Here is a 72,089-nt window from a genome sequence, read left to right as displayed (position 1 = left end):
CTGCTATGTCTCCTGCAGTGCTAGAATGTAAAATACCGATGTTACTGCTATATATACTGTAATTCATGCAAGCGCGTTTTCATTGCCAGAATCTTGGGGCTTTAACCCTTAAACTGACACATATTTGGGGGTTAATGCATCCCTGGATGCCAAATACTTTTTTGCTGCACTTTAAGTAAATGTCACAATTCACAAAGAAAAAGTGAAATTTTAATGGAGCACATTTTTTTTGTATGCAAAGAGAATCACAATTACTGCAACACTGATCATTTTACACACTGCAAATGAACTGTAAAAACTATTTAAAAAACTACTGAAACAATATGTAAAAGGTACAGATGACGGCATTAAAATAAAATAAATAAAAATAAAAATAAATAAATAATAAATAAAATTCAGTAAATCACCGAGCCAACTGCACTTGAGTTGGCTGCACACAAACACACAGAGGTAAACGCTGAGGCTGGCAGGCTAGTCTAGTACAGCGGTTCAATCCCAGAGGCAGTGAGGCTGCAGTGCTGCAGGGTGTCATGCTTGGGTCACAGAATTGCACAGAAACACTGGAGATTGTAGAGAAACAAACTTTATTCAAACACTTCAAGCAAACATGTCTCTTTCAGAAGTAAAATTCGCTCAGTATGCAGTTAGTTCTCGATTAAAGAATAGACAAACATCATAGGGGACCCGCAACAGGAGCAGAGGATGTCTGGAGGAGGAGAGAGAAACAAAGCAATCAGCCAAAGAGGACAGGTGCTGTTCAGGCTTTTAAGTAAGCGTAGTGTCGAGCGAGAAGCATATCATGCGACAGAGCAGCCGCAAGTAAGCCTAGCAAGGGAGCAATGTGAAGGTAGTATATTAGCGTTTTTTAAAAGGGGTTTTTTGAGGAGCATCCTTGTCTTCTAGGGGTATGTTCACCCCCCTGCTCACAGGGGGCTGCCAGTGGTCATGAGCTGGCTGCTCAACAAATGTACAGCACTGACTGATCAGCTCCTGCATGCTCACTAGGAAACGACTATAGCCGGTTATGGCGGTTTTAGGGTTAAGAGGAACAAAATGGAAACACAAGAACACTCAGTTGGAGATGCATCACAGGCAATCAGCAGGAAGGAGAAATGAATAACGCTGTATCTGTCCAGTGCTGCTAAGATTTACACTGTCAAGAAGACAGTGATTTATTTATTTTATGGTGGAGATTCCAGGGACGCACCCAGCCTTGGCCCGACCCACACGCACTCACAAACAGAGACAAAAACAAAGCAAACCAGTAATCAAACAGCAAATAAAGAATGTAATGAAAACAAATGAAATAAATGAAAACAACAATACCACCCCTGTTCCCCTTACGGCGATTACATATTAAATTTAACAAAGCACAAAAAAAACACACACAGTAAATCATGAAAAACGTTAATGAAAAACGGCAATAGATGAAATGTAATGATGAAAATAGATAATCCAGAGATCTGCACGTTGAACGGGAATATAAAGATAGTCCAACCGCTAGTTCCTGAAATGGTGAAGAGTTCTTTGCAGGATGGCCATGAATCCACTTACAATCCTCATGTACACAGGCAGAGGGCAGACAATCCAGACCCCAACCACGGAACGATCCAGGACAAAATGAATAAGTACAGGTAACCCAACAGAAGGCAGACAGAGAGACAGGAACTTGAAACACAAATTACAAAAGCTTTTTTTTTCTTTTGGTCACCGGCTCCCTTTTTAAAAGCTGCGCTGAAATCCTTTGACCCCAACAGCCCCAACACCCTCAGCAGAAAACCAATCAGAGACACTGCAGTGACTGCTGGGAGTTGCAGTTTCAAATTCTATTGGCTACTTTCACCATCCCAAGTTGCATTTTCCTCTACAGTTGCTTTGTGTTCTCACTACAGTACAGTATTGCCATGAAAAAAGCCATAAAAATTGCAGAGGATATTTGCGGTTTCTGCTAACAATTATTATATAGGTTCTAAAGAAAAATCCGCGAATGACTGAGGCAGCGAACTCTGAACCACGACATAACAGGGGTCTACTGCATATCCATTTCACTCACAAAATGTACTAGTTTTACGTACGCACCTTATCACAGCTTTATGTGTGAACTACAATGTATATTGGTTTTGCATGTGAACTACCTTAGTTGTTTGCGTGATGTTCTTCAGCGGGATAAGGAGCGGCAAGAAATAGGAACTCCAGTGCCTGTAGACAAGACCTGGGCATTGTATGGCCTGTGGTCTGGTTGTGTCTGGCCCATGTAATGAGCAGACAGCAAGTACTTGCCTGGGAGTGTCAGTCTGCATCACAGCTAGATGTGAGCATGCAGACGCAGATCAAAATTGATATATATGGGAAACTGCAGGAGACTGCATCAGATAGGAAAGGATATAAAAGAGGAAAACTGCGGGAGATTGCATGTGAGAAAGGGCCGATTCAGAAATGGTTTATGTTATATTGAATAAAAGAAGACGACACCTGTTTTTAATCTGCATCTTTTCTGCACAACAAAGACACAACAAAAATGAGCAGTAAAAAATTAAATGTTGATGTGGATAGCAGACCATTCAACCAATCCTGGACTCCTCAAAGTATTTTTTCATAGGAGTTAGCAGTAAATTAATCTGTTTGGTATGCAAAGAGCACATCACTGCATTTAAAGATTACAACGTCAGCCATTACTTTGAGACCAAGCATGCCGAAAAATACAGAAATTTATCAGAAGAGGAGAAAGTGAGGACTGCAGAGGAACTGTTAGCTAAATCAATCAATCAATCAATCAATCAATCAACATTTATTTATATAACACATTTTCATACATAAAAATGTAGCTCAAAGTGCTTTACAAAATGAATAGAAAAATAGAAGACACAATAAAAAATAAACATAAGTCAACATTAATTAACATAGAATAAGTAAGGTCCAATGGCCAGGGTGGACAGAAAAAACAAAAAAAAAAACTCCAAAAGCTGGAGAAAAAAATAAAATCTGTAGGGGTTCCAAAACCAGCAAATTCTTTTTTGACAAAGCTTCATAAAGTAAAAGAAGGAACAGTAAAACCCAGCTATATGTTGGCGCACAAAATTGCCAAAAGAAGCAACACACTATCTGATGGAGAATTTGTTAAAGAGTGCTTTTTGGAGTCGGCAGCAATCCTTTGCCCAGAGAAGAAGGATGTGAATGGTTTCAAGACGGACTGAGGAAATTGCAGAGAACCTGGTACTACAGCTGAAACACATGGTGGGAAATGTTGACTTCTTCTCCTTGGCCTCGGATGAGAACTCTGATGTTCATGACACAGAGCAGCTGCTGATTTTGATGAAGGGAAATATGCAAGACTTTGAAATGACAGAGGAACTGAACTGGCTTCTATGCAATCAGTGAAAAGGACAACAACTGGTAAAACTGGTAAAGGTTTACTGAAGTCAGTCCGTGGATGCAAAAGTTAGGACTTCAGTAGGAAACGTTATTTGGTGTGACAACTGATGGTTCTCCTAATTTGACTAGTAAAAATGTTGGATGCAGGAAAAAGTGTCAGAGATCAAGATAGTCCAAAACTCCTATTTTTACATTGTATTATTTACGAGTAAGTGCTCTGTAAAACAGTGCTGAAAATTAATCATGAGGTTGATGTTGTAATCAATGCTGTAAATTTGAACAACTAGGGCATTAAATCACAGACAATTCGTTGCACTGTTGGAGGAGCATAAGGCTGATCACACTGATCTGGGCTACCAAACGGCAGTCAGGTGGCTAAGCTTAGGCACAGTGCTCAAACAGGTCTAGGATCTTGGAGATTCAGGAGTTTTGTCAAATGAACAGAAAACCCATCCCTGAACTAAGTAGCACTGAGTGGCTATCAGATTTAGCATTTTCTGTTGATGTCGCTGCATTTATGAATGAACTGAATACAAAATTACAAGGCAAATGTCTTTTTGCACATGATAGGCACGGCCTAGTCAAGGCCAACTGAAGGAAGCTGCTGCTTGACTCTCAACAAGTAGAGAGGAAGACATTGACACAGCTTCCCACACTGAGAGGAAGGTCTGATCAGGTGATCAGCTTAAAAGATATGCAGCCATGTTCTGGGCACTGCATGGTGAGTTTTCCAGGCGATCTGAAGACTTCAGAGCAGTGGAAACTGAAATGCTCACCATCTCCTCTCCTTTTACATGTGATGTGGACAGTGACACCAGTGAGGTATAACTTGAACTTGTAGACTTGCAGTCGGATGCATTGCTGGCAGGACACGTTAAGTCAGTGCCATTACTGACATCCTACAATTCTATCAAAGAGGAGAATTCCTCAACCTTGAGAAGACAAGCTCAGAGAATGCTAGTCCTCTTTGGATCAACATGCATATATTAACAGACATTCTCAATAATGAAATTCAGTAAATCCAAGTGCAGATCTTCTCTCAGTGATGACCATCTGTCTGCTGTCCTGCCAACAGCATCATCAGAAATTATACCTGACTTCAGTGCACTAGCTGAAGCTCATCAAAGACTTCCTTCTTCTCACTAAGTTCTCAAAAGTACAGAGACAGTAAAATACTTTATCAGTGGTTAATGCAGTAAAATGTATTTCTTATTTTGTTTTTTCATTTCACACAATCAGAAATTCTAGGTTTTGTTAGAAAGCATGCTATAGTGTGCATAAGTTCCATGATTCAATAAATCAAACACAATCTGTGAATATGTAGTCTATATTAATTTTATTATGGTGAAAAAAAAGAAATATATCATGTTTACCATAATGTAACAGTTGACAGAATGTGTTCGGCCCTTCTCATCAACAAGTTGGTTTTCTCATGTTCCCCACCCTTGCTGCAGACTTGATATAAAGAGTGTGAAGGAAAGCGGGTAGGAGATGGGATTAAGTGTTAAAACAGCTCTTTTTTTTGCACAGTATGTTTGTGAAAGGGCTTGGTGGTACTCTAATTATTTTTAATAGTATTTTCCCTTAATTCTATAATGATTACAGGACTGGATTTGTATTCACTCCTAGCTATATAGATATACTATGTGCTTGTAGCTACAAGTACGTGTTCACACAGCTCTTTGCAAACCAGTTTCTTATACTATATTAACAGCAAGGTAAACTATTTTACAATGTGTACAGTAATCAGCATCATTAGCAAACTAATAAAGTATGTATGCAAGCCGATAGTAAGTATTCATAAGCCAATAGTGTTCACATGCAAACCAGTCGATTAGGCACAAAACTATATGCTTAATGGCTTGTTTGGCCCCTCATAGATTTAACACTTATTTGGTTTGTTTAATAAAGAACGATGTTTGACCCCTCATAGAGAACATTTTTGCATTCTAATCAAATGCCTTGTAGTGATTAATTTAAAATGAGTGAAATGGAGAATAAAAAAGATAAGTCTAACCTGACCAGTAGTACACAAAGTATACATGATATTTTTGAATTACTTAGTGAGAAGTCAAGTAAAATGACACCTTTTATTGGCTAGCTAAACAGATTACATTATGCAAGCTTTTGAGGCAACTCAGGCCCCTTCTTCAGTCAAGATGTAATACAGAAACTGGAGTTCCTTGTGTTTATATACACACTAGGACAGATTCAACTTTGGAAAATCTTTAATTGAGACATAATTAATAGACCTCTTCAGGCTAAGATTCATTAAGCAAGAGAGGAGAACAATGTCTAGTCAAGATCTTTGGATAAGATAACCGTCCGACAAAGTCTTTTGAAGTTTCTGATGAGTTTTTCAATAAAATGTGAGTCTGTAGACAAGCTGTATGTGTCAGTCCAAGAGATGCAAACAATCCTCATCCCTGGCCATAAAACTCCTGTCTCCATTCAAACCATGTTGTAATGTGTTAAATTTTAGCATCAGTTTCACTTCCCATTCTTTTCCCTGTTGCTGTGTTCTGAAGTTGCCGGTAAGCCCTGTGACTTTAAAGTCCTTCTCACAGTGTCCATGGCTGTTGAAGTGGGCTGCTACAGGATCATCTGTGCAGTGTCAGGACATTTCATACACAGAATGAGGTAGACCAAATCAGATGATCTGCAGGAAAATGATCCTTTTATGCGATGTTCTAGTCAGCAGTGTGGTATAACTACACAGTCTGTATTATAAATGCGAGCACGTTTTACATCTTTTCTGTAGGCAGGGAGTTGGGCCATTTTCTGTTGATTCACTTAAGGAGCTTCGGAACAATTAGTTATTAGTAATTAGTAATTAATTGAATTTCTTACAAATTTTAAAAGTTATTTTTGCAGACTCCCTTGCCACATACCACACACCCCACTTTGAGAAACACTGAACAAGAGCTTGTATAATGTACATGTAAAACTGCTAACCTGTATACTAATCCTGGTATGTTTTGAGGGGAGCCTGTGATTTTAGGGCTCTTTGGAAGCACTTTGTGTTTGAAGATTCTCTTATTAGATACAACATGCTAATTTTAACATTTATTTATACAACACATTTTCAAACATATCAGGCAGATCAAAGTGCATTACAAGGTGTCAAAGAAATAGTTACAAGCAAAGAAACATTAGTGAATAAATAGTATACAACAAAAAAATAATGCATTAAATACATAAATGCAAATGTAATGTAAGTAAATACATAACTTAAGACAGATGTAATTAATAGAGAAGTACAGTCCTTTTGCATCGAATCAGTTTTTAAGTACCATATATTCTCGCGGATAATTTCTCCCACCGATAAGTCGGGGCTTGATTTTACCGTATACTTTCTGGTATTTTATAATTTCAGTTGTATAAGTCAAACACGGAAAACTCACGCTATTGGTCCAAGAGATTATGATATGCTAACGTCCACGGAGCACACTGCCTTTTTTATCTATGTATTGTGCTTACATGACCACATGGTAATACTCAAACTATTTCGAATCAATGTTTGCACTGTTTTGTGTTTTTTGTGTCTCACTCGACTTGATGTTTTCTTGGAGGAAACAAGTGGATAGGACTGGCGAGCTTTGTTGGGCTGAATGGCCTGTTCTCGTCTAGAGTGTTCTAAAGAAATCACAGTTAACACAGTAAGAGACATACCCTCATACACCTTTAACATAAGAGCATCCCTTATCTACAATGGAGTGTTCGATCAGAAGAAAATATGAAGCTGGTTTTAAATTAAAAGTCATTGAAGTGGTGAAAATTTGATGTCTGAGAACCTGATGCAAGATTGGAGGAGGCAAGAAGATGTAAAAAAAATGTAAGTGTCGGGGTCTATGATTTTATGATAGATTTTCTGGGTTTCAAGGCCCAACTTATACGCAATTATATACAGTAATGATGAGTCCAATAAGGTCAGATGGCCGGGGAGGACAGAAAAAATTTCCTTCATGCTCAAATTTCAAACTCTCCGTGCTGTTTTATGTAGATAGGACATTGATAATGTGATTCTCATGAGTCCAAAGAGGGAAACTGTAGAAATTAAATACAGTATCTTTTTTTGACTCTATACTAAATGTATTTAGATTTTTTTTTTATTAAATTTAGTCTTCAGTCTGTGTTTGATAATATTCATTTAAATCTGTAAATTAAAAAATATATATATATTCATTCATGTGATTCTTAAACTCCATATTAGGTCAGTCAGTCAGTCTGTCAGTTATTGTTCAACCCGTTATATCCTAACACAGGGTCACAGGGGTCTGCTGGAGCCAATCCCAGCCAGCACAGGGAGCAAGGCAGGAACAAATCCCAGGCAGGGCACCAGCCCAGCGCAGGGCACGCACACACACACTCACACACACCAAGCACACACTAGGGACAATTTAGGATCGCCAATTCACCTAACCTGCATGTCTTTGGACTGTGGGAGGAAACCCACGCAAACACGGGGAGAACGTGCAAACTCCAAGCAGGGAGGACCCGGAAAGCAAACCCAGGTCTCCTTACTGCGAGGCAGCAGTGCTACCACTGCACAACCGTGCCGCCCCTTTATTAGGTGTATGGGTAAAATATTACCTCGATGAGCAGCAGGAGGTGAAATGTGGGACCCAGCTCAGAATCAATGGAGGCTCTGATTGGGGCTCTGGAGAGACTGAACGAGGAGTCTGAGTGTCTGGGCTTGCGAGTGTCCTGGATAAAAACCAATATCCAGGTCTTTAATGGCCTCTTGGGCAGAGCCATCAGCAGTGTGTCTGTTTGAGAGAGTGTCGACCTTGTCGAGAGGTTTACTTACCTCAGGAGTGACTTTCATGTCTCTGGTGGCACTTCCTATGTAGTCAGCAGACGGACTGGGAGAGCATGGGGGTCATGGTATTGCTGGAAAGGGGTGTGTGGCACTCCCAATATCTTTGCAAAAGGACGAAGGTCCAGAGACCTGGTACTTCCTGTTTTGCTAGATGGTTGCAAGACATGGATGCCTTCCAGTGAACTGAGACAAAGACTGGACTCCTTTGGTACTGTGTCTCTTTGGAGAATCCTTGATTTGACTTTGTATCAAATGAGCAGTTGCTCACGGAGTCCCAAATGAGACGCATTACCTGCATTGTAAGGGTGATTGGCTCACGGGATCCTCATTGTTAAGGACCTGAGCAGCTGGACTAGGCCAAAGGGATGCCCACGTAACACCTGGCTGTGGCAGATAGACAGTAATTTCTGGACGGTGGGATTGGACCGTGTGTCTACCTGAGGGGTTGCCAACCAGAATCCCAAGCTGTTTCATCGTGTGGTGGGTGCGGCAAAATGAGGTTTCAGTGCATGCTAACCAACCTGACCCGACCTGACCTGAAGAATTTCAAGTACCAGTAGCAAACAACATGCTATATGCATAAAAGGTGTGAATCACATTTTTAAATACTGTACATTTTGTAATTAGCTGAATAAAAATCTCTAGAGGAAAAGGAAATCACAGACAAACAAGTCACAAGTGCATACTGCAAGCAGACTTTTTACTAAACATATTTTTGTTACATATGTTTTTAAAACTTAACAAATGTACCAAAAGCCAAAGGGTATGCGAAAAATAACAAATTCGTAATACAACAAATTGTATAAGGCAAAATAAAGAACAAAAAAAAAATTTCACAATGGAGAGAACAGCAAATATAAAAATCACAATTATAAAATGATGCCAAATCCAGATTAGAATCTGACCACCTCTTTGACTTCTCGCAGGTGTATTAACATAGAATTCACAAGTGTAAACTCCAGAAAATTACAGTGTTGGAAAATACTGCAAAATAAGGAAAAAATTACAGAAAATGAAATGGATAATCCGTAAGAAATTAATGCACAAAGTAATAATGAAAAGGAGCAGAGTATAGGAAAATACAATACTGTACTCCAAATACAGCATCTAGTAAGTTCATTAAAGAATCTGTTATTTTGCACATTTCAATTTGAATCTTCGAATAAATCCAATAGAAAAGCTATATACAGTCTTCAAATGTAATGTAAATGAATATGTAAATATCAAAAACGAAAGCAGTGAAAGTAAAAACTGAATGTGCATAAGTGTACTCTGCTATTCAATCAGAAACTGGAGAAAACGGAAGCGCTGTGTTATTGAAATGTTAAGGCAATCTGACAGAACACCTACTGCCTGTGACCTGTAGCCTATGCAAATGAAGCCGTTAAGAGAAAGTGTGGGCGGAGTCCACTGGGCTGCTTGTAACCAATGAGGTTTACTGGAGAGACTAGGAAAGAATACTGTCTGGCTCAGTATGCAAATAGGGCACAGAGTTAAAAAAAGGAAGACAAAACATAGCGGAGAGAGCTTTGAAATGGAGTTTGGCTGCCAGAGTGAGAGGAATAGAGAACGGAATAAACTAAGTACAAGTATATCACTGTCAATGGTGGACCAGTGATATGGCAGTCACTGTTTGTCTATTTTATATATATATATATCTATACTAATAAAAGGCAAAGCCCTCACTGACTGACTGACTAACTAACTGACTCACTCACTCACTCACTCACTCACTCACTCATCAATAATTCTCCAACTTCCTGTGTAGGTAGAAGGCTGAAATTTAGCAGGCTTATTCCTTACAGCTTACTTACAAAAGTTAAGCAGGTTTCGTTTCGAAATTCTACACGTAACGGTCATAACGGTCGACAACATCCGCCATGTTGAACTTTCTTATTTATGACCCCATCTTCACGAAATTTGGTACGCGTCTTCCCTGTGCTAAACTGAAACCGATGTACGTACTTATTTTGGTGGTATGACGCCACTGTCAGCCACCATATTGAACTTTCCAACGTCACTAATTCTCCAACTTCCTGTGTAGGTAGAAGGCTGACCCCATCTTCACGAAATTTGGTAGGCAGCTTCCCTGCGCTAACCAAAACCAATATACATACGTATTCCGGTGGTATGATGCCACTGTCAGCCACCATATTGAACTTTCCAACATCACTAATTCTCCAACTTCCCGTGTAGGTAGAAGGCTGAAATTTGGCAGGCTAATTCCTTACAGTTTACTTACAACAGTTAAGCAGGTTTCATTTTGAAATTCTATGTGTAACGGTCATAACGGTTGACAAGGTCCGCCATGTTGAACTCACTCTGCATGTGAGTGGATGGCTGCCGCTGAATTGTTCGGTTGTCGCTTTCAAGTGTACCGAAATGGCCAAATATTTTATACCTTTCGACAACCGCCAATGCCTCTTAAGCATCTTAGATTGACAGGTGACGATTTCAGTAGTGGACACTTTGATGTTTATGAATGTTTAAACTCTCAAAAGCAGGATGTGAAGTTATCGATGAAACCGGTTGTATACTTACAACGCTTGACAGATGGCGAATGTCTCTTCAACATAAGTCCTACAAATACTGTCTTAATTGAAACAAACCATGAAACTCAAACCGATTATGACAGCAGCAATCCAAGCTGTGAGATTTGAAACAAGATTACTGTTTACATGGCCAACTGTACGTTGCATGCCCAAGAGTAAGCTCAGCGCACAGCTTGGTCATATTACAACCGGAGGGCCGAACTGACAATGTGGTGTACAAAGAGATCCTTAACAAATAATTATTGGTATATTTTCCCTCAGTTTAAAAAGGTTTAATTTTCTTTTTAATAAAATTTTTAAGGCAGTACTTCGCCGCTGCGAAGCGCAGGTATTTTCCTAGTATTATATATATGTATAACTATCAGAAAAGTGCGTGTGCATACTGTCACTGCTCAGAGTAAAGCTGAGAGAGCCATGGCATTTGATCCTAAGGTTATTTAGTAATTTCTCATTTCTTCAATTGGCATCCCATAAATTAACAGAGAGTGTAGGAGAGTCAATTTGTAGTCAACAGAGAAAACACTTGAACAGGATTTTTTTGTATTTGCTGTCTTTGTTGCAGAAATCAAGCTCCGGCTTCTCTGCCAGTAGCTGAATAGGCTATTAGACAGATGCATTAGATCAGTTTTTGATTGGCTAAATATATTCTCTGTAATTGGTAAGACTTTTTATACAGGTTCACCTTCACCAAGCTTTCCACAAAATTATCTCGTTTAGATGAAGCTTTGACATTCACTCACCTTTAATGACCCAGTGCAGCACATTTCTCCTTGGAAAAAAAAAAGAATCTAAATGTGACAAGAGGATGAACTTCTGATTTTAAGTGGTCCTTTTCTTATGAATGCTCTTTTTTTAATCTTAGTCTTTGTGGGCTGTTTTTTTTTATGTTGAACATGTCACATAATGATTTGCATGTGTAAATTTGCCTAAAATAGCTTGTAATGATTAATGTGTATAGGCTAATCTTGCTGCCCCCGCTTTATTACTTTTCACGTAGGTGTATTTTCCATTTGTGTGGTGAGTGGAGACAGTTTTATGACGTGATTTGCTTGGTGTGCTTCCTGTTTAGAACATATTACTACCAGATGGGTGGTCCATTTTTCTGGAAGGTTTGGTGCAATGTAGTTTTGTCTTGTCTGATACGTCCATTTTAGTGCCATACTGTCTCTTCAGTATCACAGTATATATACGTGAACATGAAATAGACTGGACTTCATGGAGCACACGTCAGGAAGCCCATCCTCTTGTATGTTTGGATCTCAAACTTGCTTCTCTTCAGCTTGCTGTTGCCTTCCAACTGTGTGCCTCAATATGTGTGGTAATGGACAGGATCACTGAGTTATTTCACAGCTTCATTTGGCATGATTCATAACAAACTGAACACTATCAAAAATGTATTACTCACTAAATAAGTATCATATGGACATGTAGTGATCTCCTTCATCCAACCTTGCAAAAATAGACAAACAGTGACTGTTATATCACTGGTCCACCATTGACAGTGATATCCCAGAAGAAGTCTGGGCTAAATAAGAGTAAAGGATTGTTGTGGTGCAGAGGAGACCAGGGTTCAAGTCCCAAGATTTTTCATGTGTAGAGTTTGCATGTCCTCCCCCGTCTGTGTGGGTTTCCTCCACAGGACCCCATATGCAAGCACTACCATTGCAGCAGCGTATTTGCTGATTATTAACATTTTTACTTTAACTGTGGCCTTTAAAAATTGTGGAAAAATTCTGTTTTTTTAGGGACTATTTTAGTATCATAGGGTGATGTCTAAGGAGTGCTAGCAGAGGCATAGGTTTCTTTCAATAAAGAAACGGTGATTATGAATAACAAAAAGATGTATACAGTTTGGAGTACACTTTCAGAAAGAAAATAGCAGGTCTCTCACATACGTCACATACGTAGCAGTGTGGATGGGAAAAACAGACCTATTATAAAATGCTTATGTGCCATTATCATGTCATCATACACCGACTTCAATTTTCTTGTGATAATTCTCATTTGTGACCTCATCTTTACTGCGGGGTTAGCTTTTTTTATTATCATTTCTGCATCAGCCGACAGATACCGCGCCTTGAAACACACAAATATTCTGCAAGAACTCTCAGGATAGTTTTGTCTACCTAAAACTCATTTACAACCTTTAAAATCATTGTAGTTAATTGTCCCAACAAAGAAATCGAATTTGAGGTTTGTTTGTTTTTTTTCCTTTTTGTTTTTTTCTACATCTTGATTTCCTTTGGGTTTACTACGTAAATAAACATCGCTCTTAGGTGCTAGACCACACACAGCCAGTTGAAAAGATACGCATGTTTATGCATATCAGAAACTTTCAGAGTACTACAGTAGATGAAAAACTTTTGAAACAAAATGTTACTTTAAAATGTATTAGTGTTAGTATAAGACTAATCATCAGGGAAATTCTGACAGTTTTTTACAAGTTAGGTTTAGACTACCTGCTCATGTGATGCTTGGTTACTAGTTAATACGTTTTGATGGCTTTCAGTTGTTTTTAAATCACCTGTGTTTTACAAACTCGCCTGCTCTTTATGGATTTTCTCCTCAGATAGAGAGATGGCACTTTAATTGCCTTAATGCTGAAATTGAGTTTTTATCAGAAGTTCAAGAATTATTACCACATACAATGATAACCCCTCAAATACATAGAATTACAAAAAAAGAAGAAAACTTCTAACTTGGCTGAAGATAAGAGAGAAGTCTCAGTGAGACATTCTAAGGGTGTTACGCTGTAGGTGTGATGGAGCCTCAGTAACATTTGAGGATGTGCAGCCTTGTTCATAATGGCTGTCAGCTTTGCCTTCATCCTCTCCTCCACTACTGCCTCCAGCAGCTTGAGAGTGCGTCTCATAAATGAGCCTGCCTTCTTCATTACCTGGCTGATCTAGCAGTGATGTTACTAGGCCAGCACACCACAGCATAGAAAGCCACAATGACCATTTGAAAGGAAGGCAGTCTTCTGAGGAAAAACGTCTGCTCTGTCCTTTCTCTTATAGCTCCTCCATGTTACTAGACCCCATCCAACCTGTCACTGACGTGAAACCCTGTGTATCTGTAACAATGTACCACCTGCATCGCTGAGTGGTGGCCGGGCATGGAGACTGTTTGGTGCAGGCAAAAGTCAGTAACCAGTTCCTTAATTTTGCTGATGTTAAGATGCAGATAATTCTGTTTACTCCAAAAAACTATTTCCACCACCTGACTCCTATACTTTGTCTCATCTTCTTTGTCAATGCACCCCTTTAGTTCAAAATCATCTCATAATTTTCAGAAAGTGATATGACTGGGTGTTTATATGTATAGTCCAAGGTGTTCAGGGTGAACTGAAACAGTGATAGGACTTTTCCTTGTGGTACCCTACAGAAGCTCATTCACGCTTTTGTTATGTCTCATTTGGATTATTGTAATACCCTGTATGTCGGGGTGTCCCGTATGACACGGTCTCACTTGCAAATGGTGCAGAATACAACTGCTAGAGTTTTGACCAGCAGCAAAACAAAAAATGGATCACATCGCTCCAGTGTTGGCCTTTCTTTTTTGGCTCCCTGTTAGTTACAAGGTGAATTTTAAGATTTTAGTACAGTATTCATTTTTAAAGCCCTACATGGGTCAGCTCCACCGTACTTAGCTGATGTTCTTGTTTCATATTTGTCAGCCAAGCAGCTAAGGTCTTCAGATCAGCAATTGCTTACTGTCCCGCGCACACGGTTGAAGCTGAGGGGCAATTATGCCTTTGAGGTGGCTGGTCCTAAATTGCCCTTTGTAATAAAGTTGGCTCCCACACTTCATAGTTTTACGCTTCTGTTAAAAAAGCACTTTTATTCACTTGGCTTTTTAGCTTGAGTTTTAGTGTTTAAATCTTTCTATTTATATTGTTTATACTGTGTCCACATTGTGTATGTATTTTATTTTATATAATTTTATATAAGCTATTTATGTTTGTGTGTTGGTATATGTGTTTTCATGCATTGTGAAAGACGACTGGGGTCACGGAGAGGACCAGGGGAGCAATCGTGGGCAGAACAGTATCTCCCCTGGGACGCTACATGGCAGACCCCATGGGTTGCAGTGGTGCCTTGGATTCCCATAGGGCTTCATGGGATCCGAGGGTGCTGCCAGGGGGTGCTGCAGCAGTTGTTGAGCCCTCTTGGGTGGGTTTTCCGCCACACTCGGAAGTGCTGCTGGAAGTAGGTCAATGAGCACCTGAAGCACTTCCGGGGGTGTTATAAAAGGAGCCAGCAGTCATTACTTGGAGAGCCAGAGTCGGAAGGGGGGAGACAAAGCTTGCAGAGGAGGAGTGGAGGAGAAAGAAAGGAAAAGTATTGTTTAGAGGTGTTTTGTGCTTTGGGACAGTGTTGTGTACTCGTGTGAATGGGGAAGACATTCTCCATGAGGGAAGAAAAGAAAATAAAAAGCATGTGTTTTATTAGTGTGCCTCCTGCGTCTGTCTGTGTCAGGTTAAGTGCTGGTATAGTGCCATCAACTGTCACAGTATGTATAATGTTTACTTTTTTTTTATAATTTCTTTTCTGGCTTTTATTTGTTACTGTTACCTTTAATTCTATGTAAAGCATTTTGGTCAACTTCTAGTTATTTTAAAAGTGCTATATATCTATATATATATAAAATACAATGTCTGTCTGTCTGTCTGTAGGTCTCGCCACTTTTCATGAGTGGACTACTTAATGGATTTAAATCGGGATTATTCTATAATTTGCTTGAACATTCTGGTTGATTTTGCAACTTCTGTCATTGTGTTTCATTAAAGTTCAGTTGTGGCACCGATTTATTCATGCGAATCTGAGAGACAGGCTGCTGGCTGAGTGGAGGGGGAAGCGGGACCTCAGGAGTAGGGAGCCGGGCGGTGTCCTCCTCACTCACATGCCAGCTTCCGTTTGAGTCACTCTACCTCTCGCCACATGTTGGAGCGTACCTTGCCTCCACTTAGCTAGCGATGCCTGTTTGTTCAGCAGACATTATCTTCTAATGATTGGTAAGGATTAACGTTTGACGTTTTTGAGAGGGAGATCAGAGCTACGTGTGTTTTAGAGGGTAGCTGCTGATTAGCATAGATATCATGGCCACATGCTTTTCTCCACACACGGGCGATGCTCTTCCGTCAGATTTGAACATGATCAGATGCAGTGGCAGCGTTTGACATTGGAGCGTACCTACCTTCTGTTTGGCCTGAGATACCTTTACATTTTTGGCAAAGAGATCACAGCTGCATTCTAGCACCTGATAACAAAACCAAAGATAATGTATATCAAGAGGCCCTCTGGTACGAAAGCTGTCAATATAAATTCTTCTCAATACAAATTATTACATTTTTTTTATTGATTTTTAAAGTTTGTCCTGTTTCACTACTATGCTGGCGGAGCTGCTGGGGACAGCTAGTAAATACACAAAACTAAACTACCCCAGTGTTGTTCATATCCACACCAGAGAGACAGTCCTTGAGCCTCAGAAACTGCTGTTTGCCAGACAGATAGTCCATTATTCCGGACCCCATGGGCTTGTGTTCCACTCAGCAGATTGATACACTGTTTATTAAGCAAAACAAAACTGATATAAAATATATGTTGCATGATGAAGATCATAACTGGCTGCAGCTTGAAGCGGGGTGCCACCATCGAGAGAGACGTGGAGAGAGCAAACCAAATGAACAACTTCTTTAAAAGGTTTGACCACCCTAACCCACTCTCACCTCGGAGTACTGCACCCTCCACCCATCCTTCTGCTGATACCAACATAGGAGAGACATCCCAACCCACAAATACAGCAGCTCAGGTGAGCAGAGAGCTGAGGAGACTTTGTGCCAGCAAAGCAGTGGGCCCAGATGGAGTATCGCCACGACTGCTGAAGGCCTGTGCGCTGGAGCTGGGGAGTCCTCTACAGCGCATCTTCAACCTGAGCCTGGAACAGGGGAGAGTCCCGAGACTTTGGAAAACATCTTGCATCACCCCAGTTCCAAAGGTATCACGTCCTAATGATCTGAATGACTTCAGGCCTGTCGCTCTGACATCACATGTGATGAAGACCATGGAGCGGCTGCTGCTTCACCACCTGAGGCCACAGGTCTGCCACGCCCTCGACCCTCTGCAGTTCGCATACCAGGAGAAGGTGGGAGCGGAGGATGCCATCATCTATATGCTACACCGATCCCTCTCCCAATTGGACAGAGGCAGTGGTGCTGTAAGAATTATGTTTCTGGACTTCTCTAGCGCCTTCAACACCATCCAACCTCTGCTCCTTAGGGACAAGCTGACAGAGATGGGAGTAGATTCATACCTGGTGGCATGGATCATGAACTATCTTACAGACAGACCTCTGTATGTGCATCTTGGGAACTGCAGGACTGACATTGGGGAACTGTACTTTCTCCGGTCCTTTTCAGCCTATATACATCAGATTTCCAAAACAACTTGGAGTCCTGCCACGTGCAAAAGTTTGCTGACGACACTGCTATCGTGGGCTGCATCAGGAGTGGGCAGGAGGAGGAGTATAGGAACCTAATCAAGGACTTTGGTAAATGGTGCGACTCAAACCACTTACACCTGAACACCAGCAAAACCAAGGAGCTGGTGGTGGATTTTAGAAGACCCAGGCCACTCCTGGACCCCATGATTATCAGAGGCGACTATGTGCAGAGGGTGCAGACATATAAATACCTGGGAGTGCTGCTGGATGACAAATTGGACTGGACTCTCAATACTGATGCTGTGTGCAAGAGAGGACAGGGCTGATTATACTTCCTTAGAAGACTGGTGTCCTTCAGCATCTGCAATAAGATGCTGCAAATGTTCTATCAGACGGTTGTGGCGAGTGCCCCTCTCGCGGTGGTGTACTGGGGAGGCAGCATAAAGAAGAGGGATGCCTCACGCCTGGACAAACTGGTGAGGAAGGCAGGCTCTATTGTAGGCATGGAGCTGAACAATTTGATATATGTGGCAGAATGACGGGCGCTGAGCAGGCTCCTGTCAATCATGGAGAATCCACTGCATCCACTGAACAGTTTCATCTCCAGACAGAGGAGCAGCTTCAGCGATAGACTTTTGTCACTGTCCTGCTCCACTGACAGACTGAGGAGATCATTCCTCCCCCACCCTATACGAGTCTTCAGTTCCACCCCCGGGGGCTAGGTGTAAACTTTAAAAGTTTTTGTCTGTTATTACCTGTATTTTATCACTCTTTAATTTAATATTGCTATTTATTGTTTTTTATCAGTATGCTGGTGCTGGAGTATGTGACATTTAGTCAAATTTCAGGTGTCATGGAGCAGACCCCATCCCATCCCATTAAGTATGTGAATTTCCCCTTGGGATTAATAAAGTATCTATCTATCTATCTATCTATCTATCTATCTATCTATCTATCTATCTATCTATCTATCTATCTATCTATCTATCTACAAAGCATCACACAAAGCAATAGCAGCAAAAGATGCAGACAAGGCTGAAAAGCTGTACACTTGATAAAGAGCCTATTCTAACTTACAATACAAATATAGTCTGTCTGGAAAACAAAAACAAACTGACCTTGCTGATGGACAGAAATCATACACTCTTAAGAATTCTAAAAATGAAAAGTATACCTAAATGAAATGCTTGGAATGCTTCTCTCTTGACATTAATGTCAGTACTTGTAGTCACTTTTATTCGGAAGCACAGGCTTCATAAGATATAAAACAATGCATTGCTCCACAGGTGAAACAGAGCCGCTTAGACTCTCAGGATTGAAGTATTAGTGGTAGATTATGGCATCGTCCCTGCATGTCTAAATAAGTGCAGCTAGATCTCCTCTAGATCCAAATATGCCATTAGGCCTAGGTAAATTGAACTGGTGAGCTAATGTTCTAAAGATGTGTTCTAATGTATCTCGGAAATTCAGGAACCTTACTTATTTCAGCAGCTTGCATTTAATTTTTCTGCAACAGCCCATAGCTTCTTTCCAGAGGCATGTAGATTGAGTGGTAAACTTAAACGTTTCCTCTAAAGACTTTGACTATATAATTTACAGTTTTATAATCCATTACTCATTCACACTGCTTGCAAAACACGTAGTTGTTTAACTGACTTGTTTATCAGTTTCATGATCATCTTGAATTTCCTGTTTTCATTGAGCTATTGGCCCCCTTAGTCACCAATGACCAAACCACTCTGTTCTCATAGATGGCTACAACCTCAGATATGGAGATACTGATATTCATACCAAATGCATTGCATAGGGGCAACTATGTCCACAAACAACCAAGATAAAATCTATAAGTATTATGATGGCTTTGTTCACAATAGAGGAGCCAACCATGGACAAAACACACTCCTGTATACTCCCAAAGCCAATTAAGAGTTGAATAACAGCAGGAAACCAACAAACGTGCATGTAGAATGTGCCAACACCATTTAAACCCCATCACCATGGGCCTTATTTCTAGAACCTGTGCATGTACAAAAAGAGGTTTGAAATGTGCGTACACAACACTTACAAACATTGGGATTTATGTTAGGAAACTTGACAGGGGAACATGAGTATATTTACAGCAACTCTGACTCATTTGCACACAACTTTCCAGAGAAATGGGGAAATGAATACACCCTTAATCAAGCAGGGACATGTGGTCAAACATGCTAAATGATGATGTACACACATGATAATTCATATCACTGAGCTGTTATTATAATGTGCGTTGATGTGACAAACATATTACACCTCAAAGCGATGAATGTGATCCACGGAGATATGGCTGACAGATCACAAATATATCAGCCAAGCTTCCCTCCATCATTAGCTGATTAGCTGAGTGAGGAGACGCTACATCCAGTTTTGGTATGGTGTGGATGCACACACACAAAATATGTTTTTGCCAACATAAAAGGGCAATTTGCAGAAGTGTCCATTTCTCCTAACGTAATTGTTGCAGTTTACTGTACTTGTATTGCAATATGGGCACCAGCAGTGAGAACCAAGCTGCTTTTGTTAATCGTAAGCAGTGGTATTCCATTAATGTACAAGTCATCCAAGATAGGACTGACAAACATCGTGTCTCAGTGGCTTGGTTCAACCCATGATTCTTTCTCTTGTAGGTAAAGTAGCCTTGACAGACGTGATAGTGCTGTATGTGGTAGCTGGCTAATTGGAAAGGTAACTGGCTGAACCCTCAGTGCTTCATATGCCCTGTACTATACACTGTAGCAGCAATCACGTCTTTACCCGTGTCAGGTGATGGCAGCTACCCACTCAGATGATGGTGCCCTACACCTTTCCTGGATCTCCAGAGCCCAGAGGAGAAATGCCATAATGCCACACATCATTTTATCATCTTGCGCTCTCAGTTGCAGAGCATAGCCAGATACTCTTGAATGCAGGCAACGGGGTCTCGATGTGTCATGTGGGAATTGATCTACTAGCTAATGAAGTCCTGCAGCATTGTGATTTCCTATATAAGAGGCTGATTAGTATGCTCCATATATGGATGGTTCAGGGCAGTGTTCAATGCATATTCACGTGTACATATTTTCAAGACCATTGTAATTTATAAATGGTAAATTGTATAGAATTGTGCATATACAGAATTTTATAATCTGATTTTATTTTTGTTTGACATATGTATTTTCCTGTTTTTTTGGTGTGTGCACACTTTCACGCTAGAATCCACACAAAGTTTTACAAATGAGACCCCCGGGTCTGTAAACCAATAGTAGTAACCAATGTATCCCATACCATCCATCATCATGTTCTGTCAAGGAATGGGTGGGTGGCATCCCAACTTTGGTTGAGGACAATTCTCTAGCCAGCTGGGAGGCCGTAATGGAAGGGTGTGTAAGAATGGAGGTACAATCAGGCCAGGAAGATGCTACATTTCTATCCCAGTCAAGTGGGGTGATTAATGGACGGGCAATTCATCTTCCAGAATGAGTGGTGGAATGTAGTCCACCTCTTATAGTATGGTTGTGTAACCCAGTCAGAATCCTTAGGTGCTGCCAGAGGCGCTGCTGGGAATGGAACTCCCTGTTATGGGCATCTTCCACATGGCCAAGAAGCGCTTCCATCATGCAATGCCGCAGCTCTGGTAATGACCCCAGCATAAAAGCCGCACTCTGGGAGTTGGAGTCGGGGGATAGGGGACAAGGCCTGCTTGTTGGTGTGTGAGGGTAGATAAATGGATTTGTGTTTTGGAATTGTGCTTGTGATAACATATTTGGAAGAAGAAACTGCGAAAGGTACTTTTGAATAATAAAAATACCCGTCATTTAAAACCTTGACTGTATCTGTGCACTTCTCTGGGGTGCCCACTACTGGTTACAGCAGGGGTGCCCACACTTTTTCAGCTTGCAAGCTACTTTTAAAATGACCAGGTCGAAATGATCTACCTACATTAAAAATGCTATATGTATATATACTGAGTATACTTAATACATAAATATATGTTGTTGTACCTTTCATAACTGAATAACCTTAATGGCACAATAACAATTCAATACATTTATGGACACTACACTATTTGTATTTAATAATCTTCATGTGGGAAAAGGCTGACTCGCATAAATAAGTAGAGTCGAATAATGCAGTCAAGGAGCTTTTGAGTTCAGCCAAGTGAAAAATGACGGCTGTCCGATTAACTGTGATTTTAGTTCCCTTTCTTTTCTCTTTCTCAGATCGCTTTACGGAAATGCGTCAGTTTCGTAGGTTTTATGAACAGTTCGAAAGTGCCTTTCCACATTTTCCTTCTTTGGATAGATTGACAGATCAGACAAACGCACTTAGATTGCGACATTGTGAGAAAAAAAATCGTCCTTTAATTCCACATAAAGCCCATACCCTCCCCAAACATTTTTTTTTAAATCCCTTCTTTAGTCGATATAAATTGGAAGGCTAACTAGATCACTTAGCCGGAGCTTTGCAGTAGCTCGTGCGTTTGATCGTGCGTGCGGGATAATCAGCGTTTTAGAAGAGAAGAGATCTCAGACTGGCCGCCCTGTATGTCAATCAAGTGGCAAATGCGATAGGGAGGATATATGATAGACTAACGTTTAAAATTTTATTTTTTTGAATGCAGCGCGATCTACCTGCAGTACCTTTGCGATCTGCCGGTAGATCGTGATCGACGTATCGGGCACCCCTGAGTTACAGTATGAGGAGACCGGTGAGGAGTTCAGTTCCCTCTTTAGGCCACAAGCTGTTATTCTATAGAAACCAGATGACCAGACGATATCAGGTCAGTAGTTGTTTTATGTACAGGATGACTGTGTGTACACTCACTTCTACACGTAAATGTACTATAGTACTATATAATAAAACACTAAAGTCTGTGTGCAATCTCATTGGTCAGTTTGGCTTTGGTGTGACTGATCATTTTGGTTTTGGTGACACAATGATAGAGGAAGTGTGAGATGCACAAAATGGTGTTCGAGGCATTCTAACCGGGTCACCTTCAAAGAACCAGACAGGAGGTCAGAAAGGTGCCTTGAAAATAATGACAATGTTTGAGAAGCAGGCTTTATGGAGAGTACTCAAGAGGAGGAGAGATGTTAGTAAAGGCATAAGAGGGGGCATGGTGGCGCAGTGGGTAGCACTGCTGCCTTGCAGTTAGGAGACCTGGGTTCGCTTCCTGGGTTCTCCCTGCGTGGAGTTTGCATGTTTGTGCGGGTTTCCTCCCGGTAATCCAGTTTTCTCCCACAGTCCAAAGACATGTGGGTGTGCCCTGCCCGGGGTTTGTTTCCTGCCTTGCGTGCTGTGTTGGCTGGGATTGGCTCCAGCAGACCCCCGCAACCCTGTAGTTAGGATATAGGTGATAATGGATGGATAAGAAGCTTTCTGACAGAGTCGCCTTGAAAGACTGTAAAACCAGATAGGAGATAACAATGGTACCTCAGAAATGACAGTGTTTGAGAAATAGGCTTTACGGGACTGCGCTCGAGATGGAGTGCCAGTGAAGAGACTTCACACACATGCAAATACCGAGGAAAGGCACTGAAGGTATGTGTCGAACAAAAGATAGCAAGTATTTTTAATTATTCTATTACCTGTCTTCAACAGGTACCTTAGTTAGTCATACAAAGATAGCACAATCATGCTCTATATATTCTATAGCTACGTGCTCGTTGTTAAAGAACATGACAAATGGTGTATTTATGTAGCTCTTTGACACACATTTCAAATCCCATTTTGCAACATATTTTGCATAAGTAAGATTATAACAAAAATGGGAAGCATCGTGACACCAGAAAGTGGCAGCGTTTTGCATGTTGATTAGCACATACAAGTTAGAACTCCACTGTTCTCTGTACAATTCACAATAATGATCCCTTAGACATATTCCACTTGTGCCTTTTTTAAAATCATTAATAAATGCCTGCCACTCTGTTTCTTAAATTATCAGTTAATTCATAACAGAACATAAGATTGAGAAATACAAAGAGAATCGACGTCTAAAGTGCATAGTATAGCTGGGAGAAATCCACTGCCTATAAAAAGTATTCAACCCCTTGGAAGTTTTCACATTTCATTGTTATACAACATTGAATCAAAGCAGATTTAATCTTGCTTATCTGACACAGATCAGTAGAAAAAGACTCTTCTTAATGTCCAGGTGAAAGCAGATCTACAGGTGCTGGTCATAAAATTAGAATATCATGACAAAGTTGATTTATTTCAGTAATTCCATTCAAAAAGTGAAACTTGTATATTAGATTCATTCATTACACACAGACTGATGTATTTCAAATGTTTATTTCTTTTAATTTTGATTATTATAACTGACAACTAATGAAAGTCCCAAATTCAGTATCTCGGAAAATTAGAATATTGTGAAAAGGTTCAATATTGAAAACACCTGGTGCCACACTCTAATCAGCTAATTAACTCAAAACACCTGCAAAAGCCTTTAAATGGTCTCTCAGTCTAGTTCTGTAGGCTACACAATCATGGGGAAGACTGCTGACTTGACAGCTGTCCAAAAGATAACCATTGACACCTTGCACAAGGAGGGCAAGACACAAAAGGTCATTGCTAAAGAGGCTGGCTGTTCACAGAGCTCTGTGTCCAAGCACATTAATAGAGAGGCGAAGGGAAGGACAAGATGTGGTAGAAAAAAGTGTACAAGCAATAGGGATAACCGAACCCTGGAGAGGATTGTGAAACAAAACCCATTCAAAACTGTGGGGGAGATTCACAAAGAGTGGACTGCAGCTGGAGTCAGTGCTTCAAGAACCACCACGCACAGACGTATGCAAGACATGGGTTTCAGCTGTCGCATTCCTTGTGTCAAGCCACTCTTGAACAAGAGACAGCGTCAGAAGCGTCTCACCTGGGCTAAAGACAAAACTGCTGCTGAGTGGTCCAAAGTTATGTTCTCTGATGAAAGTAAATTTTGCATTTCCTTTGGAAATCAAGGTCCCAGAGTCTGGAGGAAGAGAGGAGAGGCACAGAATCCACGTTGCTTGAGGTCCAGTGTAAAGTTTCCACAGTCAGTGATGGTTTGGGGTGCCATGTCATCTGCTGGTGTTGGTCCATTGTGTTTTCTGAGGTCCAAGGTCAACGCAGCCATCTACCAGGAAGTTTTAGAGCACTTCATGCTTCCTGCTGCTGACGAACTTTATGGAGATGCAGATTTCATTTTCCAACAGGACCTGGCACCTGCACACAGTGCCAAAACTACCAGTACCTGGTTTAAGGACCATGGTATCCCTGTTCTTGATTGGCCAGCAAACTTGCCTGACCTTAACCCCATAGAAAATCTATGGGGTATTGTGAAGAGGAAGATGCAATACACCAGACCCAACAATTCAGAAGAGCTGAAGGCCACTATCAGAGCAACATGGGCTCTCATAACACCTGAGCAGTGCCACAGACTGATCGACTCCATGCCACGCCACATTGCTGCAGTAATCCAAGCCAAAGGAGCCCCATCTAAATATTGAGTGCTGTACATGCTCATACTTTTCATGTTCATACCTTTCAGTTGGCCAACATTTCTAAAAATCCTTTTTTTGCATTGGTCTTAATTGATATTCTAATTTTCCGAGATACTGAATTTGGGACTTTCATTAGTTGTCAGTTATAATCATCAAAATTAAAAGAAATAAACATTTGAAATACATCAGTCTGTGTGTAATGAATGAATCTAATATACAAGTTTCACTTTTTGAATGGAATTACTGAAATAAATCAACTTTGTCATGATATTCTAATTTTATGACCAGCACCTGTATGTAAAGAGGTCTAAATCAGAGTTTCTCAACATGGGTTGCTCATTGCTCTAGATGGGTCACTGGATTAAGTTTAAAAGATAAAAAAAAAATAAAATTAGCCATTGCTTTAATGTGTTATGGCTCTGCTGGTTGTAGATTTCAGTTCTGCTCCCAGTCAAATGAATATTTTGCTCCTGCATACTGAGGAATTGAAACAACTGATGTAAGTCCAGTTACAAGTTAATGACAACCTGTTACATGACACATGCTTCATTAAAAAAGCTAACAAACATGGACAAGATCCTCACATGTTCTATAGCATCACTTACTATAAACTCATCCAATTGTATTGGCAAAGACCCAGACCTTTAAACTTCAAGGTTGCCAGCTTTCTTTAGACTCATTTTGTGACCCAGACGTCCCTCAGCCTGCCTGTCCTTCAACTGAACAAGGAATGCATTTTCATAATTCAATGGTGTCTCTGTATGTATAACGTGCCCTCATTACAAATAACCAAGTAGAAGGGTGCATACTGCTTAGTCGCCTCCAAGTTGCTTGATCAAAATGTACAAAGGCTGCAAGGCCTGGAAAATTCTGACTCAGATAAACTTTTCTTCTGCTTTTTTCAAGAATGAGCAGATATTTGGCAGCTATACCATACTTCATAATCAGTTTTTGTTTACAGAGAAGTGTCCTTCTGTCTGAAGTGTGTTTGATATTAACTACAAATGGCACAATATGCCTGTGTGGTATGCATGGACAATTTAAATAATGCAAGAACTCTCTCATACAGAAAATTAGATCTTGTCAACATCAACAGGAAGATAAATGAACATAGCTGAATGGAGAACATAGAAAAAGCATCAAAAGGAAATATCATCATGGCTACTTAAGTCTAAAACTATGTGTTTACGCACAGGATTTGCAATTTTACTAAAGGGTAACTTCAATACACCTCTGAGGAAATTATTATTTCATATTAGTCTTTATTATTTATATTTTCTACTAGTGCATACATAAGTTACAAATTATTCAACTTCCTCCTTTATGATTTCTATAGAAAATATGATTATGTGTACTGATGTATTCATACAGATAACAGACCTCCCAAAGCTGGTAAGCTTAATGCTGTATAGAGATGTTCATTTTGAACTGTCTGCCATAGTTTAGAAATAAAGAAGATACCAGTGTGCAAAGGCTTTTCTTTATGTCAGTAAAAAATCTTATTTCATTAATAAATAGTAATGAGGCTGTGGTCAGATCATGGCCTGGCACGTTTTCCCTGGCTCTGTGTTTGTGTGTATTTTTTATTTTGCAGGTAGTCTGATTTACTTCTTGGGCCATGTTGAGGTTAACCGATGATTCTAGCTTAGCTTGGTGCCCTCACTGCCCTGTTCACAGTTGCTTAGAGTACAGTGCTGCCAGGCCCTGTTGTAAACATTAAATTGGATTGAGTGGTTTTGAGAATGTTATGATCTAATGATTAGCTGATAATTATGTATGTGTGTATAGAAATGAGTGCACACGCATAATCATCCTACGTATAAAATAACAGCTGATCTGACATCATGTGGTTTCTACAGAACGACCGCTCCTGGCCTACTGTATACAGTCAGGTCCATAATTGGAATTCTGTGAGGTTGCAACAAAAGCATACAATCAAAGTGGAGCTTATGATATTATTTATCTGGAGTTTCAGAAAGCCTTTGATAAGGTGCCACATAAGAGGTTGGGCATCAAGTTAAAAGAAGTGGGAGTTCAGGGTGATGCTTTTAGATGGGTGAAGAATTGGCTCAGACACAGGAAGCAGAGGGTGATGGTGCGAGGAACCTGATTAGAACTGGCTGATGTTAAGAGTGGTGTTCCACAGGGGTCAGTGCTAGGGCCGTTGCTATTTTTAATATATATAAATGATTTAGATAGGAATATAAGTAGCAAGCTGGTTAAGTTGCAGATGATACCAAGATAGGTGGATTAGCAGATAATTGGGAATCCATTATATCATTACAGAAGGACTTGGATAGCATACAGGCTAGGGCATATTTGTGGCAGATGAAATTTAATGTCAGTAAATGTAAAGTATTACACATAGGAAGTAAAAATATTAGGTTTGAATACACAATGGGCGGTCGGAAAATCGAGAGTACACCTTATGAGAAGGATTTAGGAGTCATAGTGGACTCTAAGCTATCAACTTCCCAACAGTGTTCAGAAGCCATTAAGAAGGCTAACAGAATGTCAGGTTATATAGCACGATCTGTGGAGTAAAAGTCCAAGGAGGTTCTGCTCAACCTTTATAATGCACTGGTGAGGCCTCATCTTGAGTACTGTGTGCAGTTTTGGTCTCCAGGCTACAAAAAGGACATAGCAGCACTAGAAAAGGTCCAGAGAAGAGCGACTAGGCTGATTCCAGGACTAAAGGGGTTGAATTATGAGGAAAGATTAAAAGAGCTGAGTCTTTACAGTTTAAGCAAAAGAAGATTAAGAGGTGACATGATTGAAGTGTTTAAAATTCTGAAGGGAATTAGTACAGTGGATCAAGACTTGTATTTTAAAATGAGTTCATCAAGAGCACGGGGACACAGTTGGAAACTTGTTAAGGGTAAATTTCGCACAAACATTAGGAAGTTTTTCTTTACACAAAGAACGATAGACACTTGGAATAAGCTACCAAGTAGTGTGGTAGACAGTAAGACGTTAGGGACTTTCAAAACTCGACTTGATGTTTTCTTGGAGGAAACATGTGGATAGGACTGGCGAGCTTTGTTGGGCTGAATGGCCTGTTCTCGTCTAGATTGTTCTAATGTTCTAATGTTCTAATAAGTATTGAGCCCCTGAAAATAGGGGGACCAGTTATAAAAATGTCTGCCTTTTCCAAAGAGCTCATACCATATTTTTGTTAAACCCCTTGAATTAAAACTACTCTCTACTTCAATCACATTTTGATTGCTCCGTTTTAAATTCATTTTGGTGGTGTACAGAGCCAAAATTATGAAAATGGTGTCACTGTCCAAATACTTATGAACTCAGCTGTATGTTATTTTTTTTAACCATTTTCTGATCTGCACTTCTTTACAGCACAGAGTACAGAGGTAGGAATATACCAATGATAACAAACATAATTTTAAAAAAATAAAAATAGGGTTTTGATGAGCTACATGTGTGTGTTTGTACACATTTCCTAGTGCTTGTGAACAATTTGCTGTGACTGTTAGCTTTGTGATTATCAGCTTCAGCCTTTGTGGTTTTGCAGCCCATTTATCTGTCTCGTTGTGGCCTATCAGAGCTGAAGACTGTTATAATGTGTACTCTGCAGGCAGTGTAGCCACCTAAAAGTGCATGAGCTCTGCCTGAGGTAGTTTTTCTTTCTCTGCCTGTGTTCACTTGGCTTTTGTCTCTTTTTTTCCTCTTACAGTCCATACTCCATAGATATGTGGTTTTGTTAACTGGTGAATTGCCTGTTGCTGCAAGACAGGCTGCAGCACTGTATATTAACATGTGGAAATGGATGAATATAACATTTCTTCTTATTATCTTCATCATCATTTTTTTAGGGATGTGGTAGCAACACACTGAGCTCAGTCAACCAAGTCCTCTTATCTCCAGCAATCATCATTTGCAGCTGAGATACTATAAACCCTCCAGCATGTCCCGAGTCAACGCTTTGGCCTTTTCCAAGTGGTCTGTGCTTTGTACATCTCCTGAGGGAGAAATCCATGGGGCACCTTAACTACATGACCAAGCTACGCTCCACTCAATCCAGAGAAGCTCCAGTTAAGAACATCAGAAATTTGACAAACAAGAGGAGACCATTCAGTCCATTAATCCCGTTTGTTTAGCAAATAGCTAATCTGTCCCAAAGTCTCATCCAGATTCTTCCTAAAGGAAGTCACGTTTTCTCCTTTAACATACATGTCTCGTTAATTTATTCCAGAATCCCACAACTCTTTGTGTAAAGAAGTGCTTCCTGGCTGCAGTGTTAAAAGCAATAACCCCTTAACTTTCACTAATGTCCTCCATTATCTGATTCACCAAAAGGTCCTGTTCTGAAGATCTCTCACATTGCCAAATTCCTAATTCTTTCACTGGGTTAGTGAGTCTAGCAACCCTGGGTGGGAACCTCATGTTGTCTGCTTGTAATCACAGTCTCTGTTTCAGTCACCACCCTTGTAGTACCCACTCACAAACTAGTACGAGCAGCCTAGAGTTACTGACCAAGGCAATGCAGACTAAATAACAAGATGACAACTTAGTTTGTCGACTTGACTCTCAATTCACAACCATGAACTATCACCATGTTCATTGGTCAGTCTCATGTTCACCTCCTAATAAGATAATAAGATGCTGCAGATGTTCTATCAGACAGTTGTGGCGAGCGCCCTCGTCTACACGGTGGTGTGCTGGGGAAGCAGCATAAAGAAGAGGGATGCCTCATGCCTGGACAAACTGGTGAGGAAGGCAGGATCTATTGTAGGCACAGAGGTGGACAGTGTGACGGGCGCTGAGCAGGCTCCTGTCAATCATGAAGAATCCAATGGATTCACTGAACAGGATCATCTCCAGACAAAGGAGCAGCTTCAGCGACAGACTGCTGTCACTGTCCTGCTCCACTGACAGACTGAGGAGATCATTCCTCTCCAGACTATGCGACTTTTCAGTTCCACCCGGAGGGGTAAATATTAACACTATACAAAGTTATTGTCTGTTATACCTGCATTTTTATCACTCTTTAATTTAATATTATTTTTTATCAGTATGCTGCTGTTGTAGTATGTGAATTTCCCCTTGGGGATTAATAAAGTATCTATCTATCTATCTATCTATCTATCTATCTATCTATCTATCTATCTATCTATCTATCTATCTATCTATCTATATTGGATAATTTTTGTTTACAAATGTTTTGAGACTGTAAGAAACTAATTTAAATACAGCTTCTGTCCTGGAGTGGGGGGTGATGGGTTGAGAAGTTGGTAACACTAATTAAAATAATTATGATAAGTGCATGAAGCAGAATTTGGCTAACAAGACCATGAGAGGTAACTCCGGTCCTAAATGACTTTTCCAATTAATCTGCTAAAATTTTATTTGAAGAGCCATCAATAATTTCCTTTCTTTATCTCAGTTGTTGGGGGGGGTGTGGGGGACTTTGCTCCCCTATTCCAATGCCCAAATAGTGTCCAGTTCAGTATGAACAACTGGACAGAGTGGCATGGAGGTGCAGCGCTTAATACTCTTGCCTTATGGATCCAGCACTCTCACTTTGGCTATAAGAACTTTCCCCTGAGGACTCCAGTTTCCTCCCATATGCCAAAAAGATTAATGTGTTAGGTTTACAGGTGATTCTAAAGTAAACTGAGTTTTTGTGTACAAGAAAGGACACTTTGCCCCATCACCAACAAGCGCTGTTTCCTGTCCTGTCTCACTGGTACCAGGATAAGATTCAACACCTTATGACCCTGAATTTGATTTTGCGGTTTTATGCTAATATTATGCTAATTGGCCAGGAGAAATATAATTGCTCCAGCATTCCTTGAATATCCTTCCAGTGGAATCCCTGAGTGTGCATAATTGGTAAACGGCTTTTCTTCATCTGGAAAACTATTGAGTTCACTCTGAGGTTAAGTAACTCACCATATCAAGTAGAGTGATCCTCAAAACTTATTTTAGATTAGATAAACCTTATTAACCTCATGGGGAAATTTAAATGTGTACAGCAACAGAAACATACAAAACAAGAATACAGACTCACAGGATAGATAATACAGCCAGTCAATCAACTGTTAGATACATAAATTTAATGAGTTCATCTGGTGGAAGCACTGAATAGCAGTGGGCTGAAAAGACCCTCAGAGGTGCTTATTAGCAGATTGTAGTGGAATGGGTCTCTATCTAAAAGTTATCCAAGAGAGTGCCTTATGGAGAAGATTTTTCATGACTGCATTCAATTTTGCCATCACAGAATCCAATGTGTCCAGGGTTCACCCTATGATGGAGTGGGCATTCCTGATAAGTTTGTTCAGGCATTGTGCTTTTATGTTCAGGTTGTTTCCCCAGGTGACTGCAGTATAGAACACCATGTTGTCTACTACGGACTGGTAGAACATTTCCAGCAGCTTGCTGTACACATCAAAAGACCAGAGTCTCCTTAGCAAGTACAGTCTGCTCTGGCCCTTCTTGTACAATGAGACTCTGTTGCCAGACCAGTCCAGTTTGTTGTTTATGTGAACCCACAGGTTCTTGTAGCTTTTCACCACTTTCATGCCCTCCACCTGGATGGTGACTGGTCTCAGAAGCATGCTGGATATCCACCACCAGCTCTCTTATCTTGCTAATGTTGAGTTGCAGGTTGTTGTCCCTGCACCACAAGACAAAGTCCTCCACAAACTTCCTGCACTCTGATTCATCTCCATTATTAATGCAGTCTATGATGAATGAATTATCTGACAATTTCTGTAGACGGCAAGCACTGGTATTGTGATTGAAGTCTGTTGTGTAGAGGGTTAACAGGAAGGGAGACTAGATTGTTTCCTGAGGTGCTCCAATGATGCACACTACCATTTCTAACACACAGACCCCAGCCTCACAAACTGCTGTCTTTTTGTCAGGTAGTCCATGATCTAGGAGGTTGTGGGAGCATCAGGATTCCAGCACTGGAAAAGTCAAAGAACATTTTCCTGACTGTGGTACCAGCTTTGTCCAAGTGGGAGTTGGCTCTGTGGAGCATGTAGATGAGAGCAGCCTCCACACCTATATGTACCTGATAGATAAACTGCAGAGGATCCAGATGTTCTGAGACCGGGGGTTGTAGCTGTTTTAGGGCCATCCTTTCAAACGTCTTCATGATATATGAAGTAAGAGCTACTGGTTTGAAGTCCACTGGAATGTCCTTTTGTTTTTGTCACTGGGGCCACACAGAATGTTTTTTTCTGTATACCTGTGGTCTCATTAATTTAGCCATTACTCACAGCTCATGACTATAGAAGAGAATGGAAATCTTGACTGACCTATACATTTATCAAATTAAGTAAAGACTTGGCTCTTGCTTAACTAGCACTGTCTAGTTCAACACCTGCAGCACTGTTGTTGCACCAATGTGATGGTCATTCTCATGATACCTTGACCTTTACTAATCAACATGCAATTGTGGTGTAAATTTGCTGAAATCAAGCTAGGAGACATACCATGACCTCAAATACGCAGCTGCAGATTCTCATTCAGACGAGCTTATGATCTACTATAGTCAGCTCCAGAACACCAAAGAGATCACTTTGAAAATATTAAATGGTCAACATTATCCATAATTAGTGTTTCTGACACCTGAATTTTTAAAAGAGCCTGCTATATTGTCCATTTGAAACAAGAACTTCTAAAGACAAGCTCCATAACTTTATTATTTGTATTGTTTTAGGAAGTCCTTGAGTTCTTGCCTACTTGCCAACAACGACACCCTTCTGCTCTGCCTTGTACATGTTTCAAGAACAGTGTGAGGGATGGAAGGCCCTTCAACATTTATTCTCTTTAGTTGGTATATGCTGCTTTTGTTTTGCATTAACTTTTACATTATCTTTAGTCAACCTGTTTTGCTGTAGCATGATCAGTGTAATGTTCCTAACAATTTCATATTTATGGAGTTGGACTCCACTAATATCTTTCTTTAGATGGTGTCAATGGTGCAAGCATTGTTTGTCATTTAGCAACATGGCAAAGCTTCAGAAAGAACAACTTACTCAGTCATACCCTTGGGAGTTGAGAACCTAAAATGGCTTCAATTTCTATTGTTGTAGGTTGTCAAGAAGATGATACATGAACATTATAAATGCTCTAGTTTGTTAGTTAGTTAGCTCTACTAGTATTTTTGAGAATGTATTTAGGTGAGAGAGTGTACAGCACAGCATATAGCTCCTAACCAAATGTTAAACACTCCTGGCAAGAAACACACTTAAAGCCACCTCCGCTTGGGTGGCTGCATGTAATCCCCCAGCTTCTGCCACCTCCAGGCCTTCACAGTGAATGAAGGCTTTAAGAAGAGCACAGCTGAATTGTAAAGGAGTTGGCCCAAGCTCAACTCATACCATGATCTCTACAAGTGTTCCATTTTACAGGACACTGCTGAGCATGCTGGCAACACACTCCTTAAATAATTATTGAACTCTACTGAATATTGTCAATCTGAATGAGGGCGTTCCCTATCTTGTGGAGTTGTTGCTGTGTTTCTTGTGACAGAGTGAATGTTTTCTTGAAGCCACAGTGAACAAACAAAGGCGTTTTGTGTACCGCAGAGCCAGGACCGTCACCCCATTTTTGCATTTGTCCTGGAAAAGCCCAGCAAGCAATATAATATCCATCCTTCCATTTATTTTCAAAATGCTTTTAGAGGCAGTGTAACCATTGGGCAAAAGGCAGGAACAACACTTGTAAAGGGTACCAGTCCATCTAAGGATGAACACACTCACACACATACAAACACTCATGGATCAGTTTAGCCATGGCAATTCATATAAATTATGTGGATGGAAACTGGAGCACTGGCGGTAAACACACGTGGACAAGAGAAGAACATGCTAACTTCATGCACCACTATGCCACCCTCCAATATGATAATAATAAGAAAAGGAAGAAATTAAAAACACTACTCAAACAAATTAACGGAACACTTAAATTACACATCAGATCTCAAAGAACAAAATATTCAAGTGGAAAATCTTTTCTGAGTAATGCTGTATAATTTGTTGAGAGCAAAATGATATACCAAAGGTCAATGGAAACTAAAATCATCAACCCAATCATTCAACATCACACTGAAAATAATAATGTGACTCAAAAGTGTGTATGGCCCCCGTGTGCCTGTGTGCACTCCCGGCAACATCTAAGCATGCTCCTGATCAGACAACAAATGGTGTCCTGGAGGTTCTCCTCCCAGACCTGGATCAGGACATCAGTGAGCTCCTGGACAGTCTTCTTGTTGGTGTTGGATACACCGATGCATAACATTTCAGAGGTTCTCAGTTGGATTCAGGTCTGGGGAACATACAGGCCAGTCAATGGCATCAATGCCGTCATTGTCCACAAACTGCCTACACACTCTGGCCACATGAGACCGGGCTTTGTCCTGTACAAAGAGCAGCTCTGAGAATTTCATCCTAGTAAACTAATGGTGGTCAGGGTACCGTTGCCCAGCACGTGGAGATCTGTGAGACCCTCCAAAGATATGCCTTCCCAGACCATCACCGACCCACCGCCAAAACGGTTCTGCTGAATGATGCCCCAGGTAGCATAACGTTCACCACGGTGTCTCCAGACTCTTTCAGATCTGTCAAGTGCTCAGTGTGAATCTGCTGACATCTGTGAAGAGAACGTGGTGCCAAAGTTGGAGATGCCAATTGTGTATTCTCTGGCAAATGCCAATGAAGCTGCACGGTGATGGGCTGTGTGCACAGGTCCCACTAGAAAATGTCGGGCCCTCATGCCAACCTTATGGAGTCCATTTCTAACAGTGTGTTTAGAAACATGAACACTAGTAGGCAGCTGGAGGTCATTTTGTAGGTTTCTGGCAGTGCTCCTCCTGTTCCTCCTTACAAATAGTAGCAGATATCGGCCCTGCTGCTGGGTTGATGTCCTTCTAATGCCCTGTCCAGCTCTCCTCGTGTAACCTCTCCTAGTATAACCACCAGGTTCTTGAGACTGTGCTGGAAGACACAGCAAACCTTGCGATGACACATATGGAGGTGCCATCCTGGAGGAGCTGAACTGCCTGTGCAACCTGAATTAGCTGCAGGTACTGCCTCATACTACCAGTAGTGACAAGGACACTAGCAAAATGCAATACTAGAGAAGAATCAGTCAGGAAGGAAAAGCAGAGACCAATTGTCTGTGGCCACCACCTGCAAAGCCATTTCCTTTTGGGGGTTGTCTTGCTGTTGCCTCTCCAGTGCACTTGTCACTTTCATTTGTACCAAAGCAGGTGAAGTTGATTCAACATCTATTGTGCTTCCTAACTGGACACATTTATACCCCTGAATCTTAACTGACTTGGTGTTAGATTGTGATGATTAAGTCATGTTAGTCAGCCAGTCATTGTCCAACCCACTATATCCTAACACAGGGTCACGGGGGTCTGCTGGAGCCAATCCCAGTCAACACATGGCGCCAGGCAGGAACAAACCTGGGAAGAGTGTCAGCCCACCACAGGGTGCACACACACACACTAGGGACTATGCCAAAGCACCTAACCTGCATGTCTTTGGACTGTGGGGAAACCCACACAGACACGGGGAGAACATGCAATCTCCACTCAGGGAGGATCCGGGAAGCGAACCCAGGTCTCCTAACAGTGAAGCAGCAGCTTTACCACTGCGCCACCGTGCCGCCCTGTGATGATTAAGTGTTTGCTTAAATTGTTTTTGAGCAGTGTATATATTGCTTTAGTTTATTTTATAAGGAGGTTATGGGTTGTCACACATTTGTTCTTGGAAGACAGCGAAAAGGGCTCTGGTGAGGGTAGTTACCCAGCAAACCAATGGATGGAACTGTTTGCTGATACCTTCTCTCTTCCTCACTCTGAATAACAGAAGACTGACAACCATTCCACCTCTGACGTCACTTCCATTCTCTGCCTTTACGGTGCATGAATGCAAAGCTTACTTAATATGGAGACCACTGTGATGCACTGCCTGTTGATTAAACATCACTGTGTACATTTTTAGGATTGTGCTGAGAAACTGATGCACATCAGTGAGGAGGGAGATAAACAGGAGCTTAACTTTGCTGGGAAATATTTATTGTTAAGAGGATTAAGGATAAGTGGATGAGATAAAGCTTTTGCTTAGCTTACAATGATTTCCTGTTATTTTGGGGTTGAATGTTCTTATGTGTTAGACAAAGATCTTGTCCCAGTAACTGACTCAAACTAATCATAAAAATACTGAGCCGATCACAACATTTGATTGTGGTAAGAAATTTTATAGAAATACCTTTTCCTCCTTGTAAGTCATGAAGTGATTTGTTTTGTTCAACTATGAACTGAAGTAAATATCTGACTGACATGAATTTGAGTTCATATGTCATTCTTTATCATCACCATCACTAAATATAACTCCAATTCTTAAATCCTTACACTGGCTCCTGGTTAAGTTTAGGGCAGATTTCAAAATCCTCCTTTTAACATATAAAGCATAAAATGGCCAAGGTCCGGCTTACTTGTCTGAACTTATCATGACTTACAAACCAGCGTGCACATTAAGATCTCAAGATGCTGGTCTGCTTATGATTCTAAGGATTAATAAAATAACAGTGGGAGGTCGAGCTTTTAGTTACAGGGCCCCTAAACTGTGGAATGGTCTTCCTGCTACAATAAGAGGTTCCCCTTCAGTCTCAGCTTTTAAATCCCGGCTGAAGACTCACTACTTAAGTTTAGCATATCCAGACTAGAGCTGCTGATTTACTGTACATACTGCATCTCTGTTGTCAGTCATTAGCACTAAAACATAAGTAACATGATAGTTATAATTTGATACTAACCCTCACCTATTCTGTTTCTCTTCTCGGTACTCAAATGTGGCACTTGGTGCCATGGTCCACTGCCAAGTTGTTGTGCCTGCCTATGGTAAGGTCATCCCTGATGGAGGATCACTGGAATCATGGGAAAGAGAGATCCTTCCATCAGATTGGCTGGCCCAGCACTGTTTCAGCTGTGGAATGGCCAAATGGGGGAGGCAGCTTGATGGATGAGGTCTCCAGGACTATAAACAAATCCAAATCATATTATGTGATGTCATCCATTGTTAAATTCTGCTACGTACTTCTAAAATTTTTATTTTTATACTGTATTGAGGATTTGCTCTGTTCTGTGTATTGCATTGACCCTCTTCTTTTTGACACCCACTGCACGCCCAACCTACCTGGAAAGGGGTCTCTCTTTGAAATACCTTTCCCAAGGTTTCTTCCATTTTTTTCCCTACTGGGGTTTTTTTGGGAGTTTTTTTTTTAACACTCCTTGTGTTATTTTGGCTATACAAAAATAAATTGTATTGTATTGTATTGTAAATAGATAGGTGTGCACACTACTATATAATGAATAAGGTGTGCTTAATGATAGATCAATATATTCTGTAACATGTTGTACCTGTGGGACAGCATAATGGCTGAGTGGTTAGCATTGCTCATGCATTGATTCAGCATGCTCGGTTCAAATGCTTTCCTTGTCTTTGTGGAGTTTGCATGAAAGGGTCTAGTGATGTTCAAGAGCTCATTCCAGGAATACTTCCTGCCCTAAACCCAAAACTACTAGGATAGGCTCCAGCTCCCAGCAACCCCATATCAGATGAAGTGGGTTGAAGGATGCTATGCTATTGTTCTGTGCCTACTGTGTTTCGGTAACTAATAGCATATATTGATTTTTTGAATGTGCCTTTCATTGCTGTTTTGAGGTTATTGTCTCAAACGGTGATTGATGGTAACATGGAGTGCAATGCAAACTTGTTCATCTTTTGCTGGGCCTACCCTTTCAATCTGAGATGTCAGCAAGTACTTTTTTACCAAAACTCCCAATCCATTCACCTTCTTTGTATTTTTTTCTCTCCTTCTGTCTCTTACTACTCACCCATTTTCCCACTTTCTTTAGTCTCCCCTCTCCAAGCTTGTTGTCTCCTTACAGGAGTGAACGATTGTACCGAATCATGTTGATTCTCCACAACAATACAACGCAAGGAGACAGAGCGAAATATGACACTAAAGAAAACTGCCTCTCAACTCTTTCAACAGCTTGACATTTTAGAACAGTGGTTCTCAAAGTATGGGGCGGGCCCCCCTAGTGGGTTGTGAAGTAACAAAAAGGGGGGCGCGAAGATGTGACAAAAAGAAAACAAGAATCGAAAATATGAAAAATACATCTATTGAAACCAAAACAAATTAACTTAAACTACATTCTGATACTAGAAAATTAAATATAGAGTTAGATAAATGTCGATAAAAGTTAAGTAGGTATAATAAAATATGCATCTATGATATATCATTAATTAAAAAAGAACAAATTGGTATTAGTGGGCTCCTTTCAAAAAAACCTTAGGGGGGCACGATTAAAACTGTTATGAAAACTCGAGTCGCAAATACTTAAAGGCTGAGAAACATTGTTTTAGAAAATATCACATGTATTTACAGCCATCCATCTTTACATAGGCAGCCAAAATGTATCCATGAAGCACTGGGCACATGGCAGGAGCAATCCACACGTTGAATGCCAGTCCAGTTAATTGGTGATTCATCAATTAATGTCTTATTTTCTATAGAGTTATTTTGCTAGAGGGCTGTTATGTTGTTAATGATGCGAGCGGGTGGCAGCTTATTGCATGTTTTTGGAGATCCAAGTAAGAATTTTATTGTGCTCTTCACATGAGAGGAATAAATTTCAACTTGAACTTCAATGTGCTTAGCTTAAGCAATTTTGTCTCTTGCCTGACAACAGTGAGTGACCAGATTTACCAAAGATGAATGGCTCGCAGCAGTCAAAATGGAAGATTACAGCTGGAAACAGAAGACAGTTTAGCATGTGTCATATATTCTTTATTAATAGTATGTTAATTTAAAATGTGTGCAATATATACAATTTTAAATAAATATGAACAAAAATTATACAATAGACATCTATACAAGATACTAACATTTAAAAAAATGCTCTTTAATGTATTAGTTCAGTACTTCTACTTTTCACTTCTCAAAGTAAGTGCTATAGCTGTACGCACATTCCATGCTTCTGTTTAACTTCTTAATATTGCTTTTGCCTCTCCTGATTCTTTTCCTTTTTAGTACTGTTTGCAATCTATACGCACACCTCATTGATCCATTTAAAAAATTCTGCAACCCTGTCTTCATTACTGGTTCCCAGTAAAATGGAAAACTATCCCAGAAATACCTGGGCCAAGGCAGGAACCAAATCTGGACAAGAATACTAGTCCTTCCCAGGGCTCAGTACCCTTACTGGGGCAATTCAGAGCTGCCAACTGACTTTATGTGAAAGTGTGTGGGATGTGACATGTAATAATAATAATAATACATTTTATTTATATAGCGCCTTTCCTATGCTCAAGGCACTTACAGAATATAAGAAAGAAGGGCAGGGTATACAGTGTATAGCATTGTACAAACCAAATAAATAAATAAAGAAGATTAAGACAGTAAATTTAGAGAAAGTCTAACAGACAACAGAATTGATGGTCTAGCACACACACATACAGGTTACAAAAGCATCTTGACAGAGAGGTAAACTGAGAGAAGGGTAGTAAAGTCAGGCAGAGCTAAAAGCCTTCCTGAACAGATGAGTTTTGAGTTGTTTTTTAAAAGAATTCATGGAGTCAGCTGACCAGATAAATTTCGGTAGGTCATTCCAGAGTCTGTGCGCTATACAGCTGAAGGCCCAGTCACCCATGGAGTGTAGATTAGTGTGGGGCACAACAAGTTTGCCAGAATCAGAGGACCTTAGTGGGCGGACAGGTACATAGTGATGGTGAAGATCACTGATGTAGTTTGGCACGAGGTTATTTAAGGCTTTGTAGGTTATTAGTAGGATTTTATATTTGATTCTGTAAGACACAGGGAGCCAGTAAAGACGGAGCAGGATGGGTGTGATGTGCTCGCTGCTGCTGGTTCGAGTAAGGAGTCTTGCAGCTGAGTTTTGAATAAGCTGGAGCTGTGATATAAGATTAGAAGGGGCACCTGCCAACAGCGAGTTACAATAATCGACGCGGGATGTGATAAAAGCATGGACAAGCTTCTCAGCATTAGAAAAGGAGAGGAAGGAGAATGTGGAGACATGTGGAAAACATGCAAGCATCATGCGAGTTGGGAGCTGAAGCTAAGTCTTTGAGTCTGTGCATTCTAACGCTGTTCAGATTTCATTCTTTTAACAGAAAAGGCCAACAGCTACCATCTTTCTTAAAGACATTTATGGGATTAATTTAGCTTAAATTGTTACAACAGTGAAATGTAACATAGAATATATAAAAACTGTATTTCACCAACAAAATTTCATTGGGATGACTTGTATTTCTTAGTGGGCAGCATGGTGGCGCAGTGGGTAGCGCTGCTGCCTCGCAGTAAGGAGACCTGGGTTCGCTTCCCGGGTCCTTCCTGCATAGAGTTTGCATGTCCTCCCCGTGTCTGCGTGGGTTTCCTCCCACAGTCCAAAGACATGCAGGTTAGGTGAATTACTGATCCTAAATTGTCCCTTGGTGTTTGTTTCCTGCCTTGCACCCTGAGTTGGCTGGGATTGGCTCCAGCAGACCCCTGTGACCCTGTAGTTAGGATATAGTGGGTTGGATAATGGATGGATGGATAGTGTGAGGTTAGTGGCTAAGGTGTTGTGTACACACACACTCGTCATCTACATGTAACCTAAACCCACTGGAGCAGCAGCCCTGCCACCTTTCCTGCGTGACCTGACACAGACGACAGGTACTGTTTCCCATGATACAACAGAAAAGATGGTTTTAGAAAGGTCTCTTTAAGGGCTGTGGTTGGCACCATGTGTACTACTTGTCTTTCCTCGTATTTCAGTGGTGGAGTGTGCTACAGTTTAGTCAGTGCAATATGAAGGGTGCAATATAAAATTTGTAATTTCCCAAAGTGTAGAAAATATGATTCTTAATTATTGCTTTTAAAATCCAAGTGATGTTCTTGTTTCACTGCACTCTTTTAAAAACCTCCTTGAGAGCATTCACTGCAGTACACTCCTCTTTACCTCATGGGTCTTTGCAGTTCTTTCATTTTCTTTTGTTTTGCAATACTATTATTCATGGTGATGGAATTTACTATATAATCCAATGTATAGAATAAATATTGACCTTAATTGTATAGCAAAGGTGATTCTTAATTATTTTCAGCCTTAACAACTGCCACGTGAACACAGGTAATGTCCTCGTTTTCCTCTCCTCTCCTTTTTTGGAATCTTCTAAACAGCATTCATCAGAAGACATTTATCCTCCCATTATGAAAATGCTTTCTTTTTCCAAGCAGTGAAGGTCTTGATTTGTCTTTTGTGCATCTTCATCCTTAACTCCCAGGCAATTTGTCTTTGGCCGTCATTCTTTTATTATGCAGTGTGCTTGTCTTGAACATTTCTTCAAATCATAAAAACAACAACTATGTACAAATATCATTGTAGGATATGCCTGCATGTAAACACACATTGTTTGCCATCTGGAGATCATTCTTGAGGTACACACAATGTATCTGAATAAGAAGTCTTCGGAGTAGAGACATTCTGCTTAATTATTAGGGCAAAACATCCACATAATCATCATCTGTGATTTCTGATGAAAAAACAAACAAAGAAAAATACAGTTTAGTTTCTTGACTTAACACTATACATTATAAAAATAAATGTATTTTCACCAAAATGACTCTTGGGGAATTTATTGGACACACACAGTATTTATGAGGACCTTTGAGTTTTATGTGCTCAGCTTCATTAGCTCACTGGTCCAGTGGTACCCCACAGCACCCATTGGGCACACACTGGTTCATCTGCTGAGACCTTCAAGTGAGTTACAACAATCAAAGCAATCAAAGTCAGAAACAGAATATCTTTAAATCATCCATCTATCCACTCTGTAAAGCAGATTATTCCATTATATGATTATAGAATGATTGGGGCCTGCGGTGGGTTGGCACCCTGCCCAGGACTGGTTCCTGCCTTGTGCCCTGTGTTGGCTGGGATTGGCTCCAGCAGACCCCCGTGACCCTGTATTTGGATTCAGCGGGTTAGAAAATGGATGGATGGATGGAGAATGATTGGGGTTATCTAGGCAGCACAGAAAGAAAAGCCTGGACAAACCCTAGATGGTATTCAAGCTCATCCCTGAGCAACGTTATGATCAGAGCCACATCCTGGGTTAGTTCAGAGGCAGTACATAATATTGGAAGGGACACCAAACCAGGGGTGGCGCAGTGGGTAGCGTTGCTGCCTTGCAGTTAGGAGACCCGGGTTCCCTTCCCGTGTCCTCTCTGCGTGGAGTCTGCATGTTCTCCCCATGTCTGTGTGGGTTTTCTCCCACAGTCCAAAGACATGCAGGTTAGGTGCATTGGTGATCCTAAATTGTCCCTAGTGGGTGCTTGGTGTGTGTGTGTGCCCGTGGTGGGCTGGCACCCTAGCCAGGGTTTGTTTCCTGCCTTGTGCACTGTGTTGGCAGGGACTGGCTCCAGCTGACCCCCGTGACTCTGTAGTTAGGATATAACGGGTTTGATAATGGATGGATGGACACCAAACCAGTACTGGCAGAACTTCTACACAGGAAATGATGTCACGTCATGTTAATTTATTTATAGAGCACATTTTAAACAACATCAGTAATACTGTATCCAAAGGGCTTTACAATAAAATATACAATTAAATAAATTAAATAAATAGAGTAAAGTACAATAAAACACAATGCAAACCAGCAGTAAACTGAAACAAAATAAATGACGATGAGAAAGGAGCCATCAGTATCACTGAAGGTCACGGAAAGCTAGAGAATTGAAATGCAACTTCAAACAGTTAATTTAATGGTGACTCCTTAATGTAGTGAGGTAAAGAGTTTCACAGACGAGGTGCATCAGCTGCAAAAGCCCAGGACCCCTTAGTTTTACACTTAGTACGAGGGACAACAAAAGACAACTGACCAGCTTGACCTAAGCTCTCTGGATGGATGGTGTATAACACACAATTCAGGTAAATAAGTGGGAGCATACTCATGTACTGAAACTACTAACAGGCGGCCAGTGTAAAGAGGCTAAAATTGGAGATACAGAATCAAACTTTCTTGTCCCGGCCAAAAAATGGGCAACAGCATTCGGGACCAAATGCAACCTGTGTATCAGGGATTTGCTGATTCCAGAATACAACAAGTTTCAGCTATCAGAGCGAGAAAAGATAAAAGCAGAGAAACTTTCTCATGATTCCTAGGAGACAAAAAAGACTTAAACTTAGCTTAAAGAAAAAGCTAGAAAAAGCAACTCTTGACCACAGAATTTCTCTGTTTCTCAAAGGAGAAGTTACTATCAAAAATAACCCAAAGATTCCAAACATGAGATTTGCAAAAGACTGCGAAAAAGGAAAGGAGTTCAAAAACAATTTGAACTTTGGCTGCAGGACCAGCTCTCAGCATTTCCATTTTATTTTGATCAAGATCGAGAAAATCTTCAGCCATCTAGGATATTGATTTTACATGACAATTGTGCAGCAGATTACACACAGGAATATAGATCTGTGTGTCATCAGTATAACAGTGAAAGGAAACATTAAACCTCCTAAAAATAGCTCCTATAGGATGAAGATAAATAGCAAATAAAATAGGACCCAGAATGGATCCCTGAGGAACACCACATTTAACTGGAGCAGTAGATGAAAAAGGGGAACTGAAAATCACTGAACAGTGTCTACCAGTAAGATATGACCTGTTAATAGCAACTCCTTTAAGCCCCACCAGATGCTCAAGCTACAACAGCAAGATCTCATGGTTAATTGTGTCAAAAACTGCAGAAAGGTCTAGGAGGACAAGGACTGCAGCTGCACCTGAGTCAATAATAAGAGAGATGTCATTAAATACTTTAGGACAGCTGTCTCAATACCATGATAACGCCTAAAGCAATTTTGGTAGATCTCAAAAAATATTGGAGTTAAGATGATCAACTAATTGATTATGAATAATTCTTTCTAATATTTTAGCCAAAATGGCAATTGGGAAATCACTTGAAAATTAGCTAATACGCCAGTATCTAATTCTGGCTTTTTTTAAGACAGGGTCGCACCACCACATGTTTAAAAACTGAGGGCACAAACCCTTCACCAATTGAACTCTTTATAATAGCCAACATTGCTGGACCCAAGATATCAAAAGCGTCCAGTAGGAGGTGTGGTGGAACAACATCAAGTGGACAAAAAGTGAGCCTAAGTGTGTCAATAGTACTTTTAAGCTGTGACAGTAAAACACCATCAAAGGATTCCACAACAATGCCAAGATTAACAACAGGAAGTACACAATCCACTGGGGCAATTTCAGAGCGGATTGTATTGATTTTGCTGAAAAAGAATGAAAGAAACTGCTTACATGAATGAACAGTATTATTTAATTCCATCTCTGAATGGGGGCAAATAGCTGCATTAATTGCATTAAGTAAGACCCTGGGTTTCTTAGAAAGAGCGGATGCCATATCTGGGAAGTATTCACATTTATATTTCCTAACTAACTTCTGGTTGTTAAACAGAGACGTCCTAAAAATCTGCTTAGATACAGTCAGCCTACATTTCTTCTGAATCCAGATCCCTGAGCTATGACACAGAAGCTCTAAACACAGAGAACAAATTTCAAACTTTAATAATTTATACATCAGTGACCTTTAAATGCAATATTTGAACAAGTAGCAAATATAGCTAATACTATGATAATTCCATATTTTCGTAATGATATTATATAATAAATAGGAAATTTAACATTTCTTTTCACTGCTATGCTGATGATACTCAGGTTTATATTCCCGTCTGGAACTCTGCAATAAATCAACAGCACAACTGTCTTTCTGAACTAAGATCCTGGATGGCTAACAATTTTCTTGATCTGAATCAAAATAAAACGGAGGTGCTTATAGTGGGTCCATCTGCTAAAGCCCAAATTGGTCTTGGACTTCTCGGCTCTTTCTCTGTCTTTTGCAAACCTCAAGTCCGCAATCTTGGTGTTATCTTTGACAGTAACCTCTCTTTTGAGAAACAACTAAATTCTGTAGTAAGAGTTGCTTTTTCCAGCTTTGTCTGTTAGGTAAGATCAAGCCTTTTTTTATCATCTAGGGATCTTGAGAAAGCTACTCATGCTTTTATCTTTTCTCACCTCGATTACTGCAACTCACTGTATTTTAGGATTAGCAAATCCCTGATACACAGGTTACAGTTGGTCCAGAATGCTGCCACTCGCTTTCTGGTTGGGGCAAGGAAGTCTGATTCTGTTTCTCCAATATTAGCTTCCTTACACTGGCTGCCTGCCAGTTTTCGAACTGATTTTAAAATCTTGTTGCTAGTTTTTAAATCTTTAAATGGACTTGCTCCCGCCTATTTATCCGAATTGTGTGTTTTACACCAGCCATCTAGAATGCTTAGATCATCTGGTCAGTTGTCTCTTGTTATCCCTTGTACCAAGTGTAAAACTAAGGGAGACAGGGCTTTTGCAGCTGCTGCTCCTCGCCTGTGGAACTCTTTACCTCATTATATAAAGGAGTCGTCTATAATTGAACTGTTCAAAACAAGATTAAAGACTCATTTCTATTCACTTGCATTCCGTGACCTTCAGTAATACTGATGGTTTCCACATTGTGATTATATAACATTACTTCTATTTATTATTCATTTTATTTATGTTTATATATTTTATTTCTATTTATGTTATTTATTGCCTCGCAGTTAGGAGACCCGGGTTCGCTTCCTGGGTCCTCCCTGCGTGGAGTTTGCATGTTCTCCCCATGTCTGCATGGGTTTCCTCCGGGTGCTCCGGTTTCCTCCCACAATCCAAAGACATGCAGGTTAGGTGCATTGGTGATTCTAAATTGGCCCTAGTGTGTGCTGGGTGTGTTTGTGTGTGTCCTGCGGTGGGTTGGCACCCTGCCCAGGATTGGTTCCTGCCTTGTGCCCTGTGTTGGCTGGGATTGGCTCCAGCAGACCCCCGTGACTCTGTATTTGGATTCAGCGGGTTGGAAAATGGATGGATGTTATTTATGTTATTTGTTTGCTTTCTTTTATTCTATTATTGTATAGCACTTTGGCCACAGCATTCCTATGTTGTTTTAAATGTGCTATATAAATAAATTGACATTGACATTTGACAAAAATGTACGATAAACTCAATAAAGCAGCTTCATGACAAAGACTGCTCTTTCCATTCTCCATTATCTTAACCCACTATTCCACTCTATCATCATGCAGAGCTACAGCATCATCCTTAGCCAGGAAGCCCATCACCTCTCTCAATCTAATTACAGTCAGATTACTGTATTGAAACTCTATTTAATGTTGTATACCCTCAGAAAGTCCCTATGGCCATTGAGAGAATGTGCAAACTGTAAACTAAATGAAACCATAAATCAAACCCAGCCCAGCCAAATGTTGAACATGCAGTGACAACCCCTGCATTGTAATCCTGTCCTGAATGTAATTTAACATTTTTTTTAGAAAACTACATATGAACCATTTAAGTATATAAGGCTTCTTTCGAAATTATGATGTCAAATAAATAGAACTTAATACTATAGTTCGGGCTTCAAAAAACCAAGAATATTAAAAAAAGACTAAGGCCTACACTCTTAAATCCTGAAAAAGCAAAGCTCCAAAAAGGAGAGAGAGGGACAAACAAAACCCCTGTCCAAGTTAAACTTCTTAAACTCTCTTTGTGGCAGATCAATCCCCCACCGGACTCCCACATTAATAAATGGCAACTGAGCTAGTTGAGGCCTTGGTGTCTGTCAATCATTGAATTGTAGATTTTCTTTAATCCTTTCAATCTTACTTCTCATCCTTTTCACTTAATGTTATCCTTTTTTTTAGTCAGCTGACATCTTTATCTAAGGTGACTTACAACATTCGAGAGATACAATTAGTTACATTTCTTTTATTTTTCCAATTGGAGCTCAGGCAGGTGAAGTGACTTGCTCATGGTCACATTCTGTCAGTGGTGGGATCCGAACCCACAGGGTTTGAAGTTCAAAGCCTTAACCACTACGCCACGCTGCCTGCACAAGTCATTAACATGAAAAGGCTGGTTTGTCCTGAAAAGTACAGTTAAAAAATTGTTCGGGAGATGAGAGGTAACCCAACAAAAACAGCCAAAGTTCAAAACATAGAGAAAACCAGAAATTCAAAATGATGATGTAAAGTATCAAAACAAAAACAGGAGGCAAAAATGTGATTCAAAACGTGCAAATGGTCAAAAAAGTCAAATGAGGAAAATAAAAATGAAAACCACAGTTTTTACTTTTTATCACAACACCAGGATGCATACTATACTATAGTGCCATTTTTATAGTTGGAGAATGATAACTCACTTATGTAACGTAATCCCCAAGTATTGTGACTGGCAACAGTTATAGCGACCATCTATTGTTTTATACAACAATTTTACTGGGTTGGTAAGCATGTATATCTGGTTCCGCCAAATTAGTCACATGCTACTTATGTTTTAGGTGATAGCTTACTACTGCTTGGAATGAATAATTTGCATTGAACCTTGCATCATGCCTTAATGTATACACTCCTGCAGAGTGAGCTTTGTATGAGCGAATGTATTTAAGTGAATATCAGCATGAAAAATTACATCAACTTGGCTGCATCGGTACTGAGCACAGCTCACAACAGTCACTTGGTAGCCATCATACTGCATTAATTAATTCTGGAAGTAGAAAAAGTTTTTTGGTTTTTTTCCCCCCAAAATACCACTACTCCACTAGTGTATGTGCACTTCCCCTGCCCTGGGCAATTATCCAGAGTTAGCTGAAACCTTTGCAATATATGACTCTAGAATCAGCACACTTGTGCGTGCCAGAGGTATGACCAGTGTACTATATGGTCAGGACCATACAAGCCTACTCAAAGCTGACAGAGCTCAAGAAACCACAAAATGCTGGTGACAACAAAAATTTAAAGTGTTGCTGTGCAACAAATCTGAATAATAAATAAACAACAAATGAATAAAACAAACAATGCAGAAAAGCAAAAGAAAACATGAGAGCAGTACAAGGGCTCTCTCTGCACTGGTGTTCTGCTGATTAACTTGAAGCCTAAAAGCCATTTCAGATATAGAACAAGATTGTTTTGGTCGTGTCATCGGACTTGCGGCCACATGTCTTGGGCACTCGGGTGAAGAGAGGGGCAGAGCTGTCAAATGATCACCACCTGGTGGTGAGTAGGCTTCGATGGTGGGGGAGGATGCCGGTCAGGCCTGGTAGGCCCAAACGTGTTGTGAGGGTCTGCTGGGAACGTCTGGCAGAGTCCCCTGTCAGAAGCAGCTTCAACTCCCACCTCCGGCAGAACTTTGACCACATCCCGAGGGAGGTGGGGGACATTGAGTCTGAATGGGCCATAAGGTGGTTGGTGCCTGTCGTGGCTGCAATCCCCAAACCCATTGGTGGACACCGGCGGTAAGGGATACCTTCAAGCTGAAGAAGGAGTCCTATGGGACCCTTTTGTCCTGTGGGACTCTGGAGGTAGCTAATATGTACCAGCAGGCCAAGCGGAATGCGGCTTTGGTGGTTGCTGAGGCAAAAACTCAGGCGTGGAAGGAGTTTGGGGTGGCCATGGAGAACGACTTTCGGATGGCTTTGAGTAGATTCTGGTCTACCATCCGGCGTCTCAGGAGGGGGAAGCGGTGCAGTGTCAACACGGTGTATGGTGGGGATGGTTGGCTGTTGACCTCGACCTGGGACATTGTGGGTCAGTGTGGGGAGTACTTCGAAGACCTCCTCAATCCCACTAACATGCCGTCCAATGAGGAAGCAGAGCCTAGGGACTCGGAGGTGGGCTCCCCCATCTCTGGGACTGAGGTCACCGAGGTGGTCAAAAAACTCCTTGGTGGCAGGGCCCTGGGGGTGGATGAGATACGCCTGGAGTTCCTCAAGGCTCTGGATGTTGTAGGACTGTCTTGGTTGACACGCCTCAGCAACATCGCATTGACATCGGGGACAGTGCCTCTGGATTGGCAGACCGGGGTGGTGGTCCCCTTCTTTAAGAAGGGGGACCAAAGGGTGTGTTCCAACTACACAGGCATCACACTCCTCAGCCTCCCTGGAAAAGTCTTTTTGGGGTCCTGGAGAGGAGGGTCTGTCGGATCTACACCCTTAGCGGGGTCCTGGAGAGTGCACGGGAGTTTGCCCAACCAGTCTACATGTGTTTTGTGGACTTGGAAAAGGCATTCAACCGTGTCCCTCGGGGAATCCTGTGGGGGGTGCTCCGGGAGTATGGGGTACCGGACCCCCTAATAAGGGCTGTTCGGTCCCTGTACAACCGGTGTCAGAGCTTGGTCCGCATTGCCAGCAGTAAGTTGAACCCATTTCCAGTGAGAGTTGGACTCTGCCAGGGCTGCCTTTTGTCACTGATTCTGTTCATAACTTTTTTTAATTTCAGCCAGGGTATTGAGGGTGTCCGGTTTGGTAGACTCAGGATTGGGTCACTGCTTTTTGCAGATGATGTTGTCCTGTTTGCTTCATCAGGCCGTGATCCTCAGCTCTCTCTGAATTGGTTCGCAGCTGAGTGTGAAGTGGTTGGGATGGGAATCAACACCTTCAAATCCGAGACCATGGTCCTCAGGTGGAAAAGGGTGGAGTACCCTCTCAGGGTTGGGAGCGAGATCCTGCACCAAGTGGAGGAGTTCAAGTATCTTGGGGTCTTGTTCACAAGTGAGGGAAAAATGGAGCGTGAGATCAACAGGCGGATTGGTGTGGCGTCCGCAGTGCTGTGGGCTCTGCATAGGTCTGTCGTGGTGAAAAAGGAGCTGAGCCATAAGGCAAAGCTCTCAATTTACTAGTCAATCTATGTTCCTACCCTCACCTATGGTCATGAGCTATGGGTAGTGACTGAAAGAACGAGATCACGGATACATGCGGATGAAATGAGTTTCCTCCATGAGGGTGTCTGGGCTTTCCCTTAAAGATAGGGTGAGAAGCTCAGTCATCCGGGAGGGGCTCAGACTAGAGCTGCTGCTCCTCCGCATCGAGAGGAGTCAGATGAGGTGGCTCGGGCATCTGATCAGGATGCCTCCTGGACGTCTCCCTGGTGAGGTGTTCCGGGCACGTTCAACCAGGAGGAGGCCCCAGGGAAGACCCAGAACACGCTGGAGGGACTATGTTTCCCGGCTGGCCTGGGAACGCCTTGGGATTCTCCCGGAAGAGCTGGAAGAAGTGGCCAGGGAGAGGGAAGTCTGGGCATCTCTGCTCAAGCTGCTGCCCCAGCGACACGATCTCGGATAAGTGGATGGATGGATGGTGTTTTGTGATGTCTCTTTACAAAAATAGAACCGTCAATGTATTGTATATCAAAGTGTGCTATTTAAAAGTTAATTATGTTTAAAAGTGACAGTCTGTCCACTATCTTCATGGAGCTTTCATGTTCTCCCTGTACCTGTTAGTTTCCTTTCAAGTCTGTGCTACTGCATCTGGCGACTTCCTCACAGACCCATGAGCACACCCCACAATGGGATGTCACCATGTACACATTTTTGTAAGACCTACATTTTATTTTCCTTGAGAAAAGCTCAGCTAACCACAACCTGTGGTGGAAATTGATGGATGTAAGCATTGTTAGACGTGATAGAGGAACAAACAAAACCACAAGTTTAACTAATGGAGAGGACAGTGTTGAAAACTTTTTGAACAGAGGGCAACCATTATTATAAGTATAGAGTTATTTTCTCTTCAGATGATTATATAAAAATCTAACAGACAATATTTTATTTACCTTGCTGAGATTCTGTCTGCTGGACTCTTAAAGTGACTAGGCTATGCCTAACAAGTGCATAGATCCATTTTCTGTGTATGTCGTGCCTGAAGTCAGATGATTTGAACTTCCCTCAGACATGTCTGAAATTGTGCCTACAATAACGACATAATAGCACCAATGGACCTCAAATGTACCAGTTACATCTGAAACATCTGTTTAAATGAAAGTCTGAAATGTTTAAAATATGTGAAGATAATGTTAAAAAAAGCTCATGTCCATTCTGGGTCTTCCAATCACTGATAATGTTTCTGTTCCCAGAGGACTTTATCATGGTGACAGAGATCAGGCTCATCTTTATACTGCCAATGTAGAGTTGCTTTAGGGGATCACAGGTGAAGCCTACAAAGACTGTGTCATCAAAACAATCTCAACAAAACACACCCACACAAAAACAAAAATTCTGTTGGTGACATCATCTTGCTGCCATTTTGAAATCCTTGTCGATTGTAGGTGATGTCATTTTGTATCCATGCTATATGTTCACAGCCATGTGGTGTTCGTGACTGCTGTGTCTGTTGGATCGCATGACATGCCTTGTCACCATCCTCTACCAATATAAGAGAGCGGCAGCCAGCAGAATACATCTGTGGATGTGTGGATTGAGACACAATTTACAAAGACAAAGCTCAAAAGTGAAAACTGAAAGACAAAATTCACCACAAAAATTAATTAGGGAAAGGACCATTAAGTAAGTACGAGGATCATTTGCTTTCAGATATACTTTGAATATGAGTTCTGGACAAGGCCTTCTTTCTGAACTGGTTTTGTGTTTAAGTTACACATCTGGCTCAGTTATTTTTGACCAAAGTGTTATAATCTGAATTGCTTACGTATTTTTAGAAATTTTTCTAGTTCATTTTGTGAATGTTTCTGTTTATCCGGTAGTACAATTGCTTCTTATTATTTTTTTAGTTAGGATCTTGTTGATATAAGCCACACGTTTTGCATCTTTGTTTTCCTTGGACATAGCCATTTTGTGACTACATCTCTGGTTTCTGGTTCGTGACTGAGGACTCACCTGGGCAAAAGTTTTGTTGGTGTAATTCACTTTCTAATGTCCAAGTTTGTGTATAATTAAAATCTTCTTTGTGCATTTAATTACCATTCCAGGTCTGTTTCTTTGATATTAAGGCTTTAGGTTTTTAGCATAATGACATTGGGTGCTGTTTCTGTGTTTGGTAAAGGATCCAATAAATATTTTGAATTTAAAATGTTTAGTTGGTTTCTTGACATTTCTGCTCTTGGTCACCTAGTTTAATTCACATTTGATTTTTCTTTTTTGGCATAACACCTTGTTTGTTGCCTGACAATGCTTTTGTCTGCTCTTTATGCTCCTTCCCTCTCCTTGTTCCTTAACACACTCCTAAATTTTACAACTGCCAACATGCATTCATAATAGTGCTTTACCTACCATATCATTTTCAAATTCTGCTTAGTCTTGAGCAGGGTCACGGTGGGCACGGGTCTATCCTAGCAAGCATAGGGCCCACCCTGTCCTGCTAAGCCATTACCAGCTCATACTTATAGGGATGAATGTCATGATACACAAATTCAACAAACTTCACTGAGGTTGCTTGCATAATGTTAGCATGGAGCACATCTTCCTTCTCTCTTAAACATAGTTGCTGTGTTGGTGAGTTCAGCACTGTTTGTTCAGCTCATCAACACAAGTTTAGTGATTTCTGAAATACTGAGACTGATTATTTCAGCTAGGAGAAGGAACATTTGCCTCTAGAAATGTATTTTGTGGAGGCTTCTACCCATTACTGCTGAAAGCAATGGAAATCATACACAACGGACATGCAACGGACATACAAAAAGGACTACAAAATCCTTAACAGTAATCCAGCTCTGTCTAATTGGAATAAAGGTTTACATGGCATTTTAGAAATCAGGTTTCTGTGAATAATTGGATTTTTGAAGTGCATTTAAACACGCTGTCACTCACAGCGTGCTTGGGAAGCAGCTAAGGAGGTCACCCATCGGACGAGAGGTTGGGGTTGTGTTCTAATACCTTTCTTTCCTCCCTCCTTGCAGAATGGAAGACTGACAGCTATTCCACTGCAGACGTCTCTTCCATTGTCCACCCTACAGGACCCTAATGGCTGGAGGTTTGGACATATTTGACTGAAAAGATGTCTCTATCATCTTTGGAAAAAATGTAAGTAGTTCTTTTGTTTTATATTATACAGGTTCATGAATGTTCCCCAAAACATTTTCTTTGTCGGTTATTGCCTCTTACAGTGCTAAATGTTTGCTCATAGTTTCCACTAGCCTTAACAGGCTAATCTAATATGAATCTTTTTGTGCAGAGTGCCCCAGTCGTGCTGTGGTCAGCACTGCAACCTCAGCACTCTTACTAATACTATTTTTGAATATGATTAAGGAAGTAAGCAAAGAACAGAGCAAGTAGTGAAAAGTTTTGAAACAGGCGTCTTGAACACCCACCATGTCTTGGCCCTTCAAACCTCAGTTTATTATCCAAAAGTGAGTTGCAGCTTCAGAAGCATATTGTATATCATTTGACATTGTTTTGATAGAACCCGTAGAAGAAGTGAGAGCAGGTAGAAGGACTGACTGTCCCACATTTCAGTTACATTACAAATAATTACATGAAAAATAAAAAGACCACAGGGATGGCAGTGGGCAAGGTCTTCCTCCTGAATTCTGACTTTGTCAGACTGTATGAAATTGACTGCATACACCTTGGCAAAGAAGAAATGGGGTTTAGTCAGACTTTCAGAACATTTCAGTATTGTGGGCCATACCCTAAGAAAGTTGCTATTTAAGAATAAACCGAATCTCTTCAAGCGTGGCTCTGCATGTGATGATCTAAACATTAATGTAGATGGAGTTGCATAAACAGGCATTGAGAGAGATTTGAAGAGAGTAATAGGCACAATTTATAATTGATATTTTCTGCTGACCAGTAAAATCTGGCAATTTCTACAGAAAGTAATGTGCAGCAGAGTGGTCTAGTGGGTAGCCCTGCCCTGTCTTTGTTGAGTTGCAACATTTTGCTTGTGCTCACTTGCTTTCATTTCCTCATACATCACCAAGAAACATATTGTCAATGTAACTCTGGTGTGTAAATTTTACCCATATGAGTGAGCGTGAATATATCCTGGGATCCATCCATCCATTATCCAACCCACTATATCCTAACTACAGGGTCACGGGGGTCTGCTGGAGCCAGTCCCAACCAACAGAGGGCGCAAGGCAAGAACAAATCCCGGGCAGGGCGCCAGCCCACCGCAGGGTGCGAACACTCACACAAACACACACACCCACTAGGGACAATTTTGAATCGCCAATGCACCTAACCTGCATGTCTTTGGACTGTGGGAGGAAACCCACACAGACACAGGGAGAACATCCAAATTCCATGCAGGGAGGACCCGGGAAGCAAACCCGGGTCTCCTAACTGCGAGACAGCAGCGCTACCCAATGAGCCACAGCTCTGAAACACTGCAAAAAAGATGGAAAAGGACTGGGAAATGAGGAGTGACAAAATCAAGCTAGAAAAACTCTAAGATCAAAATAAATGACTAATCAAATAAATAAAAGAAATAAATATCAAAAATACCTGAGCTCAAAATCAAACCCAAAAATTGTACTCAATAAATACATAAAGTCCTGATTCCTTAAAAAAAAATCATCTTTAACTACAGCTTGTAATGACTGAATAACTGCACTGGTTTAAATAGAGTTGCAGTAATGACATCACATGGCATGACTTCTGGATGTTAGGGGTAGCAATGGGACATTTTTGTTAGCAACAGAGAAGTTCATTACACTAAAATTGTAGCATCACGACAAAACAGAAAATAATGGAAGATAACAGCAGAACATAATGACCAAAATAAGAAAGGAGTGCCAGACGTCTTGTAAGGTAACCAGCAAACAAACGTGCAGGGTAACAGTTCAACAATTTTTTTGAACTGATGAAAACAAAAAAAATGTGATTAATAAACATCACAAAGCTAAAGGTGTAAGAAAAATAAGGCTATGCCACATACATAACTAATGATTTTTTATCTGCAAGTCTGACTACTTGTGATGGGCTGGCACCCTGCCCTGGGGTTTGTTTTCTGCCTTGCGCCCTGTGTTGGCTGGGATTGGCTCCTGCAGACCCCCGTAACCCTGTAGTTAAGATATAGCGAGTTGGATAACAGATGGATGGATGGAAGTCTGACTGCTAAAATGCTAGCTCTTCTTCCATTATAGGTGTCAAAATCAATGGATTAAGAAATAAATTAATCCACAATTGCCCACAAATTGGACCCCTGATTGATGATCCCCACTTACAGACATGAAATTTTAACAATCTGAGAACCACAAAAACAACAAAGTGCTGCTTATTGCTAAAAACAAAAAAGGTTTAGCTGACAAGCATATAAAACTTCTACATACACCCTGGATAATAAGAACAGTAAAGACTGAAGACACAGGGTGAACTTTTTAGTCATGCCCAGTTGTTTTCATTGAGGTTATATAAATGGCATGTTAGAAGTACAGTGTGTTTAATTGTACAATTTATGTTTTCCTCACCTTCATATGTTGGCTCAGCTTGCATGGAGGCTCCTAGTTGGTTTGCTGAAAGAAAAATGGAAAGAAATTAAGGACATGAGAAGACATGCTGTGGAAACAGAACCTCCAATGGCCATGCTATACTGTACATCATGAAAAAGACATATATGGATCACAATCAAAGCTGCCTCTGTTACAAGATATTCTAAAGTCTGTCCAGAAAAGCATTACATCTTGCCTGAAGAAGGGGCCTGAGTTGCCTCGAAAGCTTGCATATTGTAATCTTTTTAGTTAGCCAATAAAAGGTGTCATTTTGCTTGGCTTTTCTCTACATTTAAGAAGATATTCCCCTGCAGTGTACGAATTGAGTAACTCACAATGTACTTGTGGATGCAACTGTCAGTTCAAAAGCCTGCTGGTAAATGCAGTTTTGTTTTCAGTTGAACAGACTGTAATATTGCTCACACTACTACTCTGTTAGCATTGCTGGGAAAGTTAATATGGCAATGTTATGGATTTTATTTGTAAAATGGGTATGTGGGATAAACGATACCCGAATCACACGCATTTTAGCCACGATAGAAAAAAAAAAGTAGCTTGCACTAAAATCAGTCAGTGCTAGCTTGGCTCACACCGCTGCATGTGAAGAAAACGTTATGTGTCTTGTCCTTTTGTTTCAGTCTGTATATAAAAATACGTGCAGTTATACCTTGTTAGCCACAGAGCTTGTTTGTTATGCATACTGTGGTGTGGTAATTGAGCCGTCTTTTTAACTATTTAATTGATTCACACCAGCACTGATCATTCTAACTCGTGTTTTACAGAGATGGATAGAGGAGTAGGTACAAAGAAGAAGTGACTGAGTGGTTATTTTCAGAGGTATTTATGGATTGATTTTGCATGTTACACCTTTCTAAAATTAATATAAACAAAGAATAACAAAAATAAGTCACCATTTATGTTTTCTACATTTTTTACTACTTTATGTAGTTATATTAAGAATGCAATTTTGTCTATTACTATCTGATATAAACTTAAGTTTGTGTTTAGACTGAGCAGTTCAGGAACTAAGATTAAGAACTGTCCCTGCAGTAGTGCAGTAGCACAGTCCAGAAGAGCAGCATCACTAGCAGTGAAACTCTCCAGAGCAACCACACAGGTCAGATCTGTGAAACCACAAATGTGCTCATCATTTGGCATGTAGAGAAAGGAGCTGCTTTTGTCCAAAGCTCTTCCAATGCAACACTCTTGTTCAGCTGTATGGTGTGTGTCATAGTCACATTCAAAAGTTCCCCCACCTTCCAAATTCCAATTTAACCCCTGGAACAGGGCAATAGTCCATCATGGGGTGGTCAGAGTCAATCCTGGAGACCCTTTGTGGCTTCAAATTTTTGTTCCAACCCCTTTCACAATCAGTGAGCCATTTTACCTGTAATTGGTCTCATTTTTTACCTGGTCTTTTATTTTCTCTTATTCTACATTCAAAAAAACACATCATTGAGAATTTGACATTTATTATGTAAGACATTTAGAAGAATTTGCTTAGATGCTTAAATCACCTGTTGTTTTCCTATTTTTTCCATGTAGTTTGCTCCCTTATTGTATCTTAATTGTGACAACTAACAACAAGCAGAACAGACACTTGGGCAAACAACAATGAATAATCATTTGTATATTTTTTCCATTATTTTATCCTAAATATGACAACTAACAACAAGTTAAAGTTAAGATAAAAATATAAATCTTCCCAATGCCTCATCTCACTTTTCACTGCTTATCCGAGACTGTGTCACAGGGGCTGCAACATTAGCAGTGAGGTGTCCCTTTCCCGAGCCTCATTTGGCAGCTCATACTGTGGGATCCAAGGCATTCCCAGGCCATCTTGGAGATGGCAGGCCCAGAGTCTTCTCCAGGGCACCAAAGGGCCTCTATATTTGTTCACTATTCAGGGAGTGGATGTAGTGGTGGTCCACTCCTACAAGTACTTGGGGATCCACATTAATGACAGATTAGACTGGCCACAGAACACCGAGAAACTATATAGGAAGGGGTAGAGCAGGCTCTTATTCCTTAGGAGACTCTGTTCCTTAATGTGGGAGGTGACATCCATCGCATCTTCTACAACTCTGTGACTGCCAGTGCCTTTTTCTATGTGCTGGGCTGGTAACATCACTTCAAGACAGGCCCACCGAATCGACAAGCTAATTAAAAGGGCAGGCTCAGTTATAGCACACACTCCCCCTACCCCAACCCCAAACCCCCTCCCCAAAGTTGTAGTGAAGGAAAGAATTTAAATAAAACTGACGCACAAACACTGAGGACTTTCAGACAACAAAGTATTAAGCAGAAGTGTGTCAAGAAACGCTACTGAGATTCCTTGATATGAACGGCAATACGTCTGCATAATGGCTCACTTTGACAGCCAAGTCAGATGTTTTCTTCCTTTTTAATTTTCTTGCTTTCTAGTCATTCCAGTTGGTATTCAGACCAAAGTGTGTATTTTATTTATGTATGCATGTATTTATTTAATGAGCTTATGCAGTGAAACGTCAAGCAAAATGGCACCTTTTAATGGCTAACTAAAAAGATTACAATATGCAAGCTTTCGAGGCAAGTCAGGGGCCTGAGTTGCCTCGAAAGCTTGCATATTGTAATCTGTTTTAGTTAGCCAATAAAAGGTGTCATTTTGCTGGACTTTTCACTATATTCATATTGGCTAACATGGTACAACACCCTAGTACTAAGAGCTTATGCAAAAAGCCAGATTTCCCCAGGGACTAATAAAGTTCTATATAGCCTTGGAAAGTGGCAAATGACAGCTTTCTTAACTAGGCTATGAGTCCAAACAAAAAGAGAAGTTGGGTGGAATAAAAACTTGCTGCCACAGTAGGTCGCCAGAGGCCTCATGTATAAACGGTGCATATGCACAGCAATGATGCGTAAGAACGTTTCCACGTTCAAATTACGATGTATAAAACCTAAACTTGGCGTAAAGCCACGCACATTTCCACGGTACCTCATACCCTGTTGTATGCAAGTTCTGCACTCGGTTTTGCAGATTGGCGGCATAAAGCGTCAAAGCAGTGCTACTGTTCCTGTGTGGTTACCCTTTATTTCTTAGATTATAAAGCCACATTCCTGATGCTGCTTTATAAATACTCTGAAACTAACCGCATATTGTTTATTAGTGTAATGCATCTGATTGTAATTAACCTGTAACAATATAATGGTCCAGGGAATAGCCATAGTATTCCAAATACCATAACTGCTTTAGCGTTGTTACTCTCACTGCTGCTCCCGTTAGGGGTCGCCACAGCGGATCATCTTTTTCCATATTACTCTCATTGCACCACTCGGAGTATTTATATCACTGTATCTGAGTGTGAATCACAGCAGCAGCTGATCAGAAAGAGAATTATCGGTATACAGCATGAAGCACACGCTGCCTCAGCCACGGCAAAACGTTTCAAAGCCTTTCCTGTGTGGACCTCGCGGTTCAGAAACAGTTTCATCCCAAGAACTATAAACGCACCCAATCAATTGCACCTTGTAGAACTGTTTGTACTTATAAGTTCAATTACCTCACTGTAAACTTGCACTACAGTTATAATATTACACAACCTGTGCCACTTTATAAAGCGCGTATTTACATATGATGACAATATCATTTTTAAGATGAAATGCAGCAAAATATGTTAATTATATTACACAGATAAAACTTTAACTTCATTTAAATAATCTGTATTATTAATAATTAAAAATGTGAGGCCACGGTGCCACAGCACTAGCAATTTCACGTATTGTTCCTGCCTCGCACTGTATATTTGCTGAGGCTGGCGCGACACTGGAAGGATAGACGGATAGAATAATTAAACACGTACTATGAAGATATTTCAATGTTCCTTAAAAGTTTTGAAGAATCGTCATTGTAAGCTTACAGATAGCTTAACGTCTATTACAGAGCTGATTGTGTGGTGATTGGGTATTTGGGGAAAGAAAAGGAAGGACAGGAATTGGAGGTTAGTACATTTAAAAGAGTCAGTACTGCTACTGTCTCATCTCTACTGTCTCATTTCATCGAAGGACGTGCATGACGCAGCAGCATCTTGTGTGAGACATGAACAATCACTGCGCTATCATGTTCTCATGTTTAATAACATGCTTTCATTCCAATCATCATGAAAATGATATCACGTATACATCTCAGTATTTTAATTATTCAGAGAGCTGTAATATCACGAATGTAATGGATTCTGTGTTCTGTCAGAGAAAGAGAAAGAACGGAAACACATAGTGATTCACACACATTAGAGCACATAGAAGATCAAAGACAAAACAAAGCATTTAACTTTCTACTTTAGTTACGATGGGATTTGAGAAACTAGTAAATTAAATGATTCTAAGATGAAGTTTATGATGTTTAATGACAAAATATACTACATGATTAAAGTGGAAATTTCGAGATTAAAGTTGAAATTTCGTGCTTTTTCCCCACTGTGTGCCTAGTTTTTTTTTCTCTGTACCCTAATAAGCTTTCATATGACACTCAGACGGTGGGCTACAACTCTTCTTTTGACAGCGACTTTGATATGTGACTTCTTTTTTATTTCCGGCACTGTGCAACTTAGTGAACTTGAGCTTTTGAGTTTCTCTGACACGCTGTGTCACTCGATCAACTTTCTTTTGTTGTTAAGACCACTGTTTAAATCAACAAATAGTATGTGTTTCCTTTACCTCCACTTAGTATTCGCTGAAATTCTTATATTTTCCCCCGTGCTTTTCCCATTGTCTTTTCACAGAACGCTGAGCTTAAGGGCTATTTATATTGATTTGCATATTCAAAGAGGCGTAATTCTGGGAGGAACTGGGGCGGGACCGCAGACACGTGCATGTGCGTTACTTTTCACATTGACCGGGATTTATGTAGCGGAAGAAGTGGAATGTAGTGGAAGTTGGAGTACGCACAGATTCCTGCATCTGGATTTTTCTGTGTGTAAGCACATTTTGGCTTTTGTGCTTATGTCATGTTATAGTGCGAATTCTGCAGACAACATTATGCATGAGGCCCCAGGACTGAGTTTCAAATCCACTACTCTAAGTGATAAAATTCAATTAAATATCATTTACTTAGTTTGTCTCCTAATAGTTCATTTTTTCTTTCAGTTTCAATTAAGCACACTATTCACTAATTACAAATAAAAATATAGTTAGAAAATAAAACAAACTGACATACAACTAAAACACACATTATATTAGTTAAACACAAACAGAAAAACACCATGCAACAATGTAACATTTTCAGGCCTTTTTAATCTAATTCACTTTAGTGCTAAGCCTGAGGCAAGAAGCAGCTCTACATGAGATGTCTGTTCCCTCAAGTGCGCATCTACTTCACACCCACATGGGTCAGCCTGGAACTGGCCCCTGTCTGGAATGGGAGGAGAACACCAGAGTACCTGGAAAACCCAACATGGGCACAGAGAGTACATGAAAAACAGCAACTTGAATCTAGGAGAACATGCAATTTAAACAGAAAAAAACACACACACACTCAGACTGTGGATGGATAGATAGATAGATAGATAGATAGATAGATAGATAGATAGATAGATAGATAGATAGATAGATAGATAGATAGATAGATAGATGGGATTCATTGCCTAATTAAACAAGCTGTTATTTGCTACTTTCAATGGTTAGACAGAACTTTTATTTGTCCTCAGGGGGAAATTTGACTTTTTACAAAAGAGCTTATTAAATAGATAGATAAATAAATTCACACACACCAGAATGACTTAAAGAGTAGAAAGTTAAAAATAATGAAAACTTCTGACTGGCAGTGAGACATTATACAGACGTATTGCTGCTGGTATAATGGAGCCAATGTAGTGTGTACGTGTGTGTATATTTACAGTGCAATTATGTATATACACTGTACACCGTATATACACATACACACACAGGAACACGCAGGGTGACAGAGTAGGTCCGTGGTCAGTGCTATTGATTCACATATCCAGTGTTTTGAGTTGTATTCTGTTTTAAGTCTTCTCGTATTCTCTCTGCGTTAGCATTGGTTTTCCATCAGGTACTCCAGTTTTCCTTGCAAAAACCCAAAGAGGTGCATATTAACTAGCAACTCTAAATTGACCTGTGAAAGGCGTGTATGTGAGAGGGCCAACAAAGAGTGGACAGTTTCTTGTCTTGTGGCTACTGAAGGATTAAGCAAGTTTGAAAATGAGTGACTATCACGCTGTTCTCTATTTAATATTAGTCAAAATTTTCATTTTTTTTTTCTTTTGCAAGAATCCTGATCAAATAAAATGCCCAGTATTAAAACAGAGTTTTACAGGAGACATAACTCAAAACATATGCAAAATGTATATATTTGTAAACATATTCACTAATAAACTGACCTGACCTGGATTAAATGAGTTTAAGAATGGATGGATGGATGGATGGATGAACGGACTATAGCAGTGCTTCCCAAACCTGGTCCTGGGGACCCTGTGTGGCTGCAGGTTTTTGTTCCAAGCAGCTTCTGTTTTTAATTGGACTCCTGGGCTAATTAAGTGAACTGTTACTTCACAAGTTCTGTGTTTTGGAAACAATATAGAAATTAGAAAAATAAGTTTGGTAAAAAAAAAAAAAAATGTAAATGTTCCAAGCAGTTATATTGGAATTTTTTTTCTTTTTAACAATATTTTCATTCTACTTTTCCAGGTGTTCTAATTGTTTAATTAATCCATTATTTACTAATGAGTGGGTCAGATGCTAAAGTAGTTGCAGCCTTTGATAATTTGGTGTCGTTTGCCAGCGTGTCTGCTCTGCTCATTTTTAATTGTCATTAATAAGATACAATGAAGGGGGAAAACTGCACAGAGAAAGGGCAAAATATAATAAAATCCACAAAAGAGAGTTAAGCATTTAAATCTATAGCAAAAGCAGAAATATTTCTAAATGTCTTATAAATCTAACCATCACACTGCTGTACTTTTCTGATTGTAGAATAAAAGAAACAAATACCAGCTAATGAAATGAGATCAGTGTTATCAAGTGTTGTCACTGGTTAGGAATCTGGCTAGAACAAAAACCTGCAGCCGCAGTGTGCCCCCAGGACCGAGTTTGAGTACCCCTGGACTATAATATTCTTAGACTATAAAGTAAATGTTGGTGTTTTAGTGATTAATAAGAAATGCAGCAGAAGTGACAGATGACAATTGACATTTAAATCCATTTATTATTATTATTATTATTATTAAAGCTGCTTAACTCAATTCAGGGATGTTGAGTTATTTTTATTGATAATATTATTTATGATATATTATTATGCATTCACTAACACCATAATATCATAATCATAATGACAATTTTATCTGTGAATCTGTTGAGTATTTATTATTTATGTGTTTTTCTTGAACCTCTGTAAAATTTTTATATCCCTTTGGGGGCAGATCATTATACAGTATAGCTACAGTATCCATCTATCTATCTATAAATATTATATATAATAATATAGGCTGTGCCAGTGTTTAAAGATATCACTAAGCCATCATTATTCTGTTTAGTTTCATTCTTTAAGCTTCACCTCAGTCCTCCTTCCCCATACAGAATAATTTTGCACAATATTATTTGCATCTTCTATTAATAAAAAAGTGTTCTTTATTTTAATACATTCTTGCTCATCGTGGTGCCAAAGACTGATGACATTTTGCATTTTGGTCAGACACGCACGTCGTCCATACACATGACAGTACTATTATACCAGCTGATCTTTCATTTATTGTGTGCTGTTGTTATTTTATTGCTGTCTGTGGTAGACATATAAGAGTGACTCTGAACTTTGCAGTTCATCTTAATACATTTCAAGGTTGCAGGAAACATGTTATAAAATATTTATATCTCATCTAATCTCCTATTTTATAATTAGCTATTTTCTTCAAACACACCAAACAACCTAAAAGAGTGGAATACTGTACAGAGCTGAGATGTAGTGAAAGTATTAAATCTCTACTTGCTGTTTCACACAGATCAGAGACATATTTGTGAACTTGCACAAGTTTATGGAAGTATTGTGCAATTCATTTGCAAAAAGAGAAGTTAGTGATAAAAAAAATAGTACTTTTTAATCTTTTCTTTAACCTTTGTAGTTACATTTTCTCACTGTACAGACAATTGTGACCCAAAATATTCTGCATACTGTGAAACAACAAGCAGAAGTGCTGAAGTCACAGCCTTCAAATTTACAAGAAAAAACAGCTTTTAAAATTCTCATTAACAAGAAGTATTTATTTTATATCCTTACCATATTCAGGCTCCTTCTCGGGTTCATGTTTAATTAATTTTGTTTTCTTTCTTTTAACGGGATAGCGCAGGTGAATGATAAGACCTCGGTGGGGTTTTTCATAATAAGAAATCATTTCTTTCAGATTTTTAAAGAATTTCTCCTCCAAACCAGAACATGTCTAGGGAAAAAAAGATAAGAATGCTTAAATGATTTGATGTTTTTAATATGCAACATCTGTCTTTTCAGATCACATTTTTGACCAAACACAGCTTGTGCAGACTACTGATATATTTTTAGCACAGTATACGGTCTAAGTTAGCAGTTTTAAAAGCTATTCTCATTTTTGTCTGGCTATGCTTTTGGTAAACATTTAGCATTAAAACTCTTTGAAACTCAGGCCACGTAGTATTTTTAAACTAAACACACACACAAAAAAAAAAAAAAAAGTTCAATGTTTAGCTGATGAGTGATGCAGGAAACATTTTAATTCTTCTTTCTTCTGCCTTTAGGGGTTGCCACAGCGGATTATCTTCTTCCATATCTTACACCCATCACCTGCATGTCCTCTCTAACCACATCCATAAACCTTTAATAATGGACAAAATTGCTACTTCTCAAAAGTGAGTTTTATACTAACAAAAATGTATTTCAATACTATAAAGTTAAACAAAAATAAGTAATGTTTATAATGAACAGTACTGCCTATTGCATTGGGAGTAATGTGTGTTTTCTAACGGGCATGGAAATATCAATGAAGAAGAGAATATTTTATTTCCCCCCAAAAAGTCTCTTTATTTTGCATTAGTTAAAGTTAGAGATCAATGGAATTCGTTTTTTTAAACACTTGCTTGTTTTACTTTAAGAAGTGTTAAACAGTAGATGGCAAAATGAAAATCAGAAATAACATAGTAGGGAATTAAATAAAAAATTGCCACTGTCATGCAGAACTAACTGTGATATGTCTGAATCTCATCCGTCTGAATGCACTCCCGTGTCTTACTTTAGTTTACTTTATACAAAGTTAAAAACAATCAGAGAACAGTTATGGTTTTAAGAAAAAATAACATACAGTATGTCACTTAAAGTGAAATGACATGTTCTGTAGCATATAAAGTGTAATTATTTAAATGTACACTTCTAGTAGAATATAAAGACCTTTCATCTCACATTAAACTGTTCTATTAATAATTCTTCCTCTGTCCTCTCACAAGTTTTCTTGGTCAGAGTTCTTTAACATGCAGTGATCAACAGCCGGTCAGGAATCTGAATGACTATCACTATGTACTATGTATGTAATATGGCAGTTATTTTAATACTGAGGATATACATCATAAACAGCATTATTCAATGTGTACACTTCAATAGATTACTGTACCACCGACTGTAACATTTACAAGCCATCCAGCACCATACATACACATATAAAAGATGATCAAAAAATCTTGAGCCTCAACCTGAAAGGGGTATTCTATGGTGCTAATTTTGCAAGCGACCTTGTATACATTTTTGTGGCCTCGGCAAGTGGCCATGTACGTGTGCTAAAACATGAATGTCAAGTTTTTATTACTTGTGGTTAATAGAGTTTGGTTTGGTCAACACGGAGGCCAACATTAAGCGTGCTGCAGGACAACTATCCTTCATATGCAGCATTTTAAAGATGGGGTGCAGACTTCTGTTGTGGCAGGACGTCTCTTGAAGACAATTCAGGGTCAGATAAGCGTCAAACGTTGACAACAGAATGTTGCCACTGTGGAATCATAATGAAGAACTGAAAGTGACATTAAATTAGACAAGGCAAGTTTTGAATCAGCTGAGTCCACCGTTCTATCTGTGCATGTTGATTCTTGAAATGAAGTGTCACCAACTCAATGTTTCAAAGAGAGTCTTAAGCTAATAAATTCATTCAGGATTGACTTTAAAATACTGCTTATGGTTTATAAAGCCTTAAATAAATCTCGCTCCATCTTATATATCGGAATGCCTGACACGTTATATTCCAAATCGTAACCTTAGATCTTCAAATGAGTGTCTCCTTATAATTCCAAAAGCTAAACTTAAAAGAAGTGGTGAGGCGGCCTTCTGCTGTTATGCACCTAAAATCTAGAATAGCCTGCCAATAGGAATTCGCCAGGCTGATACAGTAGAGCACTTTAAAACACTGCTGAAAACACATTACTTTAACATGGCCTTCTCATAGCTTCATCTTAATTTAATCCTGATACTATGTATATTCAATTCTTCATAATAACTATTCATGGTGGCTCTAAAATCCGTACTGACCCCTACTCTCTCTTCTGTTTCTTTTTCCGGTTTCTTTGTGGTGGCGGCCTGCCACCACCACCTACTCAAAGCATCATGATGCACCAACATTGATGGACTGAAAGCCAGAAGTCTACGTGACCATCATCATCATCAGGTCCTTCCATGAAAACCCTAAATACAAAGAGGACTGTTTGATTTATGTTAGGTAGATTGCCCAGAGGGGACTGGGTGTTCTCGTGGCCTGGAACCCCTACAGATTTTATTTTTTTCTCCAGCCTTTGGAGTTTTTTGTTTTTTCTGTCCACCCTGGCCATCGGACCTTACTCTTATTCTATGTTAATTAATGTTGACTTATGTTTATCTTTTATTGTGTCTTCTATTTCTCTATTCATTTTGTAAAGCACTTTGAGCTACATTTTTTTGTATGAATATGTGCTATATAAATAAATGTTGATTGATTGATTGATAAATTCAGGGTGGGGGAAACTAAAGAGGTGTTTTCATAACTGGGAATGAATCTTGGATATGATCCAGAGTCCAAACAATGGAAGCACGGGGATGATCTAACACCAAAGGAATTCAAGGTCGAAACCAGAACCAGCGAAATAAAGCGTGCAGTTTTTTTCTTCATGTTGAAGAGTAGTCTGTATTGAGCACCTGCCTCGATCCTGTAGCATACCTGTTCAATTTTTCACTGGTTTACTTCGCCATTTGTGGATGTTAATAAGAGAAAAGTGACCACTATCTACTTCTGCCACACAGTAGCCCCTCTGTTCACATGGAATAGTTTGCAAGGGCTGCTGTATGAAACTGTAAATTTGAAGAGATACCACACTAATTTCAATATTTATCTATAGTATATTATAAATAATCTGCAGTTTAGGCAAAACCATTCTTTTATTGTGCCTTGATACTGTATGAGAGCAGCATGACAAAGACATTGGAGGTTGCAATGTGTGATATTTAGCAAACAATGTAAATGACTCTCTAATGACTCTAAGTAAAACTGTGAGGTTACCATGTATGAAGTCTTTAACATTCTAAAATACTTATATAAATGTATATTTCACTATTTTTCAAAAATGATTACATTTGTTATACTGCCTTGTAAGTAAAATGAGAAACTCAGAATATGTAAAAATAAGTTATAATACATTTTATGATATTGATAAAATATTTATTTGAAACTAAGAAACACTAGCAAAATAAGGAAAACATATTGTGTTATGTACTGTTGTTTCAAATGTAAAACCCTTGAAAATTATGCTGCTAGATCATACCTTACATTATGATGCAATTTATTTATTACTACACATAAATTCATTAATAATGCACCTTTAAGGTCAAGTTCAAGTGTATCAGCATGTGTACGTATTACATTGGAATTCTTACTTGTGTGTCCCCTCAGAACAGTGACAGCAGACAACACCAACACACACAAATGTCTGCACTGTACAAGCTTTCTTAGACGCATATCAATAGGTCCATCAAACACTCATAAATCTGTCAGTGTGAATGGCTGCTGAGTAAAAACTGTTCCCGAATCTATTGATATGAGGGCTAGTGGTCCTGTGCCATTTACTAGACTGGTGGAAGAGGAAGGTAGCTGTGCAGAATGGCTGAGGTCTTTAATAAGACTGCTAGTCATGAACAAGATGGGAGCCGTATGCCAGTGCCGTTATTTATTGACTTCACCATCCTCTAGTGCTTTGCAGTCCTGGACTGAGCAGATGCCATATGAAGATGTAATGCAGTCAGTCAGAGTGGACAGACTCAGCTTCACCTACAGTATAGAAGTTGGTGAGCACAGATGGAGATAGCAGGCCTGTCACCTCATATCTGAGCAAGTGAAGACATTCTTCAATCTTGTAAGATGTGTTGTGCCCAAGTCAGGTTATCGAGTGATGTAAAGCTGACTTCTCCACTTCCAAATTAATATGAGAGAGGAAAAAAACAAAAAAACAGAAACTTACTTGCAAAGTATAATATCCAGAGTGGTTCTGGAGAATACGGTAAGTATATACAATTCTTTTCATGCTGAAAAAACAAACAAATACAATAAAAGTTATTCACAAATATGGAATATTGTATATTGTTTAAGTAAAAGTTACATAAATATCACATGTAGAGATGTAGTTCTCTAAGACTCCCAAAATGTGTGATGTCAGGCAACTATAGTACAGCAACTATTCAAACTTGTGTGCAACATGCTGTTTTTTTGATAAAGAAAATGCACTTTTATCTCATTTTTTAATCACTTTTTATCATAGTCTGTGAAACATTATCTTCATGACCAAAGTTCACAGAAACACAAATGACTTTTTGTTACTCATCCAGCGTGCCAGTCAGCCACAGAGCTTATTGTCTAGTGTTACTGTCTATGAAAGGTTAGATTCAGTGTTAGGCATCGTGCACAAACACACAAACATCTCTCTGTTTTTATGTTATAAGGGAATGATTATTCACACAAATTATTTTTATATATAATTCTAAATACATTCAGATGAAAACAATAACATGATCTTTGAGGCAAATGGTAAATGAAAGAATGATGGTTTACCCACACAAGTCCATTAATGGTTATAGTTTATTTTTGTTATACTAATTCTATTAAATTACTTTATCATTTTTTCCATTATTTGATTTTTGTGTATGACAAAGTGGTGACGTTTAGAAGTTGCAGCTACATGGGCCTGAATTCTTTTGCCAGTCTGGTTACTGCCATTATGGAATTTCCATGTACTCTCCCAAAGATGTGTGTTTGTGTGAGTAAGCGGTGTCTCTAAACAGCCCCATTGTGTTAAAGTGTGTGTGTTGAGATAGTTTGACATGGCACGCAAGGCCTGTTCTTCTGCCGGGGTAGGCTCTGATTTTGTTTTCACCTGAATTGGTCAAAGCAACTTCAGGTTTGCACAGACAGACAAAAGTGGCTGCCATATTTACAACACGGTATAGAATATATTTAGAAAAAATATTTTAAATGACATTGCTTGTCATAATGAATATTAAGAAAAATATGTTCAAGAACTTTCCAACACACAAGTTACCAAGATGATGCTTTATACTTCAGCTTCTTATCATAAAGAAGCCAGGATCTTTCTGTTTTATAAGGAAATGATTCCAAGAGAGTCATGTCACTGCATTGTGGTCAGAACTTGGCACATGAAGTGCCCTAAAACTCAGTGCTGAAAATGACTGAGATTATAAAACACTGTCATGTAGTACTAGAGTGTTGGCCATTATGAATGTAGGTAAGTTGACTTCTTAACACACAATCAGAAATCGTTCTTTGTTAAGTGGTCCGTTTACATAAAGCTCAATTGGTTTTATTGAGGTTTAATTATAATATAAGGGTAATAATTAGCGGTTTTATCAAAAATAAAATGGAATAGTGTAACAATTGTAGAATAGGAGATAAAGGCATGTTTTGACATTAAAAAAATAGAAAAAGTAGTTAGAAGTTACACATAAAAGTTATTGTTATGTTTATATGACTATAAGGCAGGCAGTGTGGCATAGTTGTTAAGATTTGGGACTTCAACCCCTAAGGTTATGGGTTCAGATCCCGCTACTTACACTGTGTGACCCTGAGCAAGTCATTTGACCTGCCTGTGCTCCAATTGGAAGACCAAAAAGAAATGTAACCACTTGTATCATAAATGATGTAAATTGACTTGGATAAAGGCATCATCCAAATAAGTAAATGTAAATATATATATATGCAGTATATACTGTACGAAACATCTCCTTCACAGGACATAACCACACTCGCCTGTATTCAGTATATTTAGAGTGAAAAATACGCCTAACTTGTACATCTAAGAGGAAACTGAAGGACCTGGAGAAAAACCATGAAAGGCAAAGAATATACAAAATGGACACACAGAGTGACAGAGTTGGGAGATGAAATGCTACTGCGCCACAGGCCCCGGGAACTGGGTTTGGAGTCCAGTCACTATCTGTGTGAATGTGGCTCTTCCTCTGTGTTTCTGTGTGTGTGATCATTAGGTTCTTTAATGTTCTCATAACACAATGAAGATGTGTGTTATGCAAATTTGTGACCCAAAAGTGCCCCCCACTCTTAAAAGTACTGGTTCTCTAATGATTCTTTACTGAGTTATCTGGTTTCTCATAGTACCATTGCTTGACAAAGCACCGTTTTATTCTAGGAAGGGTTGTTTGCATATGATGTTGGTTCTTTGTGCTTTGAAAAAACTGCTAGTATGTAGAAGAAACTTGAAATCTTTAATGTACAGTAGGCTGCCTAGCAAGACGCTAACAGGTTAAGAAAACCTGGACATAGCTTGTGTCATTGTATGCAGAGTCCTTTCAAATCATGAGATTTCCCAGATCTGTTACCCTCTATTTAATGTATGGATCTAAGTAAAGGATCTTTCTGCAACCTTCATGTGGATAGATCTTTTGGGAACCAAGAATGGTTCCTCTGTGGCATCACTCCAAAGAACCACTCTGTCACCTTTTATTTTTAAGAACGCAGTATGTCCATGTGGGCTTGTGACCCCATGATAGAACAGTACCTTGTCCACGGTTTGCTTTTCCCTTGGACCAGATCCTGCAGGATTATTGCACACTAAGCTATGTAAAAGTGTGCTTTCAGGTGTTAGAAGTAATATCCAAATAGAATAAAAGGGCCAAATCCTTTAAAATCAAAGTCCTCCTCTTTCTTTTTAAGTAATCTTTATTATATAGTGTTACCTTTTTTGTTTTTTTGTATTATGATTTTGTGCAATTTGCAAATTGCCTGGAGGGGTACTCATTACAATAGGCAATATACAAAATGAAAACTGACCAACTTATGAATAGATAGTATGTGTAAAATGTATTGACATTTTTGCATTCATTTCTTTTTCTTAAGACATCGCATGTAAACAATAAATAATGTAAATAAAATAAATGATCACATATACAACATACAACATGGAATGTTGTTTTTATTCATGGTTGATATCTGAAAAATCCCTTTTTTGCATGTAACATCATAAATATCAAATGGAACAAAAAAGTAAATAAATACACAAAATACATTAAAAAGAACAAACATTAAAAAGTAACTCTATTAAATTACTTTTTAATTTATTAAGCAATGATATACCTATTCTTTTTTCTCAGTAGTTTTCTGTGAAATATTTCATTTTAGTGTTTAGCTATGCTTACAAAATCAATTATTCATACTCACAATACACAAAGACAAAGTGCTCCAGCAATTGTTTCACTGTCACGTATAAGATAGCAGCCATCCTTCCCTCTTTTTGAAAGTAAATCTTCACATGCTTTTTTGGAAATGCTTCCATGGTAAAAAGGATTATCCATGCTTGATTGGCTGTAGTTTGGCTTTTGCTTTGAGCCGTTCTAGGACAGTATATTAGTTCTGCCCTTTAAGCTATTAATATGTTAGCATGTGCACAGGAAACTGCTGAAATAAACTGGCCTGTCGGAGAGAACTCTGGTTAGCTTTGTGGCAAGATGAACATGACGTGATATGCAGCTTTTCAGATAAGGATATTTCATGTTTCATTCTCCTAGAGCTGTTGACGTTGGAGCGGCAACAGCTCTTACAACAACTTAGGAATTAGTTCAATTTATGATTGCATTTTCTTCAGGTTTTTTCTTTAACTGGACATTGTACTTACTGTTTAAAAGACAGATGTATGATGAAATAATAAGCATGACTTTTGAAAAGGACAAGGAAAAAGGTCAGGTGATACACAAGGTGCTAAAACATATTGCACACCATTTTGACAGTTTTACAATTTATCCCCAAAAGACAACTTTCCAGAAGGGCATCTATACAGAATAATTACTACATTTCAGGGGAATTCTGTCTTATAGGAATCCCTGCTGAGGCATGAGCCTGAAAGTATCAGCCATTGTAACCTCATTTTTGCTAATCAAGTGTTATTGCACATTGCTGCACTCCAGTAAGTTACCACAATAAAAGGCAAAAAGCACTGGAGGATAAATGTAAAGCTAAACGTGAATGTAAGTAAAAGAAGGTGCGAAGTAAGAGTGGCGTGAAATGCAATGAGTCCAAAATGAAAACAAGCAGCAAGAAAGCACAGAGTGGAGGGAAATGTCACTCAAAATGGTGACTGACAAACTAGGGTGGATAAACTGGTGTCATCATATGACAATTATCAGTGTTTGGGTGGAAAAAGGGATGTCTCTGAAGCGGATTATCTAGATGTAACAAATGAACTCTTTCAAGAGAGGTGTCGACAATCTCAGCAAGCCCCGATCTGTTTGCCTATCATGTACCATTCGTATTTTCCAAGTTCTTACTTATGTAATTGTAATGAATTACTGTTTTTAACTAATTTTAATAGCTAGATTGGGAACTTTATTTCAGTTCCTTTTCTCATTTCATAAGGTAATATTGATTTTGATTTTATACTAGTATTTGTCATTTTATATTAATACAGGGGTGCCCACATTTTTTCGGCTTGTGAGCTGCTTTTAAAATGACCAGGTCAAAATGATCTACCTGCATTAAAAATGTTACATATATATTATTATATATAAAATTTATATACAC

At 39.7% G+C, this 72,089-nt stretch overlaps 1 protein-coding gene across 1 annotated transcript; it reads right to left on the bottom strand.

The window, feature by feature from the left end:
* Positions 1-40,217: 40,217 nt before the first annotated feature.
* si:ch73-264p11.1 (uncharacterized protein LOC100000923 homolog) lies at positions 40,218-70,940 on the bottom strand. Its single transcript, XM_039745519.1, has 5 exons — positions 70,734-70,940; positions 67,510-67,573; positions 63,293-63,452; positions 55,009-55,053; positions 40,218-41,260 (listed from the first exon to the last, which is right to left on the bottom strand). Exons 1-5 carry the CDS (start codon positions 70,865-70,867, stop codon positions 41,223-41,225), a joined length of 441 nt encoding a protein of 146 aa, XP_039601453.1. The 5' UTR covers positions 70,868-70,940; the 3' UTR covers positions 40,218-41,222.
* Between the last annotated feature and the right edge of the window lie 1,149 nt (positions 70,941-72,089).

Source organism: Polypterus senegalus, chromosome 2 (assembly GCF_016835505.1).
Source record: "Polypterus senegalus isolate Bchr_013 chromosome 2, ASM1683550v1, whole genome shotgun sequence".
Lineage (NCBI taxonomy): Eukaryota > Metazoa > Chordata > Cladistia > Polypteriformes > Polypteridae > Polypterus > Polypterus senegalus.
The sequence above is the reverse complement of the archived record's forward strand: the minus strand, read 5'-3'. Positions and strand labels throughout refer to the sequence as shown.

Bases quoted from the DNA above. Each gene is read 5' to 3' on its own strand.
- si:ch73-264p11.1 (XM_039745519.1), bottom strand. From the start codon at position 70,867: ATGGATAATCCTTTTTACCATGGAAGCATTTCCAAAAAAGCATGTGAA. The intron at 67,574-70,733 runs GTGAGTATGAAT...TTGTTTTTTCAG, and splicing joins GCACTTTGTCTTTGTGTATT to CATGAAAAGAATTGTATATA. The intron at 41,261-55,008 runs GTGAGGAAAACA...TTTTTTCATCAG, and splicing joins AGCTGAGCCAACATATGAAG to AAATCACAGATGATGATTAT.